The sequence below is a fragment of the Oppia nitens genome, unplaced genomic scaffold, assembly GCF_028296485.1.
Source record: "Oppia nitens isolate AA-2021 unplaced genomic scaffold, nextdenovo-longstitch-racon4-pilon3 scaffold15_pilon_pilon_pilon, whole genome shotgun sequence".
NCBI lineage: Eukaryota > Metazoa > Arthropoda > Arachnida > Sarcoptiformes > Oppiidae > Oppia > Oppia nitens.
In genome coordinates this window covers 1,699,886-1,762,500 of record NW_026533194.1, presented here as the reverse complement: position 1 = coordinate 1,762,500, position 62,615 = coordinate 1,699,886, and the positions used below count along the sequence as shown (strand labels likewise).

General features: G+C 28.9%; 6 protein-coding genes across 6 annotated transcripts; 4 read left to right on the top strand and 2 right to left on the bottom strand.

Moving 5' to 3' along the window:
• Positions 1–290: 290 nt before the first annotated feature.
• LOC128963420 (uncharacterized) lies at positions 291–815 on the bottom strand. The gene has a single exon (XM_054309930.1). The coding sequence runs from the start codon at positions 813–815 to the stop codon at positions 291–293; it is 525 nt and encodes a 174-aa protein (XP_054165905.1).
• A 7,276-nt stretch (positions 816–8,091) lies between these two features.
• On the top strand, positions 8,092–12,458 carry LOC128963410 (zinc finger protein 62 homolog). Its single transcript, XM_054309918.1, has 4 exons — positions 8,092–8,295; positions 8,541–10,109; positions 10,982–11,636; positions 12,436–12,458. Exons 1-4 carry the CDS (start codon positions 8,272–8,274, stop codon positions 12,456–12,458), a joined length of 2,271 nt encoding a protein of 756 aa, XP_054165893.1. The 5' UTR covers positions 8,092–8,271.
• Positions 12,459–12,490: 32 nt separating this feature from the next.
• Positions 12,491–14,161, top strand: LOC128963402 (zinc finger protein Xfin-like). Its single transcript, XM_054309908.1, has one exon. It carries the CDS (start codon positions 12,644–12,646, stop codon positions 14,159–14,161), a length of 1,518 nt encoding a protein of 505 aa, XP_054165883.1. The 5' UTR covers positions 12,491–12,643.
• A 1,387-nt stretch (positions 14,162–15,548) lies between these two features.
• Positions 15,549–20,822, top strand: LOC128963392 (uncharacterized). Its single transcript, XM_054309896.1, has 2 exons — positions 15,549–17,260; positions 18,125–20,822. Exons 1-2 carry the CDS (start codon positions 15,633–15,635, stop codon positions 20,820–20,822), a joined length of 4,326 nt encoding a protein of 1,441 aa, XP_054165871.1. The 5' UTR covers positions 15,549–15,632.
• A 2,814-nt stretch (positions 20,823–23,636) lies between these two features.
• On the top strand, positions 23,637–24,912 carry LOC128963381 (3-oxoacyl-[acyl-carrier-protein] reductase FabG-like). Its single transcript, XM_054309887.1, has 4 exons — positions 23,637–23,670; positions 23,844–24,316; positions 24,481–24,587; positions 24,708–24,912. Exons 1-4 carry the CDS (start codon positions 23,637–23,639, stop codon positions 24,910–24,912), a joined length of 819 nt encoding a protein of 272 aa, XP_054165862.1.
• Positions 24,913–60,386: 35,474 nt separating this feature from the next.
• On the bottom strand, positions 60,387–62,434 carry LOC128963842 (uncharacterized). Its single transcript, XM_054310369.1, has 2 exons — positions 60,805–62,434; positions 60,387–60,704 (listed from the first exon to the last, which is right to left on the bottom strand). The coding sequence occupies exons 1-2, from the start codon at positions 62,222–62,224 to the stop codon at positions 60,529–60,531; spliced, it is 1,596 nt and encodes a 531-aa protein (XP_054166344.1). The 5' UTR covers positions 62,225–62,434; the 3' UTR covers positions 60,387–60,528.
• Between the last annotated feature and the right edge of the window lie 181 nt (positions 62,435–62,615).

Here is a 62,615-nt window from a genome sequence, read left to right as displayed (position 1 = left end):
AATGTTTTTCAAACATATATATTTATATATGTTTGATACAGAATAATATATATATACAGTATATGTTTTTATTAAAAAATAAATAGATTAACAAACTTATAAAACATTATTTTAAATTAAATAATTAATTACAAAAAATTAATAATTTTTATAAAAATAAATAAATAAATTATGTCTATGTGTTTAATTATGTGTGTCTAATGTGTTCATTAATAATAATAATAATTTTTATATAGTTAATTAATTACTATATTAATTATTAAGTAATATAATTAATAATTTATTAATTATCATATATCCTGCCAACAACTCCAAACATTTTTAAAATATTTAGGATTACTGTTGTCATCAGTGGGTCCGACAGTCAATGGAGGAACAGTAGTCCTATTGTAACTCTTAAGTCTATTCCATAGAAAGTTGACAACATTTGGACTATCCTGAGCCCGGTTACTATACTCGCACGGATCGTCCAGTATGTTATACAAACATAGATCGCCCGGTCGACAATTGGTTAGGGCATCGGACGGTTTTCGGCCACACCTGATGGTCGACTGTTTCAATACTGAATAGTTTGGTTGTCTATTCAATTGTCGCAGTACTCGATATGAGCTACTATTCAGACGATCCGTATATTTCAATAGTTGACTAGAGGTTTGATTTGTTATATTGACCGGCGGTACGTACCAGTTGTTACCGACTAACTGGTGTTCGTAAATTAGTTTCCAATTTTGCCATATAATAGCTGATTGATTAAGAAACGGATCGATGTTCAGTAGGAGTTCCTGGCGTTTGGGAGTCGATAACCTATTTGTCATTGCTTTCCATTGAGATATACCTGTATGTGTATGTGTATGTGTATGTGTATGTGTATGTGTATGTGTATGTGTATGTGTATGTGTATGTGTATGTGTATGTGTATGTGTATGTGTATGTGTATGTGTATGTGTATGTGTATGTGTATGTGTATGTGTATGTGTATGTGTATGTGTATGTGTATGTGTATGTGTATGTGTATGTGTATGTGTATGTGTATGTGTATGTGTATGTGTATGTGTATGTGTATGTGTATGTGTATGTGTATGTGTATGTGTATGTGTATGTGTATGTGTATGTGTATGTGTATGTGTATGTGTATGTGTATGTGTATGTGTATGTGTATGTGTATGTGTATGTGTATGTGTATGTGTATGTGTATGTGTATGTGTATGTGTATGTGTATGTGTATGTGTATGTGTGAATGTGTGTGTGTATGTGTGCGTATGTGTGTGAATGTGTGTGTATTGTCAAATGATATACAAAGTTTTTATTATTTGGGTGTTATATTTAAATTAAATAATTGTAATTTTTTTATGTATATCTATTAATAGTATGCATACCATATATATTTGGCTGTCCCCGGATACTGGTTCCCATAGCTTCCAACACTGTCGGCAATATGTCGCTAACGTGAAACAGTCCGTCAAAAACATAGCCACTGTTTTTCAATAGCGGACTCCATATAAATGCTGGCCCTCTTATGCCTAAATTGATAAAAAAAATTATTTAATTAAAAAAAATATTCAACATTTTTTTAATAACAACAAAATAACACATTTATTAATTTTTTTTTTTAAAAACAATAAATATTAAATCCAAAATAAAAATGCTTGAACTTATTATTATTAAAAAAAACTTTTTTTAAAAAAAATGCACTTAAAAACTGAAAATTATTTATTAACCAAATGTGTAACAATTTTTTTGTTGTTTTATAATTAGTTGTAACCAATAAATTCATAATTTATAATACTATAATAATATATAAATATTTTTTTTTTAATTACAAAATTAATTGATTTCTATACCTCCTTCCCATATATGCTCTTTACCACTACGTAATGGTGTATTATAAGCTGCATTATCTATATATAAATATATATATAAAATAATAAATATATTTTTGATCAAAAATTATATATATATATAAAAATAAATAATTTAAAAAAACAATTATAATTAATGTAATAATAATTGATTGATTGATTGATTGTCTTATCTAACCGTTTGTCATTCCTATAGGTCGGCCGCCATTATCGGTAACAAACAAAACTATTGTGTTGTCTAACATCCCTCGAGAGTTTAACTTATCGACAATAGTACCAATCGATTCGTCCATAGCGTAGGCCATACCAGCCAACATACGGCGCTTATCGTTATCAATATTACTAACCAAATCGTTGTAGTATTTAGGCACCGGTACGTCATTGCTTTTTTCGTCCTGATGGACAGCCTGATGGGACATATAGATGAACAATGGTTGTCGGGTATCGTGTTTGTCAATAATTTCCGCACACCTGCGCTGATATATTGTTGTCGTATATTCGCCATTGAGATCGTCGACGGGATCCATATTATGGCGAAAGTCTAGTCCGCATACGTCAAAACTGCCGCACACACCGTACGGACCGTCCGGACAATCGGACAGACATCTTGTGTGGTTATAGTAGTCGACAGCACTGTTCCATATACCCAGGTGTGAGTCAAAGCCCCGGTAGGTCGGTGTGTATTCATGCTTATAGAAACCCATTGTCCACACGCCTAGGATTATGTAGTAGTAGTAGTAGTAGTAGTAATAGTTTTAGTATTAGTTGTAGTAGTATTAGTAGTAGTAGTAGTAGTTGTAGTAGTAGTAATAATAATAATAATAATAGTAATAATAGTAATAATAATAATAATAATAATAATTATTATTATTATAATAATCAAATAATAATTTTATAACCGGTAATAACCAATTATATTTTTTCTATATTATAATAGAATATATATTATATATATATATAAACCTTGTTTCATAATTATTGAAACAAAATTTACTTAACTAAACTAAAACTACAATTTACTATAGCATTGCTATATTTTTTTAATAATTAAGTTTTTCATTTTATTTTTCTCATTACCGACAATATGTGTACTATAGTTGTATGGTTTAAGATATTCGGGAAATATTCGGACATTCAATGGCAAACCGTTTGGCTGATTGGGTTCAATGGTTGCCGATTGAAAACCTATACGATAGGGATGTACGGCAGTCAACAGTGCCGACTTAGTCGGTACACCCAAATGTAGCGAATAGTATCGGTCCAAAACAATACCGTCGGCGGCCAGTGTGTCGATATTGGGTGTCCGCATGTGATCGGAATGATAGCCAACATCAGCCCAACCCATACTATCGGCGGTTATTAGTATAATGTTTGGCAATTGTTTGCCCGACGACTGGTGATGACTACTACTACTGCATAGTGTTTGGCAAACAATTAGACTAATAATAGGAATAATAATTAATTGAAATACAATTTTTTCAAACATTTTTTTTTCGTCAAACAATTTATTTAATGTTTTTTTTTTGTTGTTAAATATCTATTGTCTTTATATACTGTATATACAGTATATGTATACTGTATACAGGTATCTGTTATTATAATTTAATATATTTATATATAAAAAAAATATTTTTAGAAAAAAAATCAATGATTTAACAATTTTAATCTATTATTTATCTATTTAAAAAAAGACAAAATCATTTATATTACAATAAACTTTTAAATTATTCAGTATTTTACTTATTTATATTTTTTTATGTGTCTGTAAAACTCATCATTAATAACGTAATAAAAAAAATATTTATTTGAATTTAATTTCAATAATTTTGTTGTTGTTGCTGTATAATTTTTTTTTTTAAAAAATCAAAAATATATAAATTTTTGATTTTTTAAAAAAATGTAATAAATGTATAAAAAAATATATAGACTATATTATTTTATAACCTGTATAATGTATATTATTTTTAAAATAAAATTATAAATTATTTCAATTCAATGCAAACTCATTTGTAAACAATAAATTATCAATTTCAATTTTATTTTATAGGAATATTTAATATTTGTTTTAATGTAATAAAATAATATTATAAAAATTATAATTGAAAAAAAGTTAGATAATTTAATTCAAAAATATCAATTTAATTTAACTATACTTTAATGTAAGTTTACAATTTTATTATTTAAAAAATTTATTAATTAAAAATAAACAAGATATTTAAAATCTATTTTTTGGTTACAAATTTGCAGTGCACCGGGTTTTAGGACTCTCGCAGTTCCGTATAATCGGCGCAATGCCTTCCTCTAGAAGTACCACCAAACGTGTAGAAGTTGACCTTCGGGTATACTCGGGACGCATCCAACCCTTATGCCTCAAATCTCACGGGAACTCTGACTTCTAAAGGGAACAATATCTGGTATATACGCATATATACCAAGGGCTGAGATCTTTAGGACAGTATGTCCAGGACTTGGATCCAATGGTTAGATATTCAGACAGTGTGTTGCAGACACTTAGCAATGAAATGTCCACAGGTTTATAGTAAACATTTATTGGTAATAATTATAGATACATAACTTGTATTAGACTATATTAAGTTTAGTAAATTATATTATTATAATAAAAACTATGGTTAAAACATTACTAGAGGACAGGTATAGATCTATTGGCACTCAGGCCTACCCTGGAGTATGTGTAGGACTATTCGGTAGTCACTTAACTATACAACCGATCGTAAGGCTGTACATCACACAACTAACTGGTCTATAGTAGACAAGTGTACCAATAGTACTATGTATGACCTCTAGGACTAAAAAGGTTATACAAAATGTATGGAAATATACTAATAATTAGCAATTATAATAAGTAATGATAATTAGTATAATATTACTCGCATTGAGCACTAAAAGTATTACATTATAATAATGATATGAATGGGGAAAATCCTTAAAATACTAATGCAATTGAGGGCTGCATTACAAATTTTATTTTGTTTAATTTAATAAACTAATTATTAATTTGTTTTTTTATTACTATCATTATTATGTTTATTGTTTTATTTTATTGATATTGAATTATATTAAATTTAATAACTTATAAAACTTATAAAAAAGTATAATTTATTAATTTATATAATTTTTTAGTCATTACTGTTTAATTGAGAAAATAATAAAATAATTTATTATTAAATTAAATCTAATTATATATATATATATTTTTTTTGTTTCAATTATCATTTATAAAAACTTATTATTCATACTTTTAAAATAAATATTATTTAATAAATGTTTAAAAGTAATTTAATGCAATATCAACTATTTTTATATATACTGTATTATATAATATAATTTTAGTTATTAAATAGTTATCTTAAAGTAAAAATATTTAAGATATTAGAAAAATAATTATAACTGTTAACTAACTAATTGTTATTATATTTAAATAACTTCAACATTTCATTGTTTTTAAAATTATATATATAAAAAATATTTTTAATTAGCTTAAAATATCAATAATAATATTGCATTATTTTAATAAATAACTTATTTAACTTAAATAATAAAAAAACAATTAGTAAATATATTTTTTATTATTTCAAATAGATTTTAATATTTATTAAAATTTTTAGTTTTGTTTAACAAAACTTCAATGTGTATCAAAAATATATATAAATTTATAATTTTTGTTAATATGATATATTATATGATATATAGATTAATACAAATAGCAAAAAAAACTAATAATAAAAATAACAGTTTTTATGAGATTTTTTTTAAAGGACTACAATGTAATTACCGGTTAAAACATTATTATTATTATTAAATTCATTAGAAAATCATATTAATATCATTTTCATCGACACAACCGATATATTTGCAAAATTCGGGAAAATTTGCGGCAAAAAACAATTTTCTCAAACCGGGAACCAACAGATTCATCACTGGTTGTTGTTGTTGTTGTTGTTGCTGTCCATTAGGATAGAGAAGCATATAATAGTTATCAACATCTGGTATATGCCAATCGCCGGTATGATAGATGAACTCCTGTTTCGGTTGTTCTATAGATTTAGCAATCATTGCCTTCAATGACTGGACAGTTAGACTTTCCTCATGTAGACTGAAAATATCTAAACGATACAATTTTTGGCAACCCTTGATCAGTGATAGCATACCAGTATCAGTGATACCTAGAAATTTGGCACCCAATTTGATTTGACTAAGCTCTAGTATGCGTAGCTCAGGTAGTTTACTGATTGCTATTAGCGATTCATCTGTTAGCTGTTCGTTGGTACCGATTTTCAATTGTCTTAGATTAGGCACTACTGACCCAATGTTTGCGAGTGAGACATCACTGATGCCAATCGATTTGATTGACAATCGTTTCAAATGCCAGCCCGTATTGCTTAGATAGTCGAGCACTGGTATGTCCCGGTGCTGTTCATTCAATTGGTTTCGTCTATAGTGGGTATCCATACAGAATGTGAACCGTTCTAAGCGATGAAATTTTTTCAACGATTTCAATAGTTGGCCCAAATTGAGAATCGATTCGTAGCGTATGGTCAGTGACATATCCCTGAGTTCCGAACATTGTTGGCCAATTGATTTCAAATGTTGAGCAAAATCGCCGCCAACACCAATATCGCCGCTATAATCAATGGCCAGTAGACTCAGTTTCAGCAACTGTACGATACTGGTGACCAGCAGTGCCAAACTGGCCAATTCGGTATCGATGTTGATCTTCAATGATTCCAAATTAGGACATCTCTGAGGCAATTGATCCATCAGTGATAGGTCGTCAAAATCGGTAAACAATTTCTTGATTTCGATTAGTTGAGAACCGGGTGTTTTCGTGTCCATCAAATCATCGTCGACGGCGACAATCAAATCGCGTAGTCGAATATTTTTGACCCGACACAAATTCGGACAGTAGCGTAGTAACGGTAGTAGCGACGGCCGCTGATAATGTGGACATTGAAACACCAGATTCTGGATACCTGTACCAAAATGTTGGCCAAATGCCGCTAACAACTGGCCATTAAGTCGTTCGACATTCAATTTGACAGTAGTCAACGATTGCGGCGGATAGTTGCCGATAATAGTGTCCACTACTTGCCGATCGTGGCCAGTCTTACGCGATGCTATCGCCAGTTCCTTCAAGCGGGTCATCCGTTGCAAAACAAACTCTAGGCGTTCGGCCGATACGTCCCATTCGTATCGGAAACACGATTCGGGCGAGTTTTTGGCCAATTTTTCAAGATTATAGCGTCGATCTGTGTCCAGTTTGACGGTCAGCCTGTCCTGTCGGAGCCATAGATCCTGAAGACAACGTCTGAATTGTCGGCAAACTCCGACCAATCCTAACATATCGTCGACTGGTAAGTGTTGCAGTATTTCGCGGGTCATATCATCGTTGAAATGGTCAGTCCATTGGCATTGATTGTTATCGTCCACCACGTTGTTGTTGTCCTCATCGGTGGTGACGGCAGCGGCGGCGGAAATCACAGCACCCGTACTATTATAGCAACTACCGGTGCTTTCATTGACAGTATTGTTGTTTTTGTCCTCATCGGTGGTGGCAATCACAGCACCCGTACTATTATCGCAACTACCCGTGCTTTCATTGGCCGTATTGTTGTTGTTGTCCTCATCGGTGGTGACGGCAGCGGCGGCAATCACACCACCCGTACTACTATCGCAGCTACCGGTGCTTTGATTGGCAGTATTGTTGTTGTTGTCACCATCTATTAGATCCATTTCCTTCGCGATAGTCATTCAAAAAAACAAAAAAAACTTTTTGTTGTTATTATTAAATGACTTAATATTTGTGATATAAAAAAATAATATATTATTAATATTATTAGTATTTTTTTATTATTAATTGTTTGATTAACTTATGAAATGATTGACTAATTGATTGATTGATTGATTGATTGATTGATAACTAACTAACAAATTAATTAAATAATAATAATTAAAACGAAAAATAAATGTAAATATGATATTCAAAAAAAAAAATAAATAAATAAATTAAAATAAATAATAAATTTAAACATAAAATACGTCAATACATCAAACATAAAATAATAATTGTGTCTACAATAACTGTTTAATAACTGTACTCCTATTGATACTCAATACAAGCATAACTATTTAGTGACTAAAAAATATTATTTGTAGAAACAATAATAATAAAACTGTTGTAAACATAAACAATAATAAGTTTATTATTACTGTATTATTATTATTGGTTAAGAAAACTCATAACACATAGGATTTTATTCATCGATAACAACAACAACAACAACAATAGGATCACTAAATTGATCCCAATTTTTCAAAAACAACAACAAAATAACCCATCATTGCATCGACTACTGTGTACCATAAGCTGGCTGTATAGGATGAGATCACCTGTATGTGTGTTGGATCAGCTGATGCAGTGATTATTTATTTTTATGTTTTGTTTTTATTATTAATCCTTCTCTCTCTCTCTCTCTCTCTCTCTCTCTCTCTCTCTCTCTCTCTCTCTCTCTCTCTCTCTCTCTCTCTCTCTCTCTCTCTCTCTCTCTCTCTCTCTCTCTCTCTCTCTCTCTCTCTGTCTCACTCACTCACTCACTCACTCACTCACTCACTCACTCACTCACTCACTCACTCACTCTCGTCTCTCTCTCTCTTTCACCGCAGATGATGCCGAAGACAAAGATGTCGTCGTCAACGATGGCCAGAGTTTTAGCCAAAGATGTATTCGAAGAGATGCGCGAAGAAACCGAGCGACTATTCCGCGAACTACAGTTATGTCAGCGATATATAGATCTTTGTCGACAATATCGTCAGCTGGTCCTCGATTTCAGGAACGGCTGTGTCTGCGACCAGAATTTGCTTAACGAAACCAAGTTGTCCACTGTTGAGACTGGCTATACGGATGTTGAAGAATCGGCCATACAGTTGGCGACGGTTGAAAAAGCACAGCAACAACAACAACAACAAGCGATTCAAACTACCAAAGTCGAGGTCAACGCTGATAATAATAACAATATGGACAACAAATATGATGACAACAACGAGTGTCATATGTTGTCGGTCATAGATTTCGGTGTCGACACCGTCACTGCCGTCGCTGATGAATATGATGACAACAGCAGAGACTATAGACCATCAGCCCTGTCATCTAAGAGGTTGCGTCGTACTGTGCCATCGAAACGCAGACCATACAAGAAACGTACCGGCAATGACGGATCAGCCATCAACAACACAGATGGACAACATAATGATGACAATGTTATCGTCAAACTGGTCAAAGATAAGGCCAATCGGTTGCGCAAACGCTACTACTATTTCAACTACAAGTGCCACTGGGAGGGCTGTCAACGACGATTCGGTAAACATGACGAACTACTGGCCCATATTAGCAGCGCTCATACACAGGAACGGCCGCATAAGTGTCCGCAATGTGACCGATCGTTTGCCACCGAAAGCTATTTGCGTCAACACCGCAAGTCGCACGACACGCAACGGCAACGCTATGAATGCGAACTCCTGGACTGCCAGAAGTCGTTTACAACGAAATCAGGTCTCTTAAAACATCGGACAACTGTCCATTCGGACGAACGGCCGTTTGAATGTACGTATCCCGAGTGCGGCGCCAAATACAAGTCAAACGATGCACTGAAAAATCACGAATACAGTCATCAGACAGCAGGTGGTGGTGAACAACACAACTGTCCGTATCAGTCGTGTCCGAAACGGTTTACCACAAAAGCCGATCTTGAGGTTCATATGGCCAGACATACTCGGTCGACGTTGAAACGTGTTCGTCGAAATTACCGATGCCATTGGCCGGGTTGCGACTATTCGGGTACCAAACAGGAACTGGGTGTACATGTTAACCGACATCAAAACTATAAGCCCTACAGGTGTCCGCATCAGGGTTGCCAGATTAGCTACTATACCGACTACGATCTCAGACAGCATACTATCAAAGTACATGTGGTGACCAATCCGGAGGACAAACAGTTCAAGTGTACAGCCCAGGACTGTACGAAAACCTACGCTACCGAACGTGACCTCAAACGTCATCGGCGCCGACACGACCGTATCTATCGATGTTCGTGGCCCGAATGCGATCAGTCGTATGCGGCCAAAGTATTGCTGGCCGAACATATGGATCGTCACTTGAATGTCAAGTCCCATAAGTGTCACTTATGTCCGAAAGAATTTTTTACGAAAAACAATTGTCGAACTCATATGAAAAATGTTCATAAATTTATATACAAAACTAATTAATTAATTAGTTTTATCCGTAATTTTTTTTTAATTTTTAGTTTTTATTATCATTACTTAAAATCAATTTTTTTGTTGAGATTTTTTATTTATACATATTTTTACCGTAAATATAGCTATTTATTAATACAGTATTATTAAACAGTTAATTAATGTAATATAAATTTTTGTTGTCGTTGTTGTTGTTGTAAATATATAAATAATTTATTATAGGATATAATTGTAATATTATATAATAATTTTTTTAATTTTAATTATTGTAATATATTAAAATTTTAAAATAATTAATTAATTATAATTAACATTAACTTAACATCAATTAAATTATAAGAGATTGTTTATTATCGTAATTATTATTATTATTAATACTAAAAAAATGTATTTTTTAAACCAATTTTTTTTTAATTACAAAACATTAAAATCTAATTTAATTTTTTACCCAAAAAAAATTAATTAATTTCAATTCAATAGTTATTATGTATTTTAACTTTTTTTTGTTTTGTTTTAATTAATAGACAAAACGTTATTAATGTTTACGTTTTTACTGATAATAAACTTCAATAATAATAATAATAAAAAATTTGTGTCAAAAATCACATAATCATTGTTAACAACAACGACAACAACAATATCACCATTAAATTGATCCCAAGTTTTGTTTTTTTTCAGACAACAACAACAACAATATCATCAATCACTTGTCTGCAGCACCTGTAGTATTGAACTACAGTAAGTGGTGTACTGTCTGTACCGCCGGGTTTGTCGCGCCGGCCGATATATCGCGCGGTTGGATCAGCTAATGCTCTCTCTTACTCTCTCTCTCTCTCTCTCTCTCTCTCTCTCTCTCTCAGCGCTCGATGTCATCATCGTCTCGGAGATCAACAACGACTACTCGGACGACACGGAAAGTGATGGCCGCCAAAGTCGATGATGACATAACTAAGCCGTTGGCGGCGGAGTCGTCGTCGTCGTCGTCCTCGTCGTTAGCCTATCACTGTTCGTACCAGTCGTGTACGCGTGTGTTCACCACACGAGAAGCACTGGTCAATCATCAGTCACGGCATACGAGAAGGAAAACGGCTGGTAATGACGGCGGTGGCCGCCGGAAGCGTACCGTACGGCGTGACTGTCTGTGCCAGTGGCCCGACTGCGAGTTTGCCGGTACCAAACAGGAACTGGAAATACATATGAATCGACACGAAAATCGGCGGCCATTTCACTGCCCGGTCGACGGTTGCCAACAAACCTATATACGTGACTACGATCTCCGACAACACCATCAACGAGTACATGTGCTTACGAAACCCGAAGACAAACAATTCAAGTGTCCGGTCGACGGCTGTACTAAAGCCTACGTTACCGAACGTGACCTCAAATTGCATCGTCGCCGTCACGACCGTATCTATCGCTGTCATTGGCCCGAATGTGACCAGTCGTACGCTACGAAAATCCTATTATCGGAACATATTGATCGGCACCAGAATTATAGGTCACATAAATGTGATTTTTGTTATAAAGAATTTTTTACGAAAAACAATTGGATTATTCATATGAAAAGAGTACATAAATTTGATTATAAAACTAATTCATTGTTAAAATAATTTTTGTAATTTAATTAATTAACTAATTAACTAATTATAATAATAATAATAATGATTATTATTATTATGAATAAATAATAAAACAACAAAATATTAAACTACTATTAATATTATTTAAATTTTTGTTGTTGTATTGTATAATAAAGTTTTAAAGTATTTTTTACATTTTAAAAATCAATTAATTGCAAGTAATTGTATACAATTATAATTTAATTTAATAATAAAACAATTTATTTATTTAACCATATATTTATTAAACTTCACTATTTTATTATTAAAATTTGAAATTATATTAAAATTGTTTAAAAGAAAATACCTAAAAAAAAATAAGTGAACCAAAAAATAAATACAAAAAACTTAAATTGTTTAATTTTTCAATCAATTCAAACTACTATAAATTAATTCGGGGGGGTGGGTGGGGGTTGAAATAATAATAATAATAATTTTATTATTAAAAAAATTAATATATATTTTTTAAATATACTGTTAATATACTGTTTGAATATACAGTGTATAATAAACTGTATAAATAAAAAAAATAAAATAAAAAATAAAAACTTAATGTTTATGTATTTTTTTTTGTTGTGTTTACAAACATATTGTTATTATTATTATTATTATTATTATTATTATTATTATTATTATTATTATTAAATAAGTTATTAAATATATAAGTCATTAAATCAATCAATTAATAGCATCGGTAATGTCTACCGACTGACTGACTGACTGACTGACCGATCGGCCGACTGGTCTGCGTGTGTGTGCGTGTGTGTCGAGTCGTGTGTTGGATCAGCTGTTGGTTGTCGGTTGGCTGAAGTTTTACTGAAGTCAATGGTTTTTTTTGTCGTCGCGCGCGATCTTCATCGGTATTATACGATAATCAGGTGATATATCGCGCCCGCGATGTCGAAGATGTCGTCAACAGCAGCAATGATGGCCAGATGTGTGGCCAAAGATCTGTTTGATGAGATGGTCGAAGAAACCGAACGACTATCAAGTGAACTACAGATGTGCTACCGATATATAGATCTCTGTCGACAGTATCGGCAACTGGTGTTGGACTTTAGGATGGGCTGTATGTGCGACCAGATGGCGGCGGCAGCGGCGACAACGGCTGAGGTGGACAACAACAACAAGAACGACATGACGACAAGGATCGATACCGTAGAGATTGGCTACGCGGCCGTCGAAGAGTCAATGTTGTTGGCCGTCTCAGGACAGCAACCGATGGTCAGCGATCTGATTATTGGATGCGAAGATATTCAGAGCGAATATAGACCACCGCCGCCGTCGCCGCCGGCAGTGTTGGCGGCGGCGGTGAAGCGCAGGTCATACACGAAACGTAATATTACTGGCGATGTTGACACCGATAAGAACGATGTCATTGTCAAACTGGTCAAAGATAGGGCCACCAATCAGTTGCGCAAACGTTACTACTATTTCAATCACAAATGTCATTGGGATGGTTGCGAGCGCCGATTCGGCAAACGTGACCAACTGTTGGCCCATATTAGCAGTGCTCATACTCAGCAGCGGCCGTACAAGTGTTCACAATGTGACCGCACGTTTGCTACCGAAACCTATCGACGACAACACCACGACTTACAACACAAAGACAAAGACGTCGTTGTTCAGCGACAAATACATGAATGCTGTTTTATTGGCTGCCAGAAGACGTTTACCGGTATGTCTGGACTGGCAAAACATCGCCGTACTGTCCATTCGGACGGACGACCGTTTGTCTGTACGCAGAGTGATTGCAGCGCCAAATACAAGTCAAACGATGCGCTCAAGAATCACGTACTGATCAGACATCCGACGACAACGTCGTCGAAAGAAGTACAATACCATTGTTGTCCAGACCAGTCGTGTAGCCGTAAGTTTTCGACGGCACAGAAGCTGGATGTTCATCAACAGTCACGACACTCCTCATCGACGACAACCAGGAGGTCATCGGTGTTACGCCGTAATTGCCGCTGCCATTGGCCGGGTTGTGACTATTCGGGTACCAAACAAGAGTTGGGCATACATTTCAATCGACACCAGAATCACAAACCCTACCTGTGCTCGCATCAGGGCTGCCACCAGACCTACTATACCGACTACGATCTCAGACAGCATACTATCAAAGTACATGTTGTGACCAATCCCGAGGACAAACAGTTCAGGTGTACGGCCAAGGACTGTACGAAAACGTACGCAACCGAACGTGACCTGAAGCGTCACCTACGGCGACACGACCGTATCTATCGATGTTCGTGGCCCGAATGTGACCAGTCGTATGCGGCCAAAGTTCATTTGGCCGAACATATGGACAGACATTTGAATAGAAAGTCTCATAAGTGTCACATCTGTGCCAAAGAGTTTTTCTCGAAAACCAATTGTCGGACGCATTTGAAAAATGTTCATAAATTTTATTAATAGTTATTATAATTTTAATTATTTTAATTAATATTATTATTATTATTACATTTTTTAATTATTAATTCTAAATAATTTTGTTTTAAAAAATAATTATTTATTTTTTGTTTGTTTCTAAATACTGTATATAATATATTGTTAACTATTATTAACTTTAGTAGCTTATTATAAATAATTATTAAAATAATAATTATTATTTTATCTATAAAAAAAAATAAATAAATAAAAATAATAATTATTAAATATATTTATTAATGTTAAAAATTAATTAATAAAATTTTAATTATTAATTCTAATAATTTTGTTTTCAAAAAAATAATAATTTTTTTTGTTTGTTTCTAAATACTGTATAATACAGTGTATATAATAAATTATTAACTATTATTAAATAATAATAATTATTTTATCTATAAATAAATAAATAAAAATAATAATTATTAATGTTAAAAATTAATTAATAAAATTTTAATTATTAATTCTAATAATTTTGTTTTAAAAACTAATAATTTATTTTTTGTTTGTTTCTAAATACTGTATAATACAGTGTATATAATATATAATATATTATTAACTATTATTAAATAATAATAATTATTTTATCTATAAATAAATAAATAAAAATAATAATTATTAATGTTAAAAATTAATTAATAAAATTTTAATTATTAATTCTAATAATTTTGTTTTAAAAACTAATAATTTATTTTTTGTTTGTTTCTAAATACTGTATAATACAGTGTATATAATATATAATATATTATTAACTATTATTAAATAATAATAATTATTTTATCTATAAATAAATAAATAAAAATAATAATTATTAATGTTAAAATTAATTAATAAAATTTTAATTTAAAAAACATAAAATCAATTTTATAACTACCGCTGCTTGTTTACGCCCACACACACACACACACACACACACACACACACACACACACACACACAATATAGACTTGCCTACTATACAGGTGCCACCTGTTTATTTTACCAATAGTATTACATGTATTTTAGTACATGTACAATTTTTTTTTTTTTAGTTATTTATTTACTGTCTACTGTAGTTAAATTATTAGACGACATATTATATTTAAAAAAATGTTAAATCATTAGGTTACCAGTGTATATTTTTAAATAATAATAATAATAATAATCAACTTATCATGCTAATCAAATAATAATAATAATAATAATAATTAATCAATTTTATAAAAATTTATATTAAAAGTTTAAAAAAAAATATATATTATACATACATAAGTAAATAATAATAATAATTAATTTTAATTAAAACTAATAAAAAACTATTTGGTCAGCCTATAGACCGCTATATTATTATATGATTTATATTATTATAATATAATACACTTTCGGGTGTTCGGGTGGTTGACCACCAGTTTAGTGACAACACAGCACGCGTGAACCGTAGCCGCAGCCGCCGCCCGAACGGGAATCACCGCCGAAAGATATGGCCACCTCTGCTGCTGCAGCCGTCGCAGCCGTCAGACTGGTCTGCAAAGACGTGTTCGACGAGTTGACCGACGAAAACGAGCGCCTATTGGACGACCTTCGCCTTAGCCATCGATATGTCAATCTATGCGAACAGTATCGGCAACTGGTGTTCGACTTTCGCAATGGCTGTGTATGCGACCAGAATGTGGCCACAGAAGCCAAGATCAATGCCGTCGAAATTGATTACAATACGGCCAAAGAGTGCGAAACACAGTTGACGGCCGATAGGGCTGCGAAATTGGCCGCACGATTGGCCCGCGAAGCCGAAGAGGAAGCAGCGGCGGCAGCAGCTGCTGCTGCAATAGCGGCGGCCAATGTTTCGCCGACAGCGACTACGGGCAAACCGAGAGGCAGACGACGTAATGGCGGCATCAAACGTGAGATTACCGGCGCTGATGACTATGTCCAGGAAGATGTTGTCGGCGGTGATGATGACGATGACGACGACGACGACGACGACATTACAGACAAACCGTTTAGGCCTAAGAAGACAACGACAACGAAGACGACGCCGCGGACACTATCAATGTTACCGTCGAAACGGAGGTCATACAAGAAGCGCAATATGACCGGCGATGGATCGAATAATACCGATGATACGGATGTTATCATCAAATTGGTCCGAACAAAGTCCAATAAAATTCGTCGCCGATATTACTATTTCAATCACAAGTGTCAGTGGGAGGGATGCGACCGAAAGTTTGGCAAACGTGAAGAACTGTTGGCACACGTGAGTAGTGCCCATACAAAGGAGCGGCCGTTTAAGTGTAAACAATGTCAACGATCTTTTGCTACCGAAAGCTATCTGCGATCGCACGAGAAGTCCCATAAATCACGTGAACGTCGTTACGAATGCGATCTAATGGACTGCCAGAAGGCGTTCGTATCGAAGTATAGTCTGGTCAAACATCAGACGACTGTCCATTCGGATTGTCGACCCTATGTCTGCCAATACGGCGATTGCGGTGCCAAATATAAGGCCAAAGATTCACTACAGCGACACGAACTTAGCCATCAATCGGGCGAACAATTTCGCTGTCCGTACGAGTCGTGTCCGAAATCCTATCCGCACAAAGAAGACCTGGACGTACATATGTCCCGTCATACCCGATCGTCGTTCAAGAAGACACGTACGAAAAAATTTCAATGTCATTGGCCGGGATGTCAGTACTCGTTCAGCGGTAAACAACAATTGGAGTATCATATGAACCGTCACCAGAATATTAAGCCATTTCCGTGTGAAGTTAGCGGCTGTCAGATGACATACTATACACCCTATGAGTTGAATCATCATATGAATCGTGCGCACCGGTGTGTCGATGATAAAGACAAAGAGTTTGTTTGCGATCTGGACGGTTGCGGTAAACGTTATGCCAACCGGTATGACCTCAAGCGACATAAGCGCCGACACGATCGTATCTATAGATGTTCGTGGCCCGAATGTGACCAGTCGTATCCGGCAAAGATTGCATTGAAAGAACATATGGACAGACATCTGAATGTTAAGACACATAAGTGTCACTTTTGTGGTAAAGAATTTTTTGCTAAAAATAATTTTCAAACACATCTGAAAAATATACATAAGTTTGTATTCAAAACGTTTAAATGATTTTATTTTTTTAATGATTTATTTTTTTGGGTTTTAATTTTATGTTTATTTTTTTTTGAATTTATGAAGTTTTTATGAATTATTTTTTTTGTTTTTTTCCTAATTTATTAATTATGAGAAATAATTATAATATATATATTATATATGTTTATGATTTAACAACAACAATTAATTAATTAATTAAATACACCAATTAAACGAAATTGTATCATGGTAATTTATTGTTTTTTTTATAAACAAATAATACAATAAAAATAATAATTAATTTTAATAATAATAATTAATTATTAATTATTATCAAAACAATACTATTTCTATTGATTTTTGTTATTAATAATACAATAATCTAATAATACTGTAATTATATAAATATAAATAAATAATATTATATAAATTATAATTAATTTTTTAATTTTTTGGCCAATATTTTTATTTTGTAAAATAATTTTTTTTTATTAATTAAATTAATTAATAATTATTTATAGAAATATATTTTATTGTATTTATTAGAAAAAATATAATATATATCTATTGGTATAATATTAATAAATTATTTATTGATTTATTTTTTCGCTAATATTTTAAATAATTAAAAATTTATTTTTAATTAATTTTTATTACATTATGTTAAATATATCAAATAAAATAATTTACTATACATTTAAAATGCTATTTAAATAATACATACTAAATATACTGTAATTATAAACAGTGTTTACTGTATTTCCATTGACTATACTATTTGACAACAAACAAAAAAATGTAAACAAATTGTAAACTACAGTAAAAACTATTTATTTGAAAAAAATTAAACCAAAAAAAAAATCAAAACACAAATATATCACTAATCATGTGATATATTATATCATAATAACAACAATTAGTAAAACAATTATCATATTATTAGCGGTAAAGACAACAACAATAACAACAACACAATCGCTGGTCACACAAATGCCGCGCAAATCATATTCATCGATGATTACCGTCGATGTCAACGACTGTTTCGATGAACTTCGTCAGGAAAACACCCGACTAGTAGTCGTGATGATTGATCTGAAGAGACAATTACAGCAATTGCTGGCGAAATATGATGCCTTGTTTCCGGTGGACGACTGGCAACGTATTGGCCGACTGTTGGATACGACCGCCGATGAAAAGTATCGACAGTTTCCGGACGCCGTCACAGAAGACGACGTCGAAACGATAATCCCGTTGATTGTCAAACAGGAGGACACAGAGGCGTCGGCGGTGGCGGCGGAAATCGATGACCAATTGACGAAAGTGTTGTCGTCGTCGGAACCGTTGACTGCCGAAGCGGGAAAACGCCGCCACTTAACGACGACGCCGACCACGACTGTTGCCACCCGACGACGTAAAGCATTTGTCAAACAGGACCGACGCGGCAATCGATCGACTGGTGAACTAAAGATATGGCTAACGAAAGCCGCGATTTGCGACGAAACGACTGGCCTGTACTGGTGTCCGGTTGACGGCTGTCGTCGAGGCCGTCGTAGCGATGATGATGAAGCCGTCGGCGGTGATGACCACAATGACCGAGAGGAGGATAGAGGGTTTGGCGAGTTTAAGATGCTTTACGATCACTACATCTATCATCATTATATACCGAAAAGCTATCGCTGCCGACATTGCGGTAACGGTTTCAAATCGCCGTCGCATTTGCGCGATCACGAGGCCCGACATACCAAAGAAAAACGATTTGCCTGTCCGTGCGGTAAACGATACAAAACGGATAAGGATCTAAAGTTTCATCGACGCAATCGTTGCGAAAACTATCCGATGTCGAGGAAGACGACAGAGTTGTCGTCGACAACGACGTCGGCGGCATCAGCTGTGATTCAGACGGCGGCGGATAATAATAGCTGTGATAATACTAATACCGATGAGACAATTGTTGGTATTAGCGATGAATTATTGTTGGACTCGACGACGATGACGACTACTACTACTAATAAGACAATAGCCGATCAAATTGCTGACCAAATTGCTGATCAAATGATGTTTGATATTTCCGATGATATACGACATCAACCGCCGCCGTCATCATTGTTGACGACAATTTTACCGCAACGGCTACGCGAAGAGACTGTTGCGGTCACATTGAAACCGTTGTCGCAAAACAATTACGACGAATCCATTGGTCAGTATGTCTGTCCCTATCCGATCTGTCTGAAGCCGTTCGCCACCAATAAGACACTCTACAAACACTACTACTATACTCATTACAAGAAAAACAGACTGTTCTGCCGCTACTGTGGCAATGGTTACAAGTATTTGTCGCATTTGCGCGAACACGAAGTCCGTCATCAACACGACCGACCGTTTCGGTGTCCGCATCGACGGTGCGGCAAACGTTATAAGACATTAAATGTACTGCAGTTTCATCTGAGCCATCACTGTCCGTTCGAGAAGCTTAACAAAGATGATGTCAATGATTTTGGTGTCGGTGTTGATGATGGTGGAGGTGGTGGTGACGACGAGATAACGATTCTCAATGACTACAATAATGCCAATGAAATACGGGAGACAACGACTACTACTACGATCACTGACCACATCACTCAATCGACATCATCGGTAGACAATGACAATAATAGCAGTGAGCCAACCAATAATAGTATCACCGCTGCCAATGTCTTATCTAGAATATCAATGGGCGACAACTTTGATTCAACTAAACAACTGTACTGTTGTCCGACTGTTGGCTGCGATAGTCAAGGTTTTCGTGACAAGAAGTCACTGTACAATCATTTCTATTACAATCACAGGCGTCGGCTCAAAGATGGCCGACTCGGTTGCAATCTGTGTAGCAAATCGTTTACATTTCGGTCACAACTGGACGAACATCGGCTGTCACACTCATCGGGCCAGCCCTACCGCTGTCCGCATCCGGATTGCGACAAACAGTATAAGCAGATAAAAAATTTGCGCCACCATCGACGCTATCATCATCAGGAACAGTTGCCCCAGTGGACTGGCGGCCGGATCCAGACTCGACCGCCGCTATACGACAACCAGACCACCACCGCCAAGGACTCGACCAATGGACCGATAACTTGCGAACAATGCGGTAAACAATTGAAATCGCAGCCGCACTACAACCTGCATCGGACACACTTTCATAGCGAACGCAAGACATGCCGGTGTCGAGTGGACGGTTGCGACCAAATATTTCAGACGCCCAGTCAGCTGCGCGTACATCGTATACGCGAACATAACTTTCCGGTTCAACAGCGACGCAATTTCCCGCTCAGACAATGCGAATGGCCCGGCTGTGACTATCAGACTACACATTCGGGTGCCTACAATCGCCATCAGCGGGTCCATACCGGCGAGAAACCCTACCAGTGCCAGTGGCCCGGCTGTTATAAGGGGTTGTCGTCGACGGTGTCCCTTAACGATCACATGCAGATGCATGAAAACAAGCGTCCGTTTTCCTGTCATTGGCCCGGCTGTGGCTATCGGGCTAACTCGAAAAAATATATTGAAAAACATGTGAAAAAACGGCACAAATAGTATCATCGCACGCGCGCGCACACACGCAACACGTGTGTGTGTTAATTGCGTGTTTTTGTTTGAAATTCATATTTATTTATTTTTTGGTATTTAATTTAATTTAATTACAATTTTTTTAATTACAAATATATATGCAATAAATCATTATTAAGTGTTTTGTTTAATCAAATGAATCGTTTTATAAGTCTGTAATAATATATTAGTTTTTTTTATATAAACTATAACATCAATTAAATGGATATTATTATTATTGTTTTAATAATTTAATTAAATTTTATGATATTTTTTTCAACAACAAATGTTTAGCAAATACAACAAATATTTTGTTTATTGTTTTTGTGAATAATTATAATAATATTAGATTAAAAAACAATAGACTATTTAAAACTAAACAAAAATTATTTTCACTTAAACAAAAATTTTTAATAGTTTTTATATACAATTGCCAATACTATTATAAAATCAGAGGCGGGTTAGTGGGGGGAGGGGGTGTTAAAATATTTAGTATTCAATACAAAAAAAAACACATTTAATATTTAATAAATCTAATATTACCAATTTTATAATAATTTTTGTTAAACATATAATTAACAATAGTTTCGTTGCAATTATTATCATTAATACGATTGGATTTTTTATCGTAAACTTTATGAACTAGTTTGCCAAACATATCGACACAGACATCGCGAAACATTAGTACAGATACGCCAAACCATAGACTGATAATACTGGCCATTAGACAGAGGTATTCTTCGGCAGACATTTTCAATGATATTTTGTAAACGGTTTTCGGATGTGCGGGCGCTTCCAATATGACTGTATAGACGGCGGCGGGATTTTTGTGCAGTTGACGATAGTCCTGATGTATGTCATAGTAGTTTGCATGACATATGGCATATCGGTAGCACCGGCGGCTACAATCGCCCGGTTCTATAGTACGGACAAATAGTTTCCTATAGTATTGGCCATACGTTAGGTTGTTGTTGTTGTTTGTGTCGGTGCCGTCGCCACCAATTTCAGCGATAATACATTCGTCTATACATTGCTGACGGGAATAGTGGTCGGGTGGCAAACATTTTAAATGACTGGGCGGATGATTATACTGGACACTGGTATGTCTATAGCCTAGTGTACAGGTATCCGATTTACTTGTCTTAACCAATCGGACATCACGCCTGAAATAATCGTATATCCGTTCCCCAGGTGTATGTATAGTAACTGTCAGATCGTTGAATGGTAACCGATGTCCATCGATACCCGTAATCGACAAATAGCATGACATCAATGAATTAAACCCAACATACATATTGGTGATCATGTATCCATTGATGTTTAGTTTAGCATTATCATCATAATCATCATCATCATTATCACCATTACGGTTATATCTGGCAAATATGGTCATACAATAGAGTGTACCAATAATTTTCGTATAATAAGGTCCAGTCCGGGTATTGCATGGTTCAAGCATTTTGCTGAGATTACCAGTAAATAGTTGACATTGAATGAGTTTAGTTGGTTCCCATAGCCGAACTAACTGTTCACTAAGTGTAAGATTGTCCAGATAGGCGTACGGTGTCGATGGTGACCGGCCCAGTGCTCGGCTATAGTTAGCCCAGTATTTGGGTTTAAGCAGCGCTAGCTTATCAATGCAAACGGTAATACCGGGTAATTCAATGTACTCGTCCAACTCATATCGGACATCGGTAATAGTCTTGTAGGACAGGTATCGGTGACTGATCTGATAGGTCTGGTAGAGATAACCCCATAAACATAACAGATTTATTAGCCATTTTAATATTTGGAAATAATTCATAATTTTTTTTGGTTGTTCAGACATTAAGTTGTTTTGCAAAATATAATAGTATTTTTTCAAAAGTTATGTAATGTATATGATATGATGTGTTTGTGACAATTTATATGCAAATTATTATTAATAATATATATATAAATATTTATATTTAATTGTAAAATAAAATAATTCAATTTATTTCAACATAGTTTTTATTGCATAATCTAATATTATTATTATTATTATTATTATTTGATAAACAAACTATTGTCTATCTTAAATAAATTTATTTATTTTATTTTAATATTGGTATTATTATTATTATTATTAAAATAATGTTAATGTTGTTTATAGACTATAATATAGTGAATAAGTGAACTATACTAGGTTATACAAGTAAAATATTAATAAATTTAATAAATTTAATAAATTAATAAAATAAATAATATTACGGTATTATGATATAAGTTTATTTATATTAAATAATAAATTAAATAATATTTTTTAAAAAAATTATTAACTAATTTACAATAATATTTTTAATATTTAATATTAATTGTTTAATTTAAGCATTTTATAAACCTATTGTATATTAACTAAATATATAATACTATAGATTTTTTATTTAATATAAGGGTATAAAATCTAATATTTTAATTAGTCATTGATATTAATATTTTTTATTTACTATATATATATATATTATTGTCGGTTTGAAAACAATAAATTTATTTATTTATTTTTACTTTTCATTTATCAGGGATAGTTAGAGAGAGAGAGAGAGAGAGAGAGAGAGAGAGAGAGAGAGAGAGAGAGAGAGAGTCAAAATTAATTGTTAAAAATTTAATAATAAGTCAAGTCATCTCATATTTGTAGTAAAAAAATTACATTGTTTTTATACAGTAGTATTTATTTTTTTTGTCAATTGTTTAATTAAATAAAAAATAATATTTTTTATAATAATAATATTTTTAAATATATATATAAATAAACTAAATATAAATTTAAAAAAAAATTTAATTATGATTTTAAAAGATAAAGTTGCTTTAATAACAGGTATTAAAAAATATAGTAATAATAATCATTAATTATAAACAAATACAATTTAAAAAAAGTATATCAAATAATTATAAATTTTTAAAATAATACTTATTATTATTTTAATAATAATATTTGATTTCAATGATAACCACAAAAAAATATCTTTAATTTTTTAAAATCTTTTTAAGGATCAACTTCTGGCATCGGAAAAGCCATAGCCATAAAACTGTCGACACTGGGAGCCCGGATAGTCATTACAGGCTTAGGTGATCCACAAGATATCGATGAACTGGTAGTTGAATGCAGACAATGTAATCCTCTAACATGTAATGCTGATGACGTATGTGATGGCCCCGCCATTAGACAACCGACAGCTATCAGTGTTTGTGCCGATCTATTAGTGGACAACGATGTCGATAGTCTATACCAAATAGTGATGACAGTGTACGGCAAATGCGATATTTTAGTCCATAGCGCCGGTGTTTTACAATTTAATGATTTTATGACTACCGGTGCCGGTGATGGTGCTAACTATATGGACAGTTATGATCAGGAAATGCTATTTGTAAGGAACAGCCAACGATTGACACAATTGTTTTTGAGGTCATTGATTGCCAATAAGGGTTGTATTTGTTTTATAACCGGTAATTTAGATCAACCGGTTAGTATTGAAATTTTAATTTTAATTAAAAAAAATTGTCTATGTCTATATATTGTAGTTTATTTTTAATTAATTATTTTATAATTAATTAATTATATATATATATATATATATAGCATATATTGTATTATTAAATACTGTATATATATATAATTTATTCATAGCATCCGATAATATTGGCCAACAATTTAAACAAATCGTGTATCGATATGTTTAGCAAATGTTTGGCTATTGAATTAAAGCCATACAATGTACGTGTTAATTGTATCAGGTAGATTTTTTTAATATAAAAAAATTAATTAATTAATTATTAGTTTATTTATATAAAATATTAAAAAAAAAAATTTATTATATATATATACACTATATATCTATTACACTATACTATAAGTCCTGGAGTTATAGCAACACCAATGGTAACAAATGTACCGATGATCAGGGATATAGCTTTTTCGGCCGATTATATCAATCAGATACCATTGCGGAGAATCGGTACGGCCTATGATGTGGCCAATGCAGTCGTTGGATTTATAGTGATTGATAATAAGTCAAATTTTTTAACCGGTTCAAGATTATCGGTAAACGGTGGACATTGAATTATAATTTTTTTGAAAATAAATTCAACAATTATTATCATTATTTTTAAGTTTATTTTTATTAATTAATTATTAATAAGTTATAAATATATAGTGTATGAATAAAAAATATATTATAATTATCATTATAAGTACTTTTTAAAGAAAATAAATAACTTTAAGCACACAATAAAAATCAAAAATTGCTATTTAATTAATTAATTTTTTTAAAAAAACAAATTAATACAATAATTGTATTGTAAACGCGTGTCTTATAATGTGGTTACAGATATATAATAATTATAAATTTATAAAATTAATTATATATATACAGTATATTGTGTATGTATGTGTGTGTGTGTGTGTGTGGCTACAGGTGCTGTTCACAGTTATTATTATCATTATTATTATTAGATAAGAAACAGTGAGATTTAAATAGTTAGTGTTTATACCATTAGTTAAGATAAAAATATCTATTGACTATAAAAAATAAAACAAACAAAAACATAATAAACTGTCGGTTAATCATTTAGGATAGGATTACCAGATGATTGATTGATTGATTGATAGATAGTATTATCGATTGTCGATAACTCAGTCAATAATCTGTATATATACTGTATAATCAAGGGTTAAGCAAATTTTGTTGGTCTAGGGGTGGGGTGGGGTGGGAGGGAGATATCTATATTGGCCTATAGTGGTTGTAGTAGTGTTTAACGTAAAGTTGTGTTTATTGATAATTGTTAATAAGATACCGGCGCCTAGTTTTCCATCGTTTTACGACCGCAGCAGCAGCAGCATCGGTATTATTAGTCCATTTGGCCAACATTATTGGTAGGCCAAACCATAGACTAATCAAACCGCCCATATGGCACACGTAGTCGATGAATGTCATCCGCAAAAATAGCAGATATTCGGTTTTCGGTTGCGACTGTGCCTTAATTAGTATTGTATAGACCGATGATGATGATGATGATGATTGGGGATCCAACCAATTGTTAGGATAATCATAATCCATAGAGACATCATAATAATTTGTATAGCATAGGACACGTTGGCTGCATTGTTGAACACAATCGCCCGGTTCTCTGGAACGGTATTCGGCATCAAATTTCCTATAGTATTGGCCATACGTTAGGTTGTTGTTGTTGTTGATAGCATTATCATCGTCATCATCACCACCCGGGTGTCCAATCTTTCGGATAATACATTTTTCTATACATTCCTCGTGGGAACGGTATGCGGTCAAACATCGCGGCGGTGGCTGCCTGTCCTCTCTATAGCGATAACTAGTCTGACTATAGCTTAGTGTGCATACAGACGACTGTGTATTGGCTGTAAATATAATCGGATAGACTGACCGTTCATATAAACCGTTTACCTGTTCCTCCGGTGAATGTATAGTAAACATAATACTACTATCCAATTGTCTTGTATTAATAGTTTCAGTTAGCAATCGTCTACTTATAGGATCAGTTAGGTTCAATTGGCAGTCCAACATTAATTTCAAATCACTACCATCATCACTAGTCATCGTCATAGTATTACTGTTGTTATATCTGGCAACCATGGTCATACAATAGTGATGGTCAATAATTTTCGGATAGCTATACTGTTGTCCAATAGTTACCGGTATCTGGTCTATATATGGGTGCCGTCCAAACATTTCCTTGTTGTTGTTGTTTTTCCAATTGTCGGCAGCTGTTAGTTGACATTGGATCAGTTTACTTGGTTCCCATAGACGAGCTAACTGTTCCTTATAGGTTAGACTATCCAGATAGTCGTACTGATTGGTAGTAGTAGTAGTATTAGTAGATGACTGGTCCAGTAGTTTATGGGTATAGTTAGCAGCCTTCGTCATCATGTCGTAGTATTCAGGTTTGATAAGTGCCAGCTTATCCAGACATAGGGTAATACCGGGAAATCTAATATATCGATAGCCATATCGGATATTGGATACAGTATTGTAGGACAGGTATAGATCTGTTAACAGATATGAATGATAGATATAGCCGGACAAACAAAACAATATTATTAACCCTAAAACTATTTGAAGAAACATATTGTTGTTTAGTATATATTATAGATTAGACACCCATTTAATTAGTATCTGGGTAATCTTGTATTTATAATAATTTAATTTATACAGTATGCAAAATAAAAACTTTATTTATTATTAACTATTGCTATAACTACTGTATTAAATAATACTAAAACCTATTTTATTAGGTAAACAAATTTATTACCAAAATATACTGTAATATTTTATTATTTATTATTGTATTTATATAATTAAATTTTATTATTGTAAAAATAAATTTTTATTTGTATTTATTATTAATAAAATATATTATATTATTATATTTTCTATTTTAGTATTAAATATTCTTTACTATTGAATGTTTTATTTAATTTTATCTAATATGATATATAAATAAATTATATTACAGGTAAAAACATAATTAACTTTTATTATTAAAAAAATGTTTATTTCTAGAGATTTTGTTACTTATAGTACTAATATTAATACTAATGATTAAAATATTATTACTACTAAATACTAATGATACTAATAAAATTAGTCATCAAAAATAGTTAACTTGTAGTATAGGTTATTGATTATGTAATGATAATTTTTATTTTATTAATATAAATAATTTTTAACGCGACTAATTAATATTATTTAATTATAATTTATTAGCATTTAGTTAAAAAACAAAAAGTTTTATACATAAAAAAATAATTTTCAAAGTATACTAGATAAATTATCTATTTTAGAGTACACATGTATAAAAACATAAAAATATAATATTAATAATAATTATATTAATTATTTTAATGATAATATTATTAATAATAATAATAATAATAATGATAATACAGGTATCGATATCGATAGGGTAAATGTGCGTCAAAAAAAACATAGTGTTAACAAACAATGTAAAGTATACTAGGAATAGGATATACAATATAAGGTATATATAACTTATAAATTTATATATATATTATCTCAACAGCTCCGGGCGTTTTTTTTTTGGTTGGTTGTTGTTTCTTACAACACTATATATTGCCTGTAGTAGTAGTTCTGTTGGTTCTTGATCTTGAGGTAAAGGTGTTTATCGACAATTGTCGCCAATTGCTTATAATAATATACAGGCGCCTAGTTTTCCATCGTTTTACGACCGGGACCGCAGCAGCAGCAGCAGCAGCATCGGTATTAATAATCCAACCGGCCAACAGTACTGGTAGGCCAAACCACAAGCAAACTATACTGGCCATCTGGCCAATGTAGTCCTTGAATGATATACGCAATGATAGCTGGTATTCGGCTTTCGGTTTCGACTGTGCCTTAATTAGTATTGTATAGACCGGGGTATTGGGGTTGGATGATGATGATGATGATGACTGGTGGTGCCTACCATTGTTAGGATAATCATAGTCCATGAAGATACCGTAATAATTTGTATGGCATAGGACACGTCGGCTGCATTGTTGAACACAATCGCCCGGTTCTCTGGAACGAGATTCCGTAACAAATTTCCCATAGTATTGGCCATACGTTAGGTTGGTGTTGGTGTCATCATACGGGTGTCCAATCTTTCGGATAATACATTTTTCTATACATTCCGGATGGGAACGGTATCCTGTCAGACATGATTGCGGCGGTGGCTGCCTGTCCTCCCTATAGCTATAACTAGTCTGACTATAGCTTAGTGTGCATACAGACCACTGTGTATTGGCTGTAAAACTAATCGGAAATACTTTACGTCCATAGAAACCGTATACCTGTTCCTCCGGTGAATGTATAGTAAACATAATACTACTATCCAATTGTTTTTTACTAACAGTTGTTCCAGTTAGTAACCGTCTACCTATGGGATCAGTTAGGTTCAATTGGCAGTCCAACATTAATTTCCAGTCACCGCTATCATTATCATCATCATCAGTCATCATCATCATTATCATAGTATTAATATCGTTATATCTGGCAACCATGGTCATACAATAGTGATGGTCAATAATTTTCGGATAATACCGTTGTTCAATAGTTACCGGTATACCGGTATGGTCTATATATGGGTGCCGTCCAAACTTGTTGTTGTTGTTGTTGGTGTTGTATTTGGTTTTGATGTAGTTGTCGATAGTTGTTAGCTGACATTGGATCAGTTTACTTGGTTTCCATAGACGAGCTAACTGTTCCCTATAGGTTAGACTATCCAGATAGTCGTACTGATTGGTAGTAGTATTAGCAGATGACTGGTCCAGTAGTTCATGGGTATAGTTAGCAGCCGTCGTCAAGTCGTAGTCAGGTTTGATAAGTGCCAGCTTATCCAGACATAGGGTAATACCGGGAAATCTAATAAACTGATAGCCGTATCGGATATCGGCTACAGTATTGTAGGACAGGTATCGATCACTTAACAGATACGAGTGATAGATATAGCCCGTCAAACATAACAATATTATTAACCCTAAAACTATTTGACTAAACATTTTGTTTTATTAGATACCGTTAAGTTGTTTTATGTTAATCAGTTATCTGTAATTTATAAATAAATATATACTGTATATAAATATATGCAAAATAAAACTGTTTTATTAACTTATTGCTAGAATATATATATACTGTATATACAGTATATTAAATAACATTAAATACAAAATGTAAAAATTTTTTAGGTAAACAAATTTATTACCAAAATATACTGCAATATTTTATTTATTATATAATTATAGTTTATTATTGTAAACAAAAATATTTGTGTTTATTAATATATATTCTATAGTATTATATATATATTTTATATTATTTTAGTGTTAATACTATTAAATGTTTTTATTTAATTTTATTTAATATGATAGATAAATTACTTTATATTATATTTAGAGTTTATACTGAAAGGTAAAAAACATAATTAACTTTTTATTATTAAAAAAATGTTTATTTGTAAAAATTTTGTTACTTCTAATACTAATGATAATAATACTAATGATGATGAAAATAATACTATAAATAATAATATTAATGATAATAATAAAATTAATCATCAAAAATATAGTTTACTGTAGTATTACGGTATTGATTTCTAAATAATAATAATAATAATAATAATAATAAAATATATTAATATAAATAATTTTTAACGCGATTAACAAATATATTATTTAATTTAGTTTTAAAAACAAAAATTAAAAACAAACACTCAAAAAATATGATTATGTTTAAATTATATTAATTCTGATAATCTAAATATTAATAATAATAATAATAATAATAATAATAATAATAATAATAATAATAATAATAATAATAATAATAATAATAATAATAATAATAATAATAATAATAATAATAATAATAATAATAATAATAATTATAATTATAATAATAATAATAATAATAATAATAATAATACTAATAATAATACAGGTAATAGTGGTAATAATAATAATAATGAAAATAATTATTAATATGCTTACAATAATAATATTAGTATAAAAATGATATTTATAATATCTAGAATTTTTTTTAATTAGATATTTTATTTATATTAAATGTTTAAATAATAAATTATATTTAAACCTTTTAAAACGTTGATTAAACTTAATTAATTAAAAAATTAATTTAAAATAAAAAAAAACAAAATTACTAGCCAAAAAATAACAACTAATTATAAAAATAAAAAAATATATTTATAAACATTATTTATTTAATTAATTTTTTCTATTAATAAACAATAAATTTTTATTAATTATATATCATATATATATAATACATTTGAAATTGTTGTGTTATATTTATAAATGTAAAAAATAATGTTATTAAAATTTTTAAACTAATTTTTGTTATATCGTTTCAACACTAATACTAATATAATAATAATAATACAATATTGCAAAAAATTAGATATTTTTCAAAAATTTTAATAAATTCATAACAAATAAATTAAATACAATTGTATAATAAAATATTGAACAAATAGTTTTTTTTATAGAATATTAAAGATTTAATTAAAATTAAGATATATTAATAATTTTTAATATAATAAATAATATCAATATAATAATAATAATAATTTTTTTGTGATTTTAATTAAAGTAGTCTAATTGTTTGTAAATTTGATTTTAACACTATTATAAAAATTATTCATAAACAAAAATTGAGAAAAATTATTAATATTAATATTATTATTATTACTAATAGTAAATTTATCTACTAGTTTACCAATTGTCTGGACACATACATCCCTAAACATTATGATAGATATGCCAAACCATAGACTTAGAATACTGGCCATTAGGCACAGGTATTCTTCGGCAGGCATTTTCACTGATATTTGATAAACGGTTTTCGGTTGTGACGGCGCTTCCAGCGGTACAACATATATATCGGGCCTAACATGACTAAACCAATAGTCCAGATAAATGTCATAATAGTTGGCCTGACATATAGCATATCGGTTGCACCGACGGTTACAGTCACCATCCGGTTCCAGTGTACGACTCTGAAACTTACTATACCATTGGCCATACGTTATGTTGTCATCATTGGCGGCGTCGGTATCGGTGTCGGCGTCGGCAATGACACCAATATCGGCAATAATACACTCGTCTATACATTGATGTCGTGTACGATAGTGTTTAGCCAAACATTTCCAATGACTGGGCGGATAGTCGTATCGGACACTGGTATGTCTATAGCCAATAACAGTCAGTTCCGAGTTGACTGTCTTAATCAATCTGGTATTACGTCTATAGGAATTGTAGATCCGTTCACCTGGTGAATGTATAACAACCATAATATCGCTAAACGGTTTCAAAACTTTACTATCGACAGTCAGTGCACCTGTATACATTGAGCTCAGGCCTACATAATTATTTTTGACCATGTTTCTATTGCTAACTCCATCATCATCATCATCATCATACCTGGCAAACATTGTCATACAATAGACATTACCAATAATTTGCTGATAGTAGGGTCCGGTAGTTGTATTACACGGTTCAAGCATTTTAGTTGAATTACCAGTCGTTAGCAAACAGGTTATCACTGTACTCGGCTTATGTAACCGTAATAACTGTTTACTTAGTGTAAGATTATCCAGATAGGCGTACGGTGTCTTAGGTGACTGGCCCAGTGCACGGGTATAGTTAGCCATGTATTCGGGTTTGATAAGTCCCAGCTTATTGATACAAACGGTAATACCGGGTAATTCAATGTAGTCATCCAACTCGTATCGGACATCAGTAATAGTTTCGTAGGACAGGTATCGGTGACTGATCTGATAGGTCTGAAAGAGATAACCCAATAAACATAATAAATTTGTTATGAATTTAATTATTAGTAAATATTTTAAATTCATTTATATATACAGTATCTATATATATATATATAAAGTTAGTTTAAATTTTTTTGCTTATTTCTATGCAACTGTAAAATTATGAAATTGTTATTGTTTTCTCAATTTGTATTTATTATAAATTTGTATTATGATTATACAGTAAAATTTTTATTGATTGTATTTTTTTAAATATAAATAATAAAAATTTTCAATACAAATTCTACATGTTCAGTTTAATGATACTGTATTACACCACAAGTGATATTATGAAATAAATAAGTTTTTTTTAAAAAAATTTGTTTATTAAGTTTAAAAGCAATCACATAAAGTACTGTATATTAAATTATTTTTAAAAAATAATAATAATAATATTTTATTTAGTAAACAACTTTTAATATAATTTTATTATTATAATAAAATAATTATAAAAATTAAGTTTTTTTAAATAAATAATTTATAATAATAATTTATAAATAATATATTCATATAAAAAATTCTATACTATTTGATATATATATAYATATACATATATATATATCAAAATAAATATGTTTTGAAATATGTATTTAACAAATATTCATTATTATTATTAAATCTTATTATATTATATAACGAAAACATTAGCATATAAATTATAATTTAAAAATTTATAATAATTACAATACATTACTCTCTCTCTCTCTCTCTCTCTCTATATATATATATATATATATATATATATATATATGTGTAAATACTATATAATAAGAATATTAAGAATATTTTTTTCAAAAGTAAATATTTAAACACATAATTAAATTTTATTGTAAAATATTGAACAAATAGTTTTTTTTGTATCAAAAAAAATATAATATTTATTGTTAAATAAAAATAATATAATAACATATTAAAATTATTATATAATGATTTTTAAAACAATTAATAAAAAATATATGTGAACAAAAATTAATTTGTTTATATTTTAATTAAAAAATAAAATCATTAATATTTTTAAAAAATAATATTACAAATTTTATAATTTTTAGTCAAATTTATAGCCAAATGCTGATTAGTAGTCAATTTATCCAATGTCTGGATACATACATCCCTAAACATTATGATAGATATGCCAAACCATAGACTCAAAATACTGGCCATTAGGCACAGGTATTCTTCGGCAGACATTTTCAATGATATTCGATAGACAGTTATCGGATGTGTGGGCGCCTCCAGTAGTACCATATAGACAGCTGGTCTAACCTGACTAAACTGATAGTCCAGATGAACGTCATAATAGTTTGCCCGACATATGGCATATCGGTTGCACCGGCGGTTACACTTGCCGTCCGGTTTTTGTGTACGACTAAGAAAATTACTAAAATATTGGCCATAAGTTACGTTGTCATCATCGACGGTACCAATCATTTCATTGATAATACATTCGTCTATACATTGATGTCGTGTCTGATGGTGTTTAGCCAAACATTTCAAATGATTGGGCGGATAGTCATATCGGACACTGGTATGTCTATAGCCTAGAGTAGCCGATTGCGAGTTGACTGTCTTAATCGATTTGGTATTACGTCTATAGGATCCGTATATTCGTTCGCCCGGTGCTAGTATTGCAACAGTAATATCGCTAAATGGTGTCCTACCTAAACCATCTATAGTCAGTACTACTGTATACATTGAGCTCAGGCCTACATAGTTATTATTGACCATATATCTATGGCTATCATCATCATCATCATCATCATCATTATAGTAACTACTGTTATACCTGACAAACATTGCCATACAATAAACAGTACTAATAATTTGCTGATAGTAGGGTCCGGTAGTTGTATTACACGGTTCAAGCAATTTAGTTGAATTGCCAGTTGTTAGCAAACATGCTATCACTGTACTCGGCTTATGTAACCGTTCAAACTGTTCACTAAGTGTAAGGTTGTCCAGATAGGCGTACCGTGTCTTAGGTGACCGACCCAGTGCTCGGGTATAGTTAGCCATGTATTCGGGTTTGATAAGTCCCAGCTTATCGATACAAACGGTAATACCGGGTAATTCAATGTACTCGTCCAACTCGTATCGGACATCAGTGATGGTATCGTAGGACAGGTATCGGTGACTGATCTGATAGGTTTGATAGAGATAGCCCATCAAACATAATACGTTTATTAGCCATTTAACTGTCTGTAAATATATTAAGTTCATATTTTTATTTAAAAAAATTGTATTTATTATGATTATTGAATTTTATTTAGATATATATTTAATATAAATAATAAAATTTTCAATAAATTTTACATTTCTATAATAATATTAAACCAAATTATACTTATCAAATAAATAATTTTTAATATTTTTTTATTAAGTTTTAAAAGCAATCACATAGATTACTATATATTAAATTAAATTATAATATTTTGTTTATCATAGTAAACAACTTTTAATGTAATTTTATTACAATAAAATAATAATAATAATTAAATTTTTGAAAAAATGATTTTATATATATATATATTCAAATAAAAACCAGTTAAGAATGCTAGAAAGCATTTTCAGAAAAAAAACTTGAATAGCATTGAAAACCATTAATTATTATTATATAGCGGCTATATAGTAACATAAGAATTATAAAAACTGGTCAAATATACATAATATAAATATTGTCATGTATGGTATCAGATGATTCAGTATGACAAAATATTCTCAATTTTAGTCATTCAAGTTATCAAATGACTCAATATGACAAAATAAACATAACTTTAGTCATGTAGAGTTTCAATTGACTCGGTATCACAAAATAAACTTAACTATAGTCATGTGGGGTATCAAATTACTCGGTTTGACAAAATAAACAACTAATGTGTGGTATCAAATGATTTAGTATAACAAAATAATCATCTATAATTATACTTTTGCCGCTTATACTTTTTTTTACCGTAGATATCAAAATTTTAATGCATATTTTTTATTCTTGTTTTTGATGCTTTATACAAATCTATAATTAAAAAAATTTCTAAAAATTTCTTATACTTTTGCCGCCATTTAAAAAAATATGCTGATAAATTATATCATAATTTTGATGCTCTTTACAATTCTAAACGTTAAAATTTTTACCTAATTTTTTTTACTTTGGCCGCCATTTTCTTTATGTTCCCGAAGAGATATCAAAATTTTAATGCATATTTTTATGCTTGTTTTTGATGCTTTATTCAAATCTATACTTAAAAAAATTTTCTTAAAATTTTCTTTACTTTGGCCGACATTTTATCTATGTTACCGAAGAGATATCGAAATTTTGATACAACTTTTCAATACATTATTAGTAGTCCTCTAACCGAATCTGAAGTCAGAATTTCAAAATTTGCAAAATGAAATGCTACAGACAGACAGACAGACAGACTCAAAAAGCCATTATAGATTTCAGTAAACAAAACTTTTCAAGTTTTTTTTGAATATAAATTAAAAAATAATAATAATTTTTTATACTATTTGGAAATGTATGTCATAATAAATATGTTTTGAAAACAACTTTATTTATTAATATGCATTTAATAAATATTCATTTTGATTATTAAATTTTATTACATAATAATAAAAAACATTAGCAAATAAATTATAATTTAAAAATTTACAATTATTTACTAATATTATAGATATTTTTTCAACAGTTTTTTTTAAACACATAACTAAATTTTGAAAGTAAAATATTAAACAAATAATTATTAAAATAAATATATTATTAGAATATTAAATAAAAAAATAATATTACATATTAAAATTATTATAATGATTTTAAAAAACCAAACAATAAAAAAATATATAATTACTAAAAATAATTTTTATAATATAAGAAAATATATATAAAAAAACTAATTTATTTTATAACATAATTTTTTTTAAATAAAAAAAATCAATTAATATTTAGAAAATATAATTTTATCAATTTTATAATTATGTGTAAAATACTGATTAATATCATTGACTTTTGATTTGGTAGACAATTTGACCAATAGTTTACTGAACGTATCGACACAGACATCCCTAAGCTTAAGGACAGATATGCCAAACCATAGACTTAGAATACTGGCCATTAGGCACAGGTATTCTTCGGCAGACATCTTCAATGATATCAGATATAAGGTTTTCGGCTGAGACGGCACTTCCAATAGGACTGTATAGATATATTTGATGTTCAGTTTCTGGTAATTGATGGTCAGGTCATAGTAGTCCGACTGACAAATATCGTAACGGTTGCACCGGTGCTCACATCGATCAGCTTCAAGTGTTTGACTAACAAACAGTCTATAATACTGACCATAGGTTACATTATTAGCACCGCCGCTGCCGACGCCGGGAATTGAGTCAATCAAACATTTAGCTATACATTCGTGTAGTGTCTGGTAGTCGGGTGTCAGACACTGGCGATAACTTTCGTACATCAACTGTACACTGGTTTGCCTATAGCTAACTATACAGGTGTCTGATTGTGTACGTCTAATTGATTGTAGGTCATGCCTAAATAAATCGTATACCCTTTCGCCAGGTGCATGTATAATCAGTACTATATCCTTATAGGGTGTCCAATCAATACCGGTAACCGATAGATAGGCAAAATACATTGATTTCAAACCGACAAACCTATTGTTGACCATGTATCTATTATTTGTTTTAGATAATAGTTTATTATCACCAAACTGGTCAAATAAGGTCATACAGTATAGATGGCCTATTAGCTGGCAATAGTACTGTTGTGGTGGTTGTCCCATTTGATTACATGGTAAATACATTTGGGTTATATTATTGGTTAAAATCTGACATTTAATTAGATCGGATGGTCGGCGTAAATATGCTAACTGTTCACCAAGTGTTAGATTATCAAGATAAGCGTACGGTGTCGATGGTGATTGTCTCAGTGTACGGCTATAGTTGGCTATATAGTCGGATTTAAGCAATGCTAGCTTATCGATGCAAACGGTAAGGCCGGGTAGTTCAATGTACGGTTTCAATTCATATCGGACATCGGTTATGGTCGAGTAGGACAGGTATCGGTGACTGATCTGATAGGTTTGATAGATATAACCCAATAAACATAATAGATTTATTAGCCATTTAACGGACTGTTTGATGATATGATTCATGATTGATATACAATATTATTAAGAGTTTGTTGTTTATTATATGAATATTAAATACTATTTATTATTAAAAATTATTTTATTATAATATTAATAATTATTATTATTATTATGTATTGAGAAATATTTATTATGCATATTAAATTTTTTATTACATAATTTTTTTTGAAAAAAACATGCATATATATAATAATTAAAATATAACTATTATGTAATAAATTAAACTATACATGTAGATTGTTTACTGTAATAATAATAATAATAATAATAATAATATTATTATTATTATTATTATTATTATTATTATTATTGATATATTTTTAAAGTTTTTTTTAAAAAAAATAGTTAATTAAATTTTATAATAAAATATTGTAGTTTATATATATATTTATTTAGTATAGGATATTAAATAAAATATTTTCAAAAAATTATTGATTATTAATTCAAGATTTAAAGTCAAGATTATAATAATTATATAATTATTTTGTGTAAAATAATAATAATAATTTCATTATAATTATTTACTTTATTAAATAGTAAACTAATTAAATATTTTTTTTAAATATTTATGCAACTATTTATTTAAAAAATAAATAAATCATAAATAATATAAGGAAAACTGATTAAAATTATATTTAGATTTTAAAATTTTTTTATTAATATAATAATAATAATTTTTCGATAATATAATTAAATGCAATTAATTAGCAAATGTTTTCATACTATAGCTTGAGTTTAAATACCAATACTTTTATTTTTATCCAAAATAGTTTAACGATAAACATTATGTTTGACCTAAAACATCATTTTTATTGATTAATAATTAATAACAATTGTTATAAATATTTTTCCATATAATACAGGTTTTCAACTAATCAACTAATAGATCAATTTAAATAGATTTTTTTAAAAAAAAATAAGTTTAATTAAAAAAATATTTAATAATAACAGTATTTTATATTATAATTTAGTCTACTGTTTTTTGTATTTTAATATTTTATAATATATATATATATATATATATATTGTGTCGACAGTCGACACCACATGTCGCTGAGGGAGCGGTTACGGTTAGGCGTATATGATTATACCGTACACCTCGTCACCCCTCCTTATCATCCGCAAGTGAACGGATTAGTTGAGAAGACTAACGACGCGATAGCTAAGGGTATGCCAATGGCTCTTATCGATCGTCCGACGGTTCGCTGGTCGACAGTCTTATCGGATGTATTGATGGCACATAACGACTAGATTCACGGAATCACCGGATTCTCTCCGAGATATTTGCACTTCGGAATCGTTGCTGATGGACACGCAGTCCCGATAGTTGGACTCGAAGAAGCCCGAAGACTAGGTACCGAACGGTCGTGACGTTCGCAAAATCTACAAAAACAAAGACACGACGAGAGACATCAACAGTCAGACCTACGTGTCGGTGATATCATAAAATACCGTTTACCTGATAATCATCCGTCACGTACTAAGTTGACGCCCTATTTCGTCGGTCCGTGCCGTATAGTTGACCAGATCGGGCCGGAAACCTATCGCGTGGATCAACTGGACGTGAAGGACGGAACAATAATAAAGACGTTGGTTTCCCACTCTTCGAATCTGTTGCAATATAATATGCGTAAGAATAGCGTAATTACCGATAATACCGACGGCGATGACCAGAAAACGAGTGAAGATCTCAAAAATACCGTAAACGTGAACGCATTTACTATATTCGAAGATAGCGGACAAACAGAAGGTCATAATGGCGACGCTAGTGTCGAGAACAGGAACGACAGACAAGTTGAACACAAAAAACACGTTTTTATTCGTCAGTTGAGTATCGACTTTGACGACGACAACAACAACAGTGATATTATTGATAATAATAATAATAATAACGAAAAAGAAGACGATGAAGGTAACGACGACAACGGAAAACAAGAAGGACGACGACTAGGCGAACGTGACCACCGATTGGTCGGACGATATGATGTCGGCCGAGGAATTGGAGGCCATATACGTCTCGGAAGAACCGTTTATGTTGGCCGCACGGGACGAATACGAAGACAACGCGTATACACGCGAACTGTGTTTCCAAACGTCGGACGACATCTCAGACTACTGGCCGGCGATCTATCACGTCGTCAGCGACATCGGCCCGTGCTATCGGCAGCGGCCGGTTATCGCGTTGCCCGACGACAGAGAACTACCGTATGTCGTCGTATGGCATACTCAGGGAGAGTTCCGACGCGGACACAGTCGACGCATGGGTGGACAGCGCGCTTGCGATGGATGGCCAGCACCGATATTACCGAATCGACCAGAGATCGCATGTGATATTCGTTTACCTCGAGGACGCCATCGACTGGACAACAATACCGGCGCTGATCGCTGGAAATATCGAGTCGGCCGTGGAGTGGGGGATTCGCGGGCGGATCTGCTCGGTGGAGAGCTCTGCTCGACACCACATGTCGTTGAGGGAGCGTATCGTTGCGTTGGTTGCGCACCAGTAGTTGCAGTAGTAGACGATTAGCCGTTGAGAGGAACGGTCGCTATTTTTTGAAATAAATAAAAACGTTTAGTTTTCACGAAAACACGTGTAAATTGCTTTCCCCGATGTTGAGTTGGCCATCGATGACCAGTTGATAGTCGACTTAATATATACATACAGTACTATTATACATAATAAAATATAAATTGCTTGTAAATATGATAATAAAATTTTTTTGAATAAGTTATTTTATCTATTATAACAACACTTGTAATTGACATTAGTTACTACTACTATATTATTTTTATTTTGATATTTAATTATATTTCAACAAAACTTAATAACCTTATGATTATTTATGGAATATTTTTTTTATAAATATATGTTATATATATTATCTGATAATAAAATTAGATTTTTATTTTATAATTTAAAACATCTATTTTATTAAAACATTATTTATATATTATATATAAAACAAAATAGTTGATTATACAGTATATAATATAATAATATAATAGCAATATGAAAACATCAATCATTATTAATATGTAAAAAATATTTTATGATTGAAATACAAAATTAGCATAAATATTATTATGTTAAATATACAGTACATATACAGGTATATTTTTATTGTTAATTTTATTTATTAAAAAAAACAATTGCCATTAATATGCTACTGTACTGTACAGTACAATACTGTACTGTATATTAAGTTATATTACAATTAATAAACTTTTAGCTTAATATCAATAAGTATACAATAAGTACAGTATTATAAAATTAAAAAAATTTACATATATTTTTTTTATAATTTACAATAGATATAGAAATTATTTTTTTTATTATCTCATAATACAAAAATATATTAATTAATATCTATATAAATAAAATTAAATAATAAATATATTATTTATTAATATTGTAAGTACTACACAGTACTAATAAATATGGAGCACTGTACTGCTACTACTATAACTACTACTAAACTAAAATATTTAATATTACTAAAATGGTTAATTAATTTATTATGTTTGATGGGCTATCTGTATCAAACCTATCAGATCAGTCACCGATACCTGTCCTACACTACCATTACCGATGTCAGGTATGAGTTGGAACAGTACATTGAATTACCCGGTATTACGGTTTGTTTAGATAAGCTGGCATTTATTAAACCCGAATACAACCTGACTACTAGTGCACCAGTAGGCCAGTCATCATCAACAATGGCACAGCACGCTTATTTGGATAACCTAACACTCGGTGAACAGTTATCCCGTTTACGTGATCCCAGTTCACTAATCAGATGTTTTCTATCGACAAACATGTTATGCAATACTACTACCGGTCCGTATTATCCGAAAATTATCGGCCATCTCTATTGTATGACCATATTTGCCAGATATAACACTACTACTACTACAACTACTACTACAGGTGCTGCTGATGTTGATGATCATCATCATAGTAGGTATACAATGAAAAACATGTTTGTCGGCTGGAAATCCTTGTTTATAGCCTACATAGGGCTAACAGGGTTTGATTGGACACCGTTTAAGGGCATACACCTGATTATACATTCGCCCAGAGAACGGGTATACGATTTTCTTAGGCGTGACATTCAAACAATGAACATAACAACATTTTTGCATTAATAATTGATTTTGTATGTATATTAGTATATCTTTAAAAATTTTATTAATATAAAATAAAAATTAATTATATTAATAACATAGTCTATTTTTATTATATCTATAAATATAATATTACACTAAAAATTTATTGTTTTGTTAGTTTAAAAGTCGTTATAATAATACTTTTTTTACATAAATTTAATATAATTGTGAATAATAAATAATATAAATTTCATCATAAAACATAAATATACATTATTACTATTTTTTTAAAAAAAATATGTCAAATCATATTATAATAGTTAAATGGCTAATAAATTGTTTATGTTTGATGGGTTATCTCTATAAAATTATATAAATTATATAAAATTATAAAATTGTTTCAACAAAGGTTAAAATTTTTACAAATAAAAACATTAAAAAGTAGAAGAGATATTAATGCTCTTAAAATTGTTCAAAAAATTAAAACTAAAAATAAATATATACCTAATGACTGGTTTAATTATTTTGATTTTTATCATACATCATGTAATGGTATTGTTTTAAAAACATATAGAAAACGAATAGAAATGTTTGATAAATTTTTATTTAATTATTGTATAAAACTTTTTAATTTATTACCAATTGATTTAAGAAATAATGAGAATTATCACCAATTTGTAAATAAGTTAAATAATGTTTTAATATGATTATAACAACGTTATGTAATTCATTGCTATTTAATGCTAAATAAAAAATAAATAAATAAATAAAAACATAACTACTTATTGTAGTCTATTGTGTAGTATTTACAAATAATAATAAATATATAATTAATAATATTTAACAGTTAATATATTTATTTAACAAAAAATATCATAAATTTGATTTATTATTATATTTTACAGTATTGTTATAGTTATTATATTAATATTATTTATATAAAAAAAATACTAAACTAAAAAAAATAAATTATTTACATAAAAACTATTTATCCATCAAATCATAAAATATTAATTTATTATATTTTTCAGACAGAAATATTGATTTTATTTATAACATTTCATATGTATTTATAATATAAATTATAGTTTGCTTTTATATTTTTACTAATAAAATACATTATTTTTTTTTATTTAATGGTATAATTATATTATATATTTGCATTATATCAATAAAATTAAACTATAATTATACAGAAAAATCTGAAATTGATTTATAAAATATCTAATAAAAATAAATTTAAATAAAATATACTAATGTTACATACATATATTAAATAATTGATTTTTGTTTATAAATGATAATATAGTTTATTTTATAGTTGAATATATTTAATAAATATTATTTATAATAATTATTTTTATATAACAATTACTGATATACTATTACTGTATATAATGTTATATTTTGTTTGTCTATTGAAACTTCAATACATTGTTTATTATTATTGTTTGTCTTTGTTTTGATGGATAAGATTAACCACATATTTATTGTAATTTAGTTTTAGTTTTTTTTGGTAAACTAATAAAAAAATATTTATTATTTTAAATTTAATAACAATAAACACAAATTTATCGTAATTTTTAATATTAAATTTTAGTTATATTTATTATTGAATCAAATAATTTTAATTTATTTAACATTTTGTTGTTTTTATAGTAATAATAATAATAAATTTTTAAGTCATAAATATTGATATTATTTGACATTTAATATAAAAAAATAAACTAATTTATTATTATTTTTCTAAAATCAATTTTATAAATTTGTATATTATTAAATATTATATAACCTTGATCTTTAAGATAAAAAATATTTACTTCTTGTATAAATATAAGAAGTATTAAAAAAACAAAATATTACTTAAATTAATTAATTTTGTTTCTTATGAAATTATTTTAGTATTTTTTATGAAATTATTATATACAGTATATTATAAATAATGTATTATTTATATTAAAATGTTTAGATTATAATAAATTTATTAGATATTGATTATTATTTTTTTAAATAATAATAAAAATATATTAATTTTAGTTATGTAAAAAAATCAATTATTTAAATATGCATTATTGCTATTATTTTTAGTATAAATATTTAATAATATATATTTATATAATATGTATATATAATAGACTAATATTAAAAAAATTATATATAAGTATTACTATACTGTAATAAATTATTGTTTTTTGACTTTAGTTTATATTATTTTACTTAATATAAATAATTTAGTTTGCAATATATCTTTGTAAATTTGATAAATAATATTGTAATTATTAATATTATTTAAATATGATTAAATTTAATAATAATAATAAAATTAGAAAAACTAATATTAACTCTAATAATACTATTAATATTATTAGTAAAAAAGATAATAATAATAATATTATTAATCATCATCACCACCATCACCACCATCATCACCTTCATCACCATTACCACTACCATCATCACAACCATCGCCATCACCAACATCGTTTATTAAAATTTAGTTTATTTATTTGGTTTTTCATATGTATGATTGGTTTTATTTTACATATGTATTCAATTTGTGAACTATATTTTGATTACAATACGGTAACTGATATTAAAATTGAATCGACAAAATTTTTACAAATGCCATCAATTAGTGTTTGTTTGCCTAAAATTTTATTTTTGAAAAAAAATATTATTGATAAATTAATGGTTAATTTAACTACTAATAATCATTTAGATGTTATAAAAAAATTAGTTAACCAATTAAATAATAATATTACAGTTAATAAACAATTTCAATTATTTAAATCATTGGACAATTGGTTAGATGACAAACCAATTGGTTATAATGTTATTAAAAATCTAATTACTAATACATTATTATCAATTGATAATGAAATGTTATGCTTTACTTTATTTAATAATTTTTTTCAAACCCTAGACTACGTTTTAACTGATTATATGTATGTCATCAATATAATAATTGACAATTTTTTTCCACATTATAACTATGATACGTATCTTAGATTTCATGCAAACGGCTTAACAATAGCCACTATTGATAAGTATAAAGATTTTATAAAAATTAACAATAAATATGATAATAGTATTTGGTTTACTCGTACAACATTTATAAGCAATGTCGGCAAATGCGGTACATATAGTGATCAGGAAAAAAAATTAATGGCCAATACATTTAGAGATTGTTTAAAATCGTGTTATTTTAATTTGTTTTACAAAAATTTTAAACGTTGCCATGAATTTTTTCTATGCTATAAATTCTATAATATTAATCTAACAATTTTAAATGCTATAGATGATAGTTAAACTATTGTTGGTGAAAAATATTGTTTAAATTATTGCCGATCACTGGATATATGCTATAGTGAAGAATATTCTAGTAAAGTTATAACAGATAAAAAATATAATAATAATAATAATAATAATAATAATAATAATAATAATAATAATAATAATAATAATGATAATATTAACAATAATTTATCAATATCAATTGAATTTGATTCAGATATGTTTTTAATTTATGAACAATCTGTAAAAATATCGCTAAAAGAGTTTATAATAATGTTGGCCAGTATTACCAGTCTATGGTTGGGAATTTCAATTATACAATGCTATCAATTGCTAATAGATTTTATCAAATGGCTAATTAATATCGATATTAATCAAAAATTTAATACGATTAAATTATTTTGGTCGCAACATTTATCTATAAATTTTAGTAGACATAATTTTAAATTTAATATATTTAAAATTTTTAGAAAATTTATTAATCAACTTTTCAATAATAGAGTTGATATCAACTAAATATATATTTATATTTATTAATTATTATATTAATATATAATTATGATATATTAATATAATTGATTATCAACTAATTAATTAATTTTTAATAGATTTGTATAATTAAATTAATAAATAGTATAAAGTTTATAATAAAATATCTTATCAAAATTAATAAATTAAAATAATTTCATTGTTTAATAATTATATTGTTGTTGTTGATCATGAATAAAATTAACAAACATTTAGTTTTAAAACATGCATTTATTTATTTTTTTATTAAAAAATTGATTTATTGTATACATTTATACAACGTGCATGGTTGCTAATGGGGGGGGGGTAGGGGTGATCCGGTTAGGTTGTGGTTCTTGTTTTTTAAAAACGGTTTTTATTAAAAACCGATTTGAGTTTAAATTAATAGCACAAATAAAATTATATTTTTAAAAATACTGTTTTTAATATTATTAAATATTTTTATTTAACTATTATTAGTTTATATTAATATAATTATAGCATTTAAAAAAGTTATTTATAACTTTTAATTATTACTTTTACTTATTATTATTTTTAATTATTTATTTAATAAAATTTATCTTTATTTAATTATTTAGTTAAAATTAGTTATAAAATTATAAATATTATAGTTTATATATTATAATAAATATAATATCTAACTTTTATTAATTTAATTTTCACCGTATTTTATAAAAAATAAATAAAAATATGAAAATCAACTGGCATTGCCTTAACTGCGGTGAGACATGGAAGCTTGCGGTCATTGATTATCTAGAAAACCAGTGGTCAGATCTTGCGGTCAAACATATAAAAGTTATAGAGAATAAAAAGTTAGGAACTTAGGTCCACTTTAAAAAATTTTAGGTCCACCTGGGAGCGCACAAAAAAATAAAACATGAAAATTTTGCATTAAAAAAGTTGCGGTCAGATATTAACTCGAGAACCATTGGTCAGATCTTGCGGTCAAACATATAAAAGTTTTAGAAAATAAAAAGTTAGGAACAATGATTTACATTAAAAAATTTTAGGTCCACCTGGGAGCGCACAAAAAAATTAAACATGAAAATTTTGCATTAAAAAAGTTGCGGTCAGATATTAACTCGAGAACCAGTGGTCAGATCTTGCGGTACAAACATATAAAAGTTTTAGAAAATAAAAAGTTAGGAACTTAGGTTCACTTTAAATAATTTTAGGTCCACCTGGGAGCGCACAAAAAAAATAAAACATGAAAATTTTGCATTAAAAAAGTTGCGGTCAAGCATTAACTCGAGAACCAGTGGTCAGATCTTGCGGTCAAACATATAAAAGTTTTAGAAAATAAAAAGTTAGGAACAATGATTTACATTAAAAAAATTTAGGCCCACCAGGGGGCCCACAAAAAAAATAAAACCCCTAAACTTTATTAAAAAATAGTGGCTGTCAGGGTGTATCTCGAGAACCTTTTGTCAGTTCTTGTCAACTTGTCAATAGGGTGGTCAAACATATAAAAGTTATAGAGAATAAAAAGATAGGAACTTAGGTCCACTTGAAAAAATTTTAGGACCACCAGGGGGCGCACAAAAAAATAAAACATTTTTTATTAAAAAAGTGGCAATCAGTGTGTATCTGGAAAACCACTGGTCAGATCTTGCGGTCAAACATATAAAAGTTTTTGAGAATAAAAAGTTAGGAACTATGGTATATATTAAAAAATCTAGGTCCACCAGGTGGCGCAATAAAAAAATAAAACATGAAAAATTTTGTATTAAAAAAGTTGCGGTCAGTTATTATCTAGAAAACCAGTGGTCAGATCTTGCAGATATATGTCACATATAAAAAAGTTGTAAAGGATAAATTTTTTTTATTAAAATTGATATATATTGATATTTTCCATAGTATCATGATATTTTAAGTAATACACAAGATATTTTCGTTATAATAAGTATATTATCTGTAACAATAATTTGCAAAATAATTATCCGCTTAAAATTATTTTATTTTAACATAAACTTTACTTATTGAGAATTTTAATAAAAAGTTTTATATAAATAATTATACTTAAGATAATCCAGATATGACAATGGAATTTATCTCAATCAAATTATTGGAATTATTGGATTGGAATTGAAATTAATCTAACTACAACAAACAAACTTCAAAATTAATCTAATTAATAGGATTTTAATATCTCATTTCGACCGCATCATCAAAATTTATTTTATTTATTTAGTTAAATATTTAATATTTAATTATATTATATTAAAAATGTTTTAATTATATACTTTATTAAGTTAAGTATTTACTAAATTTTTAATAGAATAATAATTAAGATAAATTAAATAGTTAAAAGTAAAATATTAAAATTTATTTAAAAACTTAACAAGTAAGCCTTGAATGTATTCCGAATAAGGTCTATAACTTTTATTATGATCAGTGACCACCGGCATTTTGATTGATTCAGGCTACGACGGTAGCCACCTACTCCCTGGCAGGTGACGTGTGTCATTTGACCGCTAAACAACAAACTAATAAATATGATAAGATTTGATAAGATAATGACAAGACAGCAAAAAATTATATTATTTATTAACTGTTTTGTAATCTTTATTTAACTTAATAGCAATTTTATAGTAGTTATGCTATTTTGACTTATAACAATAATTTTAAATTAAAAATTAAAATAAAACATTAAATTATGAAGTCTAATGAATAAAAACATAGTTAACTAACATTGGTATAAATATTAAAATATTTATCAACTATAAATTTATTGAATTAAATATTAAACTTATCAATTAACAAAAATGATTTAAAAACTTATTTACATTTTTAATATAAAAATATTTTTTGTGGGTCCCCTGGTGGACCTAGATTTTTTTTAATGTATACCATTGTTTCTAACTTGTTATTCATTACAACTTTTATATGTATGACAGCAAGATCTTACCAGTGGTTTTCCAGATACGCACTCATTGCTACTTTTTTTTAATACAAAATGTTTTATTTTTTTGTGCGCCCCCTGGTGGTCCTAAAATTTTTTCAAGTGGACCTAAGTTCCTATCTTTTAATTCTCTACAACTTTTATATGTTTGTCCGCAAGATCTGACCAAAGGTTTTCGAGATACACCCTGACAGCCACTATTTTTAATAAAGTTTAGGGGTTTTATTTTTTTATACGCCCCCTGGTTGACCTAAATTTTTTTCAAGTAGACTTAAGTTCCTATATTTTTATTCTCAACAACTTTTATATGTTTGAGCGCAAAATCTGACCACTGGTTTTCCAGATACACTCTGATTGCCACTTTTTTAATACATGTTTTATTTTTTTGTGCGCCCCCTGGTGGATCTAAAATTTTTTAAAGTGGACCTAAGTTCCTAACTTTTTATTCTCTATAACTTTTATATGTTTGACCGCAAGATCTGACCACTGGTATTCCAGATACACTCTGATTGCCACTTTTTTAATACATGTTTTATTTTTTTGTGCGCCCCCTGGTGGATCTAAAATTTTTTAAAGTGGACCTAAGTTCCTAACTTTTTATTCTCTATAACTTTTATATGTTTGACCGCAAGATCTGACCAAAGATTTTCGAGATAATTACTGACCGCAAGCTTCCCATGTCTCACCGCAGTTAAGGCAATGCCAAATCAATTTTATAAATTTTAAACCCACTTTTTACCCTCTTAATATTATTAACGTAATTTATGTAAAATTACGGTTCGGTTGCGGTTACTAAAAACTCTTTGGTTTCCCCCTCTAATATATATATAATTAATATGCACTATATATATATATATATACTGTCAGGGTTAAATAAGGGGTAAGACCAAAATACCCCCCTAAGATCGAGATTTTACCTCCTAGACTTTTTGACCAAATGTGAAAAATTGTAGCTTAAAAACTAGGAGAAATAACCCCCTCCTCCCTAAAATTTCGGCACCATCATTTTTATGACTACTACTAAGTCTACTACTACTACTGTCCAAACTTTTAGCACTGGTAGTAGTAGCGGTTGTGGTGTTTACGGTTGACTTTACTAACTTAATGGCACTTTTGAAATGATTAGCTGTTAAGCAATTTATTTCCAGACAACTGTCCATTACTACAACCTGTTGTATCCGACAAGCGTTTAGTGTAGTGAAAAATTGATGGACAGCACCGGCAAATCGGGTATAGTCGCCGCCGTAGATAAAGTTTTTACTATCATTACCGGACCAACCGTACAGTCTATACAATAGATTGTTACCATCGATAACCAAATAGGTTGAGTGTAAGTGATGGCCAGTTATCAGTTGGTCACTGTTAGCCTTAATAAAGCCCATCAATACATGGACACCCATATTATTATTAGTTAGCTTACTGTATATATTTAGGAGAATACAGTTTTACATACCCCCCCACACACACACCTACACGCATAATGTGATCAGTTATTATATAATAATAACTTATTTTCTATTATGTATAGTTATATTCTATTTGTATATTATAACTACTGTTACTATGTGTAAATGTCTCGTACAGTACTATTAGATTCATATACCGTATATATCAGGGTTAAGTAGCGGTAGGGGAGTAAGGCCAAAATACCCCCCCCTAAAATTTAAATTATTAAGATTATAATAATTTTAATTTTAATTAAAACTATTTTAGTATTTGTTTTTATGTTTTTAAAATTTATATGAATAATAAATGATTTAAAATAAGTAAGAAAGTTAAATTAACGTTAAAACTCTTCTAAAATTAACATAATTTTAATTAAAATATTAAACTAATAACTTAAAAATTACCTATTTGTTGAAAAGATTAATCATATTACAATTTAAATATAAGTTTAAAATTATTTAAGAAGTTAATAAAACATTAATACTTATACTACAAGGTTTTTATAAATAATTTTTAATATTTTAACTAAAAAATTTGAAATATTTTCAATTTTATAATTTGTATTCAGTCAGTATTTATATAAAAATATCATTAAAAATATATATATTCATAAACATTAAGTATCATTTAAAAAATTAAGTATTTTTAAAGTTAAAAATTATTAAAATATTTAAAAAACTTATAGTTTATCATTAATGTTTTTATCGACTATTTTTAAGTATTAAATACATCAGTAATTAACTTTATATATAGGAATTTTTTAATTATTATTATAGTTTATGAAAAGTACCACGATAAAAGTAATCACACTTACTTCACTCACATATTCTAGTACAAATTAAATAAACTTTTTATCTTAGTCATAGTTCAATATTTTGTCTAATTTATTGATAAATATTATTTAATTGCAAATAAATTTATAAAGTTGTTATAAAAGTTTTAAAACATTTTTAAAGTTATCTAATAATAATATACTGTATTTATTATCAATTGACTTAATTTTTGTCGACTATTTGATTAATAATTGAAATGTCAAACACCGGGAGCACTGTTACCGAACGGAATGTTAGCTATTGTGCTATCAATGGGTGCACTTTAACCGACTTTACGTTAACTAACTGTACTCTAACTAACTGCACAAAAACCAACTGTGCGTTTATTCTCTGCATTATTACCGAAAGTACTTTAAATTACTGTACTTTTGAATATACTGGCATTGGTATTATGGCACTGGCATTAAGGAAAGTGGTAGTAATGGCACTGGTATTGCGGGCATTGATATTGCGGGCACTGGTAATGATGTCAATGGTATTACGGGCACTGGAATTACAGGAACTGGACTTTGTTAATAATAAATTATTTTTTATAACAACAGATTCAGCACCTAGCTTAGTAGGTATTAAGCAAGGTGCTATAAGTAGATTAAATAAATTTATGCTAGATAATTGCAATCATGAAATTAAGCATTTAAATTGTTAAATTATACACCAAAAAATTTATGCTCTAAAAAAACTGATCTCGATAATATAATTGATACAGTAACTAAAATAGTTAATAAAATCACGTTATAATTTTTTAACTAGGTTTTTCAACTTGATAGATTACATAGATAATTATTTTAATTTAAATTATGCTAAAATTACTGAACTTAAGAATCCTCTATGGAATTTAAAATTGGCATTTATAATTGACATTGCTGATTTATTAAATAAGTTAAATTTAAGTTTGCAAGGTAGAAACAAATTTATAATTAATATGATTAGTCATATTGAAAATTTTAAATTACAATTATTTGTTTAAAAAAACAAATTTAACTAAAAAATTTTAAAACTTTTTTATAAATTTGCCAGATAATTTTTATCATATTAAAAACACAATTAAACAATTATTATCTATTTTTCAATCTACCTATTTATGTAAACAGTTTTTTTCTTTATTATAAATTAGACAAAATTCAAGTATTAAAATTTCTAATAATAATTTATCAAATTATATGAGAGTAGCAACAAATAATGATTTTGTTGCCTATTATGATTATTTAATATTAAATAAAAAATTTAAAAAATCAAATAAAAATGTATAAAATATTAGTTATTATTTATTCTAATGTATTTTTAAAAACTTTTAAATTAAATAAAAATTATTATGATATCTATGAATTTTATTTATTATAATTATGAACATCAATAACGTTATAACTTTTATCAAAAAATTATTAAAGTTAATAGCTGAAATACATTATTTTATTTTTTGTTAAAATTTAAGTTATTGTTAATTTTTAAGTTTTATACGGGAACTTATGAGAACTTTTACAGAATATTTACATGGGAATATTCGGGAATTTAAGGAATATTAGGAATTTTTTTTTGAACCCCCCTTTTGAAAAAATTGCTGTTTAAAAATGCAATAAAAATCTTACTCCACCCAATACCCCCCCCCCAAGATTTTTCGAGAATTTGTAGTAAATTTTACCCCGGTCTACTCCCCTAAAATCCAAAACTATTATTTTCAAAATTTACATACTACCAATGCATATACTATAAAAGTTTGAAAGAATCGGTATATTTTATAAACATTATATATATATTATATTATACAGATTGCTAGATTAAATAATAAATATAAAATATAAATTTATAAAAAATGTAATAATATTAATTGTGATATTTTTATAAATTTTCTGTATTTAGTGATATTATAATTTGTTTTTTTTAATAATTAAACGTAATAGACAAAGAAAAAATATATATTTTATTGATTTTTAGATAAATATTTATTTAAAGTTATACATATAAAAATATATTGATTTTTAAAAAATCAGCTAAAATATTATTTTTATTGTATTTATATATATATATATATATATATATAWATATAAATATATTTAATAGAAATTAAATTTAAACTAAAACATCAATAAATTAAATTAAATTTATTTTAAACACACTTTATTTTCATTTAATTAATTGTCACTTGTATATATATAGTAAATTAAATTAAATACATATAAATTAATATATATATATATATATAATTTAACAAATCTATACTCAAATAAGTTAGATATTCTAGTAGTTAGGCTTACAATAACCCATATTTCTATTTTTCTTTAAAATGCATTCTTTAGAGCAACAAACACTGCCATTATAACACCAACCGGATGGACTGCATTCTGTCAAATTAATTAATTTATTAATAAAAAAATAAAATTTAAAACCATTAGCATCATCATATATTATTATAATTTAATTTTAAAAATTTATTACCTTCTGAAGATATTTGCGATATTTGACTTATGATAATAAAAGTAACGACAAATAGTAAAAAAGTGTAAAGTTTTAGAAAATTCATTGTTTTATTTATTAACAACAAATAAACAAACACAAAAATATTTTATTAAATAAAACTTATTAGACTGTAGTTTACTAATATTATTTCTGTAATAGTTTATCTCTTTATATACTTTTTTTTATTAATTTTTAGTAAAATTTTAATAATTATTAATTATATATAAATTGCTAATAAATTATATTTACAAATTATATGTAATTTATTGAACCTAACAATGAATTTTGTTAAATCATTTTTAATATTAATAAATTATTTTTATAAGTAAATGTATTTTTTTAGTTTGTTAATATTTGTTTATTTATTATACCATTATTATATTTTTTCATTATAAAATAATTATCATTATATTATGTAATTAAAATATTTTTAAAAAATTATTTCAATATTTCTAAACAATTAAACATATTATTTTTAAATACAATGTATTATGTAATATTAAATGATTTCCTAATAAAAATTTATGATATATATTACCTTAATGAGAATTAATTAATTAAAAATAAATAATAATTTAATTACAAATATATGTATTTTAAATTTTAATTATCTTTATAAATCAATAAATCTAAATTATATGTTTAAAAAAATATTTACAGACTATTAATTGCAGTTTTCTAAATGTAATGAATTATATAAATACTTAATTTATTCAATACTATTAAACTTTTAAGAATTTAACTTATTTATTAATAAATAAAAATAATAAATGTCATTTTATATTATTTATAAAATGTGATAATATAAATTTTTAAAGTTTTTCGACATTTATATTTAAGTATTTATTTATTGTAATTTTATACATTCAAAATGTTTTTATTACTTTTTCTAATAAATCATATCTATATCTATTTATCATTTTATCAATATATGATTTATTAAAAAAAGTAATAAAAACATTTTGATTTATAAAATTACAATAAATACTTAAATATAAAGGTTGAAAAACTTGAAAAATTTATATTATCACATTTTATAAATAATATAAAATGACATTTATTATTTTTATTTATTAATAAATATTTTTAATAGTATTAGTATATTTGATTTAAATTATTATTATAATATTGTGATATAACGGATATCACTAACACTCCTAGCGTTAATAAAAAATATCTTTTTATAAAACACTCATAACTAGATTATTTAATTCTAACAATTTGTTAATTATGTTCATTTATATATTAATTATTACTGTATTTGTATAAAGATTCTTTATTTAAATATTATGTAAATGTATTATGTTGATTTAAAATACTATTTAATTAATTGTGACATGTTTAATTAAATTATAATTATTGATAGAAACTCTATGTAATAAATGTTGTGTTTTCACGACATTCCCCAATAATTTGTAAATAAAAATTAAGTTCTGACCTAACAATTGAGTTCCTTATTGTAAGTAATAGTAAGTGTAAACCTATAAGTGTATTGATTGGGGATATAATTCCGTTTCCACGGATGAGTTCCCATGAGATCCGGTAAATAGAGTTTCCGAATACTAGACTTGATATCTGTCACCAAAGATATATAAGCGCTATAAGTAAGTGCTGTCCGATATACCTATGACTAGCATATAAAAGATATTTTTTATATGCTATTAACGGGACAATAATACCCGACCCGTTATAATATTAATTTTTTTTGTCTTTAAATTTCATTGTTTATTATTTTTATAATTAATAATTTATTTTTAGTTTTTATAAATTTTTAAGTTTCAAAACATCAATCTATATCTATTTATCATTTTATCAATATATATGTTTTGAAACTTTTATTTTTATAATTTATAAAAACTAAAAATAAATTATTTATTATAAAAATAATAATGAAATTTAAAGACAAAAAAACAAATTAATATTATAATAATAATTTAAATAAAATATACTAATACTATTAATAATATTTTTTAAATTTATTATTCGTTTTATTATAAAATATACTATTATTATAATTTTAAAATAATATTTTTTTTTAAATTCTATATAATTTGCACTCAATTAATCTTGCGTCGCGTAAAACTTGAATAACTTTTGAACGGTTAGAGATAATTTAATTCTGTAAAATACATTTAAGAATATCATATCGACTACACTTAATATACACGCAATCACAAATCTAGGGTGACCAACGCAGGACACTATGCTACAGGCAAAACTACATCTGACAAATTTATTTTGACAGAGAAATTTTGTAGTCAAGAAATAATAGTTTAATAAAAAAAATTATCATAATCGGATTAGAAGTTTTACTTTTATGGTTTATTAAGTTTGTCATAAATCATATTATATAAAATAGTTTAATATAAAAATGACGTTATTTATGACTTGTATATGATAAACATTTCAATTGTATTACTAATTCTAATAACAAAATTTTAATACGTCGATTAGTTTTTTAAATAATCGAATTACAATATAAATCACACTATTGTATTTGAAATTATAATTTTTATTGAAATTCAATTATTTCGAAAACTAATCGACGTATTGAAATTTTGTTTTTGGTATATAATTGAAATGTGTATGTGTATGTGTATGTGTATGTGTATGTGTATGTGTATGTGTATGTGTATGTGTATGTGTATGTGTATGTGTATGTGTATGTGTATGTGTATGTGTATGTGTATGTGTATGTGTATGTGTATGTGTATGTGTATGTGTATGTGTATGTGTATGTGTATGTGTATGTGTATGTGTATGTGTATGTGTATGTGTATGTGTATGTGTATGTGTATGTGTATGTGTATGTGTATGTGTATGTGTATGTGTATGTGTATGTGTATGTGTATGTGTATGTGTATGTGTATGTGTATGTGTATGTGTATGTGTATGTGTATGTGTATGTGTATGTGTATGTGTATGTGTATGTGTATGTGTATGTGTATGTGTATATAATTATAATTTTCAATAAATGAGTATTTTTTAACCAAAAATAATTTAAAGTCATTTTTTGTTTGTTTTGTTTTTTTTATAATTATTAATAACTATTATTTGAATATCAAGTACACTACAGTACAATAGCAATTGTAATTAATATTTAATATAAATTATATATTCTTGAAAAAAAACTATTTAATGTAATTTAAGTTTTGATTGCGTATGTTAAATGCCGTGTTAATGCGGTATTAATGACCTGAAACCTGGCCATTGCGACTACCGATGCAATCATCAATATGACATATGTCGGTCGGAATATTGAAACGGTTGGATGGGTTGCTTAAGGTGTCCGGTGCTGATCTCGACGTTTTCGACATCAATGTTATGTCGGTCCTAGCGTTGAGTCGGCACCAACACCATAGTAGTGAGGGACATCTGCGACCACAGTATGGATCTGGCGTTAAGCGGTGATGGCTATGATTAGCCAAACGTGATGAGCGGTGCTGTGATGGCCAATGAGTTGAGCGTTGTTGTATCGGCCAATGTGTTTAGTGGTGGCGGTGATGGACACGGGAAAGGGACACACGACTGACACGGCAAGGGAGCCCAGAGATAAAGTGAAAAAAGAAAGTAAAGATAGAGAGAGAGAGAGAGGAGAGAAAGCGCGGGCCAAAGGCCCAAATGACTTACTCAAAACTTATACCAAAACAGAGTTTTATTGATAACACATATAAAATAAAACTAATACAATGTATTACAATATACTACAGTGTATTGCGGAGCGTAGTGACGGCAACCGACCAGTTCAGGAGTAAGACAACTTGTGTCGAGCATTTCGCTCGACTGAGAGCTCAGCAGTCTGATCGCTGCATAAGCCACTGCCTATTGCGCGCGCAAACTGTTAAACTCTGCATTCATATTTGATGACTACTTTTGCATACACTACTACTTTGCTCTTATTTGTTAATTCAAACTCTGCCTATTTTTGATCAGTCGCACACTACCACCTAAAGGCAAATTCTCATTTGCATTAAAATACAATACACAAGTGTGCATAGAAATTAATTAATTCATTAATGTTAAAGTATAGGAAACAAAAACCCTTGTTAACCCCTGTATATAAAATATTTAAACCAATGGTTACATAGTATTCACTGAAACGCAAGTGCGTCACTGCATTTACTGACACTATATGTGTCACAAACTAAACCTATATGTTTGTATGTTAAAGTATAGCTAATGTTATTTCTATGGTAATGTTAAACCCATATTTATAATAGTAAATGTGCCGCTTATGTATTTTCTATGGGTATACTAAATCTCACATATTACTATGTATTTAACACTGTAGTCAAAACTATGGAATACATATGAAAAATTATTTAAGTAATTAAATTAATAATTTGAGTACTTTTACTATTGTTATAAGTGATCTATTATTATTCCGCTACAATATTATGATACATCACTATATTATTCAACAATACGGGTTTTCAATGGCTATACATTGATCATTGATTCACCGTTTCATCCGAAAACCGTTTACCAAATATCAATGAAAATCTCGGCCGAAGAATATCTCTGTCTAATGGCTAGTATTATCAGTCTATGGTTTGGCGTATCTGTACTAATGTTAAGGGATTTGTTTGTCAACACATACGATAGACTAATGGCTAAAAAATTTACGGCAATTTTTTTATTGAAAACAAATTATAATCAAAATAACTTTCAACTAATTAATTATCTAAACAAATATTATTGTAATAATCGTAAAATTAAAATATCTAAATATTAATAATTTTATTTTTTTAAAATTATTATTTTAATATAATTTAATTGAGTGGTATAAAACTTTTTTATTTTATTTTTAAATAGTATTAAATATATTGTTGTGTTTTAGTAGTTTATAAATTATATTAAAAAGTATTGTTAAAATATATTTTTAGATCTATAATTTTAATGTTCAATATATTGTATATATTGGCTATATCTTAATATCAGACTAATACTCGACTTCCGACTTCAGACTCTGAAATCGGATTGTAGTCGGCTATCAGTCGGATACCAGTCGGCTATCAGTCGGATACCAGTCGGCTATCAGTCGGATACCAGTCGGCTATCAGTCGGATACCAGTCGGCTATCAGTCGGATACCAGTCGGCTATCAGTCGGATACCAGTCGGCTATCAGTCGGATACCAGTCGGCTATCAGTCGGATACCAGTCGGCTATCAGTCGGATACCAGTCGGCTATCAGTCGGATACCAGTCGGCTATCAGTCGGATACCAGTCGGCTATCAGTCGGATACCAGTCGGATACCAGTCGGATACCAGTCGGATACCAGTCGGATACCAATCGGATACCAGTCGGATACCAGTCGGATACCAATCGGATACCAGTCGGATACCAGTCGGATACCAGTCGGATACCAGTCGGATACCAATCGGATACCAGTCGGATACCAATCGGATACCAGTCGGATACCAATCGGATACCAGTCGGATACCAGTCGGATACCAATCGGATACCAGTCGGATACCAGTCGGATACCAGTCGGATACCAGTCGGATACCAATCGGATACCAGTCGGATACCAATCGGATACCAGTCGATTGTAGTTTAATAGTAAAATAATTTCGACTGATAACCGACTGCTATCCGACTTCAGAGTCGGAAGTCGAGTTATAGTCTGATATTAAGATAAAGCCTATATATTAATATATATAATATAGTTTAATAAATATTATTTTTATTATTATTAAAATTGCTAAAATTATGAAATAATTTATTAATTTTATTATTTTGGTAAAATATATTTTATTGAATGGCAAAAATTATTAAATTTTTTTAGTGAAATGAAATGATATATTTAATATTTAATTATAATTAATATAATAAAAATAAATCATAATTATGTCAATTGTTATTAAATTATTATTATTATTTTATAATTATTCTAGAAATTTCAATAAAACAATTAATTTATTAAAAAATTAAGACTAATTTTTAGCAAATTTTATTAAAATTATTATTTTTTGGAATTATAAAATATTTAATTAATAATCGACGCCATTTTTTTAATTTTTATTATTATTATAGATATTAATATTATTATTATTACGATCTGTTAAATGTTATTAAAATATATATATATATAATTAAAATATTTTTTTTTCAAAAAAAATTTATATAATATAAAATTAATATTTTTAAAAGTCTAATATTATTTATATGATATATATATTTTGATTTTTTTACCTCTTATTTTGATTGTGTTTCGCTGCTTCCGCTAATTGTGTTCTGGTTTTACATAAAGTTATGTCAAATAATAAAACAATAATTATTATTATTATTAGTAGTAATAATAATACATTTAATTCATATAATTTAGTCATTATTATAATTATAATATGATTTACAATTATACTTAATAAAATATTATGCTAAACAATGGTATTATATTTAGAAAAAAATCAATGTTTTATTAATCACGTAAATAAAAAATTTAATTAACAAAATTAATTGCTATGTTTGTGCAGATATTTACAAATATTAATACATAAATACATATAAAATAAATTTGAAACAAATAATATTAAATATATACAGTTTATAATATATTAATTGTAAATGTAAAAATTAATTAAAAACAATAATTGTTAGTTTTTTAATGTTAATGTTAATTTAATATTAAAATTAATTTTTATTTACACATAATATACACAAAGAGGAACTGTAGGCAAATGGAGAGATTAATTGATTTATTGATTGACTGATAACTGTATTATTATTTTTCATTTAATTATTATTTAATAATAAATTTTCTCAATTTATCGGCTATTATTGACAAATAAAAACAAACTGTCGTATCGTTTAAATTAATTAATTAATAATTTTGTTTGTTTTGTATGTTTTTTTAAAATAATAAAAATCAGTTATTAATTGTAGTTTTTTCTATAATTAAAAATAATTAAAACAAAGTTGTGTTAACAATGTTGAAATTTAACAGTAATTTTCTCTCCAAAAAAAATTTTAATCTGTAAAATATAATCACTTATAAAAAATAAATAGCTATAATAATCAAATAATTATTATAAATTATAATATATATATAAATATATATCATATAATTTAAAATTTTTTAAGTATTTTATTAATTATTTTCTAAATAAAAAAAACTAAATTTGTTTTATTAATTATAAATTGAATTTTCCTGTTTACTGGTTAATTGTTTTTACAATTACCGGTAAATATACATTAGCATAATTATTTTTTATTAATATATAATATTAATAAAAAAAACATATTTGTCTCAACAGTACAAAGTAAAGTAAGTTTACTTATTATTTTTTTAATATAATTACAAATGAAAAAAATAAAGAAAATATTGAAATTTAAAAATAAAACAAACATTTAAATATTTAAACATTAATATATATAAATCATAATTTTTTTGTTGATATAATAAAGTATTATATAATTAAATATTCAAATATATATATATATCTTATATAATTTATGGTTAAATGTATAGTTATTTTTGTTGTTGTTGAGTGGATATAACATGTGATAAATGTATATAATTTTTTTTTATACTACAGTTACAGTATTATTATTATTATTACCGATACAGTAATAATACTAACAACCAAATGGTTGGCGCTCCAATCAATGTTTGGTACGGGTATGATAGCGGAACAGTAGTTTTCTTGCACCGTCCAACGATATCGGCCTACACTCTAGACTATTGTTCAAATCTTTAAACCTTTTCAATGTGTTGACTATGTCGATACCGATACTTGTCTTCAATACTATCTTAACGTAACAGTTTCGGTGATCAATACCTAAAAAAAATCGGAAACAACAAAAAAAACATTTATAATATAAATTTTAACAGTAACTACCGGTACTTAAAATAATAATAATATTAATATTAATACAAACCTCTGGCGCACAGTAGGAATGACTCGCCATTATTATACTGTTGGCCCATATCTATCCAGTCCTTGATCTCGCTGTACGCCTCGTACAATGGCATCACAAATATGACGGGTAGTATGGGATCCAAACAGTAGAGTATAGCTTTCATTTCGTACCATTTGATACTAATCAGGTCTTTGTGTACGATTTCCAGGCTTTCGATACGATTGGATCGTAAGGTTAGTCCATCGCCGGTAAACTCAATGAGTCGACAACTGCCACGATAGGTACCGAACGTTACGTAATCCGGTTCCATAGAGCTAACAGATGAAACAGATGATCGACGAATGGTTCGTATGGGAGTTGTGGGTACAGTAGAAGGAGTCGTACTACTAGTAGTGGCCATCAAATGGACAGTCGCTTCTTCATCCACATCGTCCTCATTGTTGTCGTCATCATCATTGCTGAACTGTTCGACCTCTACTTCGGTAGTGTTGCCATCGCTTAGATCTATGGCTGCATCGGCATTGGCCTGAATTTGTTCGCCAATAATATTAACAACAACCGTATTGTTTAACTCCTGTTCAACGTCGTCGTTGTCCTCATCATCCACTTCCTCGACAGTGTCGTCGCCGTCATCGTCCAGCTCTTCCTCATCATCATCATCGGTGCCAATATCTGTGGAAACGGCTGCCGATAGTCCATTGATTGTATTGTCCAACGACTGACGCAACTGGAACTCTGTTTCGATTTTCATCTGGATTTCGGTTTCCAGCCGTGCGTTACGATCTTTCAACCGTTTTTGCTGAGCTTTGGCCAGTTTTAGCAGTTCCTGAAACAGACACATCCGACGTTTATATTCCTGACACTGGCCGTCCATTTCGCAATACTTGTCCTCCAGTTCTTTGATCCGGTCTCTGTAGTTGTGATTTTCGTCGATCAATACATCGACACAGTTATGCTGCTGTTGTTGTCCATACGATCCGGCGGCCGAAACACTACTACTACTACTATCACTGTCGCCGATAATGTGGCCGCAAGTCGGACAAAACCTGTAGCCACAGTGTCGCTCGTGTCCGCCAATCAGATCCATTGGCATCGCTTGATCGCAACCGTTACCCGAATACTCGCATTTGACGACCATTTCGGCTACCATTGCGTTGACTTTCAGATTGTTTTCGAGTACATAGCCGTTGATAACAACGGCCAGACGATCGTCGTCGGCCAACTGATGCGATCGTTTACGTGTGGCCAACGGATGTCGACATTCCGGGCAGTCGTCGCTCGGCGTATAGATCCACTGGCGTATACACGACCGACAATAGGTGTGTCCGCAATGGTTGGTCACGGCTTTGTTGAATATGTTCAAACAGATACAGCATTTGAAATGTTTGGCCAAAAACGGTGTGATATCGACAAATCGGCTGATATCGTGTCCGGGCATTGTGTGTGTCGGGCAGACAGTCTATCTCTCTCTATCGGGCGGTAATTAGTGGCCACTACTAGCAGTAGTGATGAATCACCCGATGATTGACTGATTGTTTGTACAATAGATTAGTTGAATGTAAACACAAAACTCTATTAAATATTATTATTATTATTATTATTATAACAACAATAACAACAACAATACGATTCATTCAATTCAATCAATACAAGTGAATACATATTATTAGTATTAGTATTATTACAGTATTATTAATAATACTGTACTTTAATTCTATACTATGAATGTATAGTACACTACTAGTTGGTTAGCAATTGTTATACAGTGAAAGCCAATAGCTAAGGGGGGGGGGTTTATGATATACACAAACATTAAGTTATTCCTATTG

Excerpts from the sequence above, each read along its gene's own strand:
- LOC128963420 (XM_054309930.1), bottom strand. The coding sequence starts at position 815 with ATGACAAATAGGTTATCGACTCCCAAACGCCAGGAACTCCTACTGAAC.
- LOC128963410 (XM_054309918.1), top strand. The coding sequence starts at position 8,272 with ATGTGTGTTGGATCAGCTGATGCA. Across the intron at positions 8,296-8,540 it reads GTGTTGGATCAGCTGATGCA|ATGATGCCGAAGACAAAGAT; the intron begins GTGATTATTTAT and ends CTTTCACCGCAG. Across the intron at positions 11,637-12,435 it reads GAATTATAGGTCACATAAAT|CATCGGTAATGTCTACCGAC; the intron begins GTGATTTTTGTT and ends ATCAATTAATAG.
- LOC128963402 (XM_054309908.1), top strand. The coding sequence starts at position 12,644 with ATGTCGAAGATGTCGTCAACAGCAGCAATGATGGCCAGATGTGTGGCC.
- LOC128963392 (XM_054309896.1), top strand. The coding sequence starts at position 15,633 with ATGGCCACCTCTGCTGCTGCAGCCGTCGCAGCCGTCAGACTGGTCTGC. Across the intron at positions 17,261-18,124 it reads CATCTGAAAAATATACATAA|TATCACTAATCATGTGATAT; the intron begins GTTTGTATTCAA and ends AAAACACAAATA.
- LOC128963381 (XM_054309887.1), top strand. The coding sequence starts at position 23,637 with ATGATTTTAAAAGATAAAGTTGCTTTAATAACAG. Across the intron at positions 23,671-23,843 it reads TAAAGTTGCTTTAATAACAG|GATCAACTTCTGGCATCGGA; the intron begins GTATTAAAAAAT and ends AATCTTTTTAAG. Across the intron at positions 24,317-24,480 it reads CCGGTAATTTAGATCAACCG|CATCCGATAATATTGGCCAA; the intron begins GTTAGTATTGAA and ends ATTTATTCATAG.
- LOC128963842 (XM_054310369.1), bottom strand. The coding sequence starts at position 62,224 with ATGCCCGGACACGATATCAGCCGATTTGTCGATATCACACCGTTTTTG. Across the intron at positions 60,705-60,804 it reads ATTCCTACTGTGCGCCAGAG|GTATTGATCACCGAAACTGT; the intron begins GTTTGTATTAAT and ends GATTTTTTTTAG.